Genomic DNA, 68,864 nt, shown 5'->3' on the forward strand with positions numbered 1-68,864 from the left:
CCCTAGATTTGAAAATATCTCCTTTCCCCATTGGTCCTTCTGGTCAGATGCCAACTAGGTTAATTGAACTGATTAACCCCTTACAGGTAAGTGATTCTGTATCTCTGGCCAAGAGGGATTAAATGTTACTGCATACATAAAGATTGTTACCCTTCCCTTTATATTTCTGACAGGTGGTTTATTGAATTTACCCAGCAAGAAACCAGACTTGAAACATGTTTGATGGTTTAACCCTGTCTAATTGTGGTGCTACAAGCAATGAAACACGGGGGACTCACGTGCCACCCATTTGCTGCATGTTTCCATTGCTCCCATCATGCCCTGGCAGGTCGGAAGGCTGAGCAGTGTGTGTGGGGGAGGGGGGGCAGGGGGTCTTGAGAGATCCTGACAAGCCCCCATAACAGAGAAACAAGCATTTAAATCAAGTGCAAAACACCCCACTCAGGGACTGATTTAATACAAACAAGAGGAAATACTTTTTCCACACAAAGCAACAGTTAACCTGCAGAACTCATCACCTGGGGATGTTGTGATGGCCCAAAGTATAACTAGGTTAAAAAAAAACCTAGATAATTTCCTGCGGGATAGGTCCATCAGTGGCTGTTAGCCAAGATGGTAAGGGATGTACCCCATCCTCCGAGTGGCCCTAAAACTCCAACTGCCAGAAGCCGGGCGGGAAAGACAAGGGGTGGATCACTCCAAAATTGCCATATTCTGTGACCACCCCCTGATGCTCTGGTACTGGCCAATGTCAGAAGACAGAACACTGGGCTAGATGGACCATTGGCCTGACCCAGTCTGGCCGTTCTTACGTTCTTATTATCGGAATCAGGGCCCATGCATGCTGCCGAGTCCCTCCCAGGCAGGCTCAGAAATCCCGTGCTGGCCTGTCTGGTTCCCAGAGAGTGTAGGACACTGCCTGCCTCTGCTCATGCTTCCCTCCTGTGATGGAAAGAGGGTTAGAGCAGCTGGAGATGAAGAAATCCTATTAGCCCATCAGCCAAGGCCTGGCATTAGCTCAATCTTCAGCACCAACAGGGGGCGCTGTACAAACAAGCTCAGCCCCCTTGCCCACATGCTAATCCTCTGCTCCTATACAGCCCCCCTCCAGCCACAGAGCTCCCTTTGCTAGCCGGAGTGGGGGCGGCTGCTCCTTCAGCTCAAAGGCTTCGGTGCTGCATAAGGTCCTGGGTTCAAGTCAGGCTCTGGTTGGGTCCATTTGGGCACCCATAACCTGAGGCTACTTTACAAGCGTGGTGTTGGCCCAGTGAGGGGCAGAGCTTCCTGGCCATGGCATGTGGCTCAATGGGGTCCCTGAGCCTCCCTCTCCTGTCCTATCTGTTGGGGTGTCTAAGCCCCACCTCCGTGGCCCATCTTTGTTGGGGTCTGTAGGCCCTGCCCCTCATGACTCATCTTCACTGGCGTCTCTAAGCCCCGCCCCTCATGTCCTGTCTTTGCTCAGGTGTTTATCCCCTCGCTGAGGCCGGGGGGGCGACAGAGAAGAGACGCTCTCCCCCCACATCCTTGCCCCTGGCACACCCCCGATTTATTCCGGGTTCTGCTCCCGCTTCTCTTTCCATCACTTTCCCAATTCCCCACACTTCAGAAATGTCCCCCTCTCCCCTCAGCCTTTCTCTTTTCTGATTGCCCACTTCTCACATTCAGTAGCCCGTTCCCCACCCCCGCCACCCTATCCCTCCCCTCCCCCCCATTTCTAACCCTCCCCACCCTCGGGTCCTCCTCTTCCATTCCCCCAACACACATGCTCCATTTCTGCCTCCCTCTATTTCTCCTTCCTTCTCCATCCCCTCTTTCTTCCACTCTCCCCACCCCACCCTCTGGGGGTGCTTGGCACAGGACACTCCTGCCCCCTTCGGAAAATGCGTGGGTGAGATGCCAAGGGAGGAGAGGGGAGAACAGAGGGGAGAGGTGAATATGGGGAGGGAGAGGGGAGCATGGGGGGGAGGGGTGAATTGGTGGGGGAGGGGAGGAATCGGTGGGGGAGGGTGAATGAATTGGGGATAAGTGAATAGCTGGGGAGAGGGGAGCATGGAGGAAGGGGGTGAATGTGCTAGGGGAGAGGGGAGCATGGAGGAAGGGAAGTGGGCGAGGGGGATAATTGGGGGGTGGGGTGAATAGTTTGGGGGAGGGGGTCAATGTGCTAGGGAGAGGGGTGAATTGGCAGGGGAGTGGTGAATTGATGGGGGAGGGGGAATGAATTGAGGGCAGGTGTGAATAGGTGGGGGCAGAGGGAAGAAAGGGGAGGGGTGAATCAGCAGGGGAGGGGGATGAACTGGGGGGAAAGGGAGAGCAGGGGAAGGGGTGAATAGGTGGTGGGAGAGGGGAGAACAGAAGGAGGGGTGAATTGGCAGGGGAGGGGGATGAATTGGGGGGAGAGTGAATGGGTGGGAGAGGGGGATGAATGGGGGGGCAAATCGGTAGAGGAGGGGAAGAACAGGGGGCGGGGGATGAATTGGGGGAGGGGTGAATCGGTGGGGGAGGGGAAGAACGGGGGGGGATGAATTGGGGGGAGGGCGAATCGGTGGGGGTCCTCTCGCAGGCTAGTTGCCAGCTTTGGGGCTGGTGGTCCAAATGGGGCTGGGCCGGTGGGAGGATGACGAGAGGGTGTAGCCAGTAGACACACAAATGGGAACCTGGCAGAGATGGGGAAGCGGGGGGTGGGGGTAATCCCCTCCCCCAGCCATCATCGCTTCCGATCGGCCAGCTTTTCCCGGGGCGGGTAATTAACCACGGGCCAGGAGCGCCCTAGCCAGCAGGGCTGGATTCGGTTCACCCCGGCCAGGGTGGCGAAGATTCGCCCTCACGTGGTGTCCTTCAATCAAGTTTTCCCTCCGGCTCACCCAGAAGTTCTGGGCCAGAGGCAGGGCTGGCTGGGGACCCTCCCCGGCCTGTGTCAGGCTAAGCTGATCCTTCCCTTCGAAATCTAGTCGCCCCGGCTTCCCCCTGCCAGATCTGCCCCGGGGGGAAGCCAGGGGACATGGCAGGCGACCCAGGCCGGGGAAAGGCTGCCTCTTGGCGCCCCAGCTGGGCCTGTGCCAACAAGGCCGGCGCGGGGTGTGCTGCAGTGTGAGCTCACTCAGCGCTCCAAAGAGACATGTTTACTCGCCCCCAGCTCCTCCCCTTACCCATGTGCTCCGCAGAGCTGAGCTCACCCCTTTCTCCTTGTCTGAAATGTGTGTCAGTGGGGCATGGCTCGGGCTGGGTCACATGCAGTCAACACATGAGCCGTCTACGAAGGCATGCCAGCGCCCGACTCCTCCGCTCCCCTCCTGGCGAGGAAACCAGCGCTTGCTAATCCCTGAGTGAACAAGCAACCCTCACCCACATAGATACAGAGAAATCGCCAACCTTAGCAGCCCTAGTTAGAAGCACGTGGAAGCTACAATCGTCAGCCGGGGCTGCCTTCTGGAATCTAAAGGCATTTGGGCAGCTGGCGGCTCAGGAGTGAATACACCCGAAGGAGCAGCGGAGGAGAAAGCCGGGTGGCCAAAGACAAACCCCCCCACACACAGCCCCCTAACACTCCTGCCTGCCTCTCCGAAAGGGGCCCGGGTGAAATTAAGGACGAGCAAGACAGAGATCACCATGGATAACAGTCCTGGTAAGAGAACAGCTTTCTGATCTGCAAACTCTTAAGCAGCACGGTCATGGATTGCCGTAGGGAGCCGGGATGTGTTTGGCGTGGGGGGGTGGGGGCTTGCAGACAAATAGCTGACGCACCTGGGGAGTTCATCGGTGCTGTATTTATTTCAAGGATTCTCTTGCAGCTTCCAGAATGGGCTAGCTGACAAATAAGCTACTTCATCTCTGCTGCAGCTCCGGGGTGAGGAACAGGACAGACAAATAAATCAGAATCCCCCCCCCCACACCTTTGCTTTATTTCCCTTCTCCCCACAAAACCCACTTGCGGGGGGGAGAGGCAGGTGGAGTTTTCAGAGGCTGGAATTTGTAAACTGGCAATATCTTGGGGTTTTTTTTCATGGCTGAAAAGCACAAAAGGTTAAACCTGGGAGGGGAGGCTTTGTTGGGGGGGGGCTGGGGGGGGGTTCCAGGGAAGGTGCTGAGCCTGGGGGGGGGGGGGGGAGAATGGTTCTGTAGATGGATGGAGGCAGAGGGAGGATGCGGATCGGTGGTGCATTCTGTTTGATGGGAGAGAGCCTGCAATCCTCCTCTAACCTGTCTCCAGTGATTTCCCCCATGGGATCGGCACAAACCAAGGTGTGTGACACCAGGTCCTTCCAGACATGGCCCGGCTCTCAGGAGGGTGGCAAGAGGAGCTGGCTAGCTGGGGCTTGGGTGAGCGACGTGGGAGGTATGGCATTGACCTACTAATGGGGAGTTTGGGGTCGACTGAGGTTCGGGTTGGGATTTCAAGCAGGAGCTTGAGATAGTGGGGCGGGTGGGGGGGGCAGTCACCGCTCTCATTTCCACGACTGCTGTGGGTGGCCCGACTCCGGATTGGCACTGGCATTGATCGAGGGCAGGATATGCCCACGGGAAGTAGGGATAATACAATGCAGTTCTGCCCCCGCCCCACCACTAGCCTCTTGGCAAAAGCTGCTGCCCTGTGGCTTGTAACCAGAGTTCACATGGGGGCTCCTCTCTCTGTGTGCAGGGGCACGGGAACCCCCTCCCCTCTGGGGCAGGGAACCCGTCTTCCTGTGTTTGATCCTCCTGCGTAAATCGCTTCTAAGCAGCTTGCAGCACTGGGAGGTGGGGGTGGAGGGAAGCCATTGAGGTCATTACGGTGTAACGGATTCCACTGAAATATTAAAATCAATCCCATAACGGCCCCCACCCCAGAGGCCACAGGACCAGCTGGGGGCACCTCATGATCATTTCTGGGATCGCCATAGCGTTCGCAGGTCCTGGCATCGCTTCGGTGGACTGAGGGGGATCCACGCCATGGCACTTGGACATGATGTCATTGTGGCATCTTGCGACGTCACCGTGCGGTGTGGCGATATCATGGTGGGTCACATTGGTGTCTTGATGATGTCACGCCAGGGCGCATTGGCATCTTGAGGATGTCACCAGGCTGCCCAGTGATGTCACACTCAGGTCGTGTCGATGTTTCGAGGCAGTGCTTTGAGACCACCGTGCCATGGGTGACAACACACCAGCTCACGTTGGCATCTTGATGATGTCGCGCCAGTGCTTGTCATGATGTCACATTTGGGTCACATTGGTCCTTTGAGGTCACTCTGCCACGTGGTGATGTCACGCTGGGTTGGTTTGCGTTTCGACATCACCTTAGTAACATCCAGTCGTACTGAAGGCCCCTCGTGGCTGTCAAATAGGGGTATGGAGGGAACTGCACACATCCAGCTACTGAGTCGGCGGCAGGTGGGCACCAAGCGGGAGAAAGGGGGAGAGGAGGGACAAGTCTGCAGCCACCGGAGTAAATCGAAGCAGTCAGGGGGATGCGGCAGCAGATTTATGTGAAGGAATGCGGCCATTAATTTTCCCCAAAAGATCACAATTTTCTCCGGGCCCTCCCCATATCTATCTGTCCATCCATCCCCTTATCCATTCCCCTCCCTGCCCATATTTACCTGCCGATCCATCCCCTTATCCATCCCTCTCCCTGCCCATATCTACCTGTCCATCCATCCCCTTATCCATCCCCCTCCCTGCCCATATTTACCTGCCGATCCATTCCCTTATCCATCCCCCTCCCTGCCCATATCTACCTGTCCATCCATTCCCTTATCCATCCCTCTCCCTGCCCATATCTACCTGTCCATCCATCCCCTTATCCATCCCCCTCCCTGCCCATATTTACCTGCCGATCCATCCCCTTATCCATCCCTCTCCCTGCCCATATCTACCTGTCCATCCATCCCCTTATCCATCCCCCTCCCTGCCCATATTTACCTGTCCATCCATTCCCTTATCCATCCCCCTCCCTGCCCATATTTACCTGCCGATCCATTCCCTTATCCATCCCCCTCCCTGCCCATATTTACCTGCCGATCCATTCCCTTATCCATCCCCCTCCCTGCCCATATTTACCTGTCCATCCATCCCCTTATCCATCCCTCTCCCTGCCCATATCTACCTGTCCATCCATCCCCTTATCCATCCCTCTCCCTGCCCATATCTACCTGTCCATCCATCCCCTTATCCATCCCCCTCCCTGCCCATATTTACCTGCTGATCCATTCCCTTATCCATCCCTCTCCCTGCCCATATCTACCTGTCCATCCATCCCCTTATCCATCCCCCTCCCTGCCCATATTTACCTGCCGATCCATCCCCCCTCCCTGCCCATATCTACCTGTCTATCCATCCCCCCTTGCCCATATTTACCTGTCCATCCATTCCTTATCCATCCCTCTCCCTGCCCATATCTACCTGTCCATCCATCCCCTTATCCATCCCCCTCCCTGCGCATATTTACCTGCCGATCCATCCCCCCTCCCTGCCCATATCTACCTGTCTATCCATCCCCCCCTGCCCATATCTACCTGTCCATCCATTCCTTATCCATCCCCCTCCCTGCCCATATTTACCTGCCGATCCATCCCCTTATCCATCCCCCTCCCTGCCCATATCTACCTGTCCATCCATCCCCTTATCCATCCCCCTCCCTGCCCATATCTACCTGTCCATCCATCCCCTTATCCATCCCCCTCCCTCCCATCTATCTATCTATCTATCTATCTATCTATCTATCTATCTATCTATCTATCTATCTCTGAGGCACCCTCTGTGTCCCATAGGATCCTAGCTGTCTCCTTTTGCCGTCCACTTGTGTGTCTGTCTGTCCAGTCCATCCCGGGGCAATGGGACTCACACCCCCTGGCTTGAAGTGGTTTCCCTCCTATCCAGGGTTTACAGTTTGGTTCAATGGCTCTCAGCCCCCTGCTCTCCAGTGGCCACCTGGGCCATGGGGCAGTTCCCAAACATGCCCGTGCGCTATTCTTGCCTCCTGCCCCCTTCCCCCGGCGGCCAGGGCGCAGTGCTGGCGGCTGTGTCTTTTGACTGTAATTCACTCCGGCTGAGCTGTACATGCCCGAGGCTTCCCCGGTAACTCACGCTTAGGGGAAGATTGCCGGTGACTCAGAGGATGTCATGCAGGAGGGTGGGTGTGCGGGTGTGAGTGAGCACGCACCCAGCCCCCAGCCAGGTCATTGAGCCCTGGCGAGCTGGAACGTGAGTGTTGAACTCACCAGTCTGTCTTAGGCGGATCTCATTTAGGAGGCTAAGGGCCTCAATCTTCTCCTTGGGGTCACGTGAAGTTCAAGGTGTTGGACACATTCCACAGCAGCCAGGGAGGTGCTTATCCAACCGGTCGCAGCTGCTGCGACTGCCGAGGCCACGCTCACTGTTGTCCCAGGAGGCTCTGCTTGCTAGGGGTGGGCAAGAGGTAGGATGGTCAGAGCTCTTGGAGTGGTACTTGGGAGAGCTGGGCGGGGCTCTATGCACAGCTCTGCCACCGATTTGCCGGATGACCATGGGCACATCACTTAATCCTCCCCTGTGCCTCAGTTTCCCCCATCTGTAGAACGGAGATGGCCCAGCCCTTCTTCGTGGGGGACATTAAATCCGTTAAGGATTGTAAAGTGCTCAGACAGTACAGTGGGGACAGTTCAGTGATGGGGACCTAGAGAAGCTGGGAGATGCCCATTCGCCCGCTGGTGGCGGAAGCTCATGGAAGATGGCAGCTGAAATCTACTGAGATACCTGTCTGTACCTGGTGCACTCTAAACAAGACAGAGAGACCCTGCCCCAAATCTAAATAGACAAAGAGTGGGAGGGGAAACTGAGGCATGGAGAACGGCAGGGACTTGCCCAGGGCAGGACCTGCTCTGTGTTACAGTAAGACCAGACTTGTGATTGGCCCTTCCTAATAGGGATTGTTTACCAAGGCAGCTGGTTTGTAGTGGGTCAAGACAGTTGGTTTATAGTGGCACCAGATGCCTTGGTGATGGGCACCACTCTACGCTGCTAAGTGAAATCCCAGGGACGTGCTCATTACCGGGGTGACTGCATCCCGCACAAGTGCAAACTGGGAGCAGCAGCTACCCCTCCCAGTGCGCTGAGTGCCCCCTAGTGGCAGTCATCATTATAGCACTGCTTAGTGCAAGGTGAGCTCATTGGACTGCACTGCCCTGTGTCCTGCATGAAAAATGGAGGTTAGCTGCAAACCTCACCGTCTGCTGCCTCTCGGTCCAAATCTCCCTGTGCTGCAGCACCTCTTGCTCTCTGTCTCCGCTCTGCCCCTCCCTTCCGGGACCGACGTGCACGGTGCCTCGCAGGCGAGCGGCCCCCGGGGTTTTAAGGAAGGATCAGAACAGGCCTCTGACGATTCAGAGGCGAGTGGATGTGCCCATTGCCCAGGCATTGTCCATCTCCCTGCAGGCAGGGGTGCCCACACAGCCTATTCCTCGCACAGAATCTGGATTTGGGATTCTTACAGGGCACAGCTGAGGGTTAATCCCGGGGCTTTGATTATTTGGGATGAGTCTGCTGCGGCCTGTTGTGGGACATCACATGACAGTGAGGGGGGTATTTCTGCGGGGGAGGGAGGGTGATATCACGGGCATGCCTGAACGGGCCTCTGGAAGAACCAAAGTGACAGCTTCTGGGTTATCCATCCAATACAGTCTTCTGATGCCGCTGGGAGCCTGGGCTGGGATTCTTAGAAGTGCCTAAGGGAGTTAGACTCCTACATCCAATGGGACTTAAGCACACATGAGGCACATGGGCTGAATAGGGACGGATTGCAGGATCAGGGCCTTTATCGGTGCCAGATGCATCCTCGGGCGTAATCCAAAAAGACTCATTTCTGTTCCCCAATAGCCAGGCATTTATGTCCCCGGGATGCGCTCTCTGCTCAGCTCTGCATTGTTATTACAGGCAGCTCCCCAGGTTAGTGGCTTTGTTCTTTGTCCAGCACCTAGAGAGGATGGGAGATGCCCGTTCTCCCGCTGGTGGCGGAAGCGCCTGGAAGACGGGATCTGAAATCTACTGGCAGGCCTGTCTGTACCTGGCAAACTCTAAGCAAGACAGAGATCCCCTGCCCCAGATCTACATAGACAAAGAGACGGTGGGGAAACTGAGGCACGGAGAAAGGCCGTGGCAAAGCTGGGACTAGAAGCCAGGTCTCCTGAGTCCCAGCGAGGCCCTAGGTCCATGTGCTCCCCTCGGCGCTGATGAATTGCACACCGGCGGCCACCAGCCCAATCCCTTTGCCTCCTGCATACCAATCACCCGGGCTTGTAGACACCAAGGGCTGTCCCTCCCTGCTCATAGTTGAATGGAGGAGTGCCTTATCCTCCCAGATACCAAAAAAGAACTGGGGTAGGTTGGCAGTTCTCCCTTGAAGCACCCAGAACGTTCTCCTCGTTCACTAATCAGCACGTTAATTAGGGAAAAGGGGGGGTGGGAGCCAGTGCTCGAAACAAATATCTCCAGGGGGGCACTGAATGTTGCCTGGGTGGCGGGGTGATTTTTTCCCCCAAAGCGGAGCTGGGGCCGGAGGAAAGCAGATGGCTTGATTGTTATCTCGGCCGGGATTTCTGCACACTCTTTGTTTCAGGGCTTTTTTATTGTGCCGCCGGAGCGTGGGGGGCTTGTCTTCCCTCCCAGAGCTATCCAGCTAGTGGGGAGATGCGGGGGTGTATATGCAAAGGTGGGGAGTTAGTTCTGGGCTGCCACTCCCCCCCCCCAGTCCCTGATCCAGAGGCTGCGTCACCTCATATATCTCTTCCACCGTCACGGTGACATTGACCTAATTTGCTCTCTCTGCTGCTTGTCTGCAGGCGGCGGCGGGGCACCCAGGTGCCAGGGAGGCTGAAACCGGCTTGAAAATGAATTGCGGTGGGCAGGGAAGCTGGCCCTAGAGAAAAAGGGAGCGGGGGGTTGCAGTTGGTTAGGCTGTCTCGTTTGCATGGCAACTGGAAAAGCCCTCTTGTCTCCAAGGCGAAGGGGAGGGGTTGCCTCTTGCCAGGTTCCTGCTGGCCAAGGAGATGCACCTGGCTCTGACCCGGGCATCATCTAGTTCATCCCCAAGATACGGGCTGGACACAGGGATCACCGAGGGAGGGTCTCTAGCTGAGGCCATGCAGGCATGGTGGGGGAGGATCTCTGGTCTGGGCCAGGCAGGGATCCTTGGGAGGGGGTCTCTTGCCCGGGCCATGCAGGGGTGGCTGGTGGACAGTCTCCGGGTTGGACTACACAGGGGATCAGATTAGATTATCGAAGTGGCGCCTTCTGGCCTCAAAATCTGCACCTCTGAAAAGAGCTTTTGCTGGAGAACAAATACCACGGGGAGCTGTCTGGTTCTCTGTTGCTTCCATGCCTTCCCCTGTGGGCCCAGCAGGCTTTAAAACAGCCCCTCCGAACAGCTTTTTCTTTCGTTGCTATGGCCGCGAACCACAAAAATCTAGAGCCAAAATTGGGAGCAACAGGGACCATTGCACAGAGCACTGGACCGGGATGCTGGCTCCTCTTGAAAGCTTTGCTAGTGGCTCTGTCTGCCTCAGTTTCCCTCTCCGTAAAAGCAGGGATAAGGCTACTCGCCCGGGGACCTGGGTAAAGCGCTTTGAGGGCCCCGGATCGGATTATGTTTGCAGCCCCTTCCCCAAAGTTTGGGGTGGGAGTAGTGATGGAGGGGATGGGATCAGACCCGTCTCTGCTTGGAAGGGATCCCCCACCCCGACTTTCATGACAGGCAGAACCAGAACGCAGATCTGGGTCCAAAATGGGGAACTCTGCTCCCCCATTTATTGTTACCCCCATCCGTTCATGTGCAAGGGGGGTCGCTCTGTACAGTGACTCCCCACTCACCTCTCCAGAGACCCCCCCATCCTGTCCCTGTCCCCCCTCACCCACGCCAACCTCTCCCACCCCCTTGTAAATCCAGCGCAGTCAGGCACCCCTACAGCGTGGGCTCCCCAATTGCTCAAAGGACTGTGGCAGGGGGCTGCCGAACACGGGAGGGGGTCCTCAAAGCCAAGGCAGGGCAGTCACCTCAGCTGCCAGCTTTTACTGCTCCCCCCCTTGGTAAAGCAGGGTTTTCCACTCATCTGGCTTGGAAGGAAAGTGTCCCCAAAAGCAAGAAATTGACTGGTTAAAATCCACCCGCAGCTCAGCTGGGAGCGAGAGGATGCAGGCTGCTTTGGGGCTTCCCCCAGGACCCCTGGATCTGTACGCTGCGGGGAGGGGAAGCCCCCCAGCATCAAGCAAGCCAGAGGCCAGGAGGCCAGAATTTCAGCTCCAATGTAGGCACTGATGCAAGTGGCTGCAACTCGGGTGTGTTGGATGCTGGAGAATCTGGCCCTGATTTTGTCCCAGTGTGAGCTGCTGGGTGTGGGGCTCTCTGGAAAAAAAATCAGTGCCTCTGTGCAAACTGAGCCCATGGGATCCCTGGCCTTGGGCTGTCTTAGAAACTCCAGCCCTAGATGATTGGAGATTTTGGTGATGGGACTGTGGAAGTAGTTAGACTAGGGCGGGCGGAGCGGGAGTCATTGAAATACGGTGCTTCTGATTATTATTCTTTGTTATTGTAGTGCAGATGTGCTCAAAAGTCCTAGGCACAGAGCAGGACCCCACACCAAGAGAACATCACTCCCCCTCTGCTGAGATGCAGCCACCTCTGGGCCGGGGCATGGCAGCTGATTCTCTCGTCCAGATCTAAGCCAGCCCCCGCCCCTGAGAGCTGGCGATCCTGGCTGCCTGCCCTTGTCCCCGGACGCCGGACACTCGAGCTCTGCGGGGCGCGCTTGCCCTGCTGTCTCTGTTCCCAGACCCGCGCCTGTTCGGAAGCTCCAGCCAGCCCGCAGATGCACTCTGATTTGCTTAACCTACTTAAGCCAAAAAAAGCGCGAGGCAGTTTCCTCCCCCCGCCCCTCGCTCCACTGGTGAAGGAACGTGCTGGAAGATTAAACCCTGCACGAGTAGCTAGTGTCTCCTGGCAGCGTAGCTAGACGCGTGTTCCCTTTCTGGGTAATCTCATTTATTTACACTTTGCCATATGCAGAGACGCAGCATCCCATCTTGCGGGGCGGGGGGCTGTTCCCCCGCCCCCAGGGGCCCCAACTTGTCCTCTTTTTGCAGGAAGTTGCTTAGAGCTCAGGCACCTGAGATGGGTGTAAACGGAGACTTGTGCCAGGCAAGAAATTTGGAGCTGGATTTTCAATGCCCTGAAATTCAGGGGTGTTCTGGTCTGGGCCCAGCACGATGAGGCCTGAATTGGCAGAGGCTTCTGGGCACTGTGACTAGTGAGGAGCTCTACAAGCCAAGGAAGTTAACACCCTTTGTGTAACCCAGGCTGCAGGAGGGAAATCACCTTCATCCCAACCCCCTGCAGCACCTATGTGACATGGGACGGAGTGGGGGGAGAGACAGATTGGATTGAAGATACCAGGTTGTATCTTGGCTTCTGCTGGGGGTCAGGAACTCCAGGTCCAACCCACGCCCCCAACGAACTCCAGGGCACTGGAGATACAGCTCCAAATGTCCTGTCTCGCTCCAGCGAGGAGTCCCAAGCCGGGAACCCGAGATCTGACCTTCAGTTGCTCGATGCGACAAGTTATTTTACTGTGGGTGAAACTGACCCACTTTCTTGCTCCAAATCAGTGACAGACATCAAAATCTCGCAGAGTCGCAGGTATGTGTGTGAAACCCCCCCACGCTGCCATGAAGAATAGGCCTGTAGTCCAAGGCTTCCCCAGCGTGGAAAACACACAGGCAGAAGGGACACTGTGGGGGGGGGAAGGGTGTCTGATTTTCAGGGCTGCCACCCCCTTGACTTCAGCTGGAATTGTGGGGTCCTCAGCACCTCTAAAAACTCAGGCAGTCTGCAACATTGGGGTACCCGGAGTCAGCGAAGCCAGGATCAGAAAGGGGTCAGCATGACCTTCCCCCGCCCCCCCCCCCCCGCCTTTGTTTACCCATGAACCTAAATTTGTTTTTGAGTCTTTTATTTATTTATTTATTTATTTGGTATTTGGCTGCAGTTCTGGACAGATTGCAGGGGGAGGCGGGGAGAGTTTAAGAGACACGTGTGGGACTGCAAAGGCCAGCTTGGATTCAGCCTCTAAATAACTCTGAAAGCCAGAGCACACACACACACACACACAAATGTGCTTCCCGTGTCTGGCGAGAGAGGATAATGGGGTTTAAATGCTGCAAAGGGATGGCGGGGAGCCGGCCCGGACTGTGAAATGTACGAGGACTCCCCCAGCTGCTGGGAGCTGGGGAAGCTGCGGAGTGTGACATGCCTTATAAATATGTTCGAGAGCGCAGTGGGATTTGCCTTTGTCAGGAGAATTCAGGTCACCAGGTCCAGGAGGCAGCAGCTGCGTTCAGCACAGCGCTGAGGAGAAGGTGTCTTTATGATTGATTTCCCCCCGCTCCCCAGCGCCGGTGAAACACACACTGCGGCCTCTGCTGCCTTCCCAGCTCTGGGAGCTCGCTGAAATCAGTCCCCCGGTGGTGGTGATCTTTTTTTTTATTTATTTATTTACCCGCCGCCCCTTTTCCGAAAGCAGCGGGTCCCCGTGTCAGATTGTCGAATCAGCAAGGCCATTGTGCTAATCGCCACTCTGGGGCGGCAGGTGCCAACCAGGCTGGAAATGGCTGCAGCGAAACAGAGACGGGGAAACTGAGAGGCCCTGGTGACCATGGCTAGAGTACTGAGCTAGGCCTCAGGACAGCTGGGCTCTTCTTCAGCTCTGCCACTGCCCGCCTGGGTGACCTTGGGCAAGTCACTTCCTCTCTCTTGGCATCTGTTTCTTCTGCCACTCTTTGTCTATTTAGACTGGGCACTTTGGGGGGCACGGAGCCCCTCACTCTGTCCGTGCAGCGCCCAGCACAACAGGGCCCTGATCTCCATTGGGGTCTCGACATGCTATGCTAATGTGAATAGTGGCTCATTTATCAAAGAGAAATTGACTGAGGCGTCTAAGGGGAAATGGATCTAAATCTGAAGGGGGAATGTCCCACTGGGGGCTTCCCCTGCATTCCCAGCGCTTGAAATCAACAGGAGTTGTGGGTTGCAGGACTGGGTCAGTGTCTGGTTTGGGATCCCGCAGTGTAAGGTCCTGCAGTTGGATGGGGCCAGGGCTGTGGGATATGCAGTATTGCAATCTGCCCTTTGGGGATCCCGATCCCCCAACATCCGCTGCCCAACCACCATTCCTGTAAGATGCCGGCAGCATCCCAACAGGAAAGCAGGCCCCCGTCTGTATCGGACCTCGAACCCAAGCCACTGGGGCGAGTTCAGATCCAGGGTTGTCGAATCCAGACCGAGCCAAGGGGAGAGAGCTGAATTATAGGCTGCTTGTGCGTTGTGGGGCTCTAACCCCCTTTGGAAGGGGCCATGATAGCGAAGCAGGAAGCACCAGGCGTGGGGCTATTTGCTGATCTGCCGGCTGCAACAGCAGGGCCCTGTCGGGGGGAGGGTGCCCCCGCAATGGGACAGCCCCGTTCTGTTAAAGGCCATCAGACAAGTCCAGGGTACCCAGCAGCCGATGGGCCATGGGAGCTAGGGCCTTAGCAGTCCCCCCCCATTAACACTTCCAAACCCTGGCACACACCAGCAGCTCCACTGGTTGGGAGAGAAAAAGCCCTGGAGAGAGTCCTCGGGGCAGCATGGAACCCCAAACGGAACCGCTGGGTCCAGATCTAATCCCAGAACCCAACATCTGCGTCCCAGCCTGGATCCAGAGCCAAACTCAGAACCCGACGGCTGGTCCTGGTTCCAGACCCAAAGCTGAACCGCAGCAGCTGGGTGTGGAGTCAAACCCAGCAGTTGGCTTGAAGATGTAAGAAATCTGCCGTCCGGCTTTGCAGAAGGAGTTAACGCCAGCAGGCTGACGGTCCCAGCTTCTGTCCCTCGCCCAGACATAGACTGGACCCACTGCCGGGCCTTGGCACCAAGCGACGGACAGACCCGAGCCGAAGGGGAGCAGGGGAATTTACACCTTGCTCAAAAATAAATGTTTAAAGCGTTGTCAAGATTTTGGATGAATGTCAGGGCCAGGCATGGGCAGGAGCATTTGTCTGGATGCAAAACCCCAGCATGGTAATGGTTAACGCCTGGCACTGCGGTGTGGGGGCAGACCTGCCCTCCACCCCCGACTGTTTGCATTAGTGCCACTAGAAAGCCTAAAGGGTTTTGTTTGTTTGTTTGTTTAAGAGCTGTTCATTTCCCCCTCCTGTCTGGGAATGGTCCCAGAACTGGGAGGGGAGTGGGGACTAGTGGTTAGCGAGGGGGGGGGAGGCGAAAGGGGGAAGGTCTGGGAGCCAGGACTCCTGGGTTCTGTTCACAGTTCTGGGAGTAGGGGTAGTGGTTAGGGTAGCCAGGATGCCTGGGTTCCGTTCAGAGCTACAGGAGGGGAGTGGGGTCTAGTGGTTGGGGGAGGGGACTGGTAGCCAGGACTCCTGGGTTCTATTCCCTTCCCTCTCTCGGCACAATGGGAGGGGGGGCGGGTAGCTTTGAGATGCAGCCCCCGTCGGTCGGTCTGTCCGTCCGTCCCCTTTGCACACGGGCACTTTTGCTGCTAATCCCCCTCCCCCCATTCGGGGGTTAGGGGGGCGTCCGAAGGAGGCAGCTTTGGGTGCCCCCCCCCATCGCATTGCGCCGAGCCGGAGCGATCGCTCGCTCCCCACCCACCCGAGCGCGCCGGGCCGCCGCAGCCATGTGAGCAGCCGGTCAGGTGTCCCCGGGGCTGGCGCGGCGCCCGCCCGCTGCTGTTCCCGGCTCCGCGCCCCGGGCGGACACGTGCGCGCCGTGACCTGATTGTGGGTGGTGCGGCGGGGGGGCCGTGTCCTCTCCTGCTCCTGTGGCCGCATCGTCTGCTGCCCCCGCCCCCCGGCGCGCCCTCTCCTATCCTTGCCCCTCCCTTGTGCCCCCCTATCCCTCCCTTGTGCACCCGGGGTGCCCTCTCCTGCCCCTGCCCCTCCCTTCTGCTCCCCGCCCCCCATTGTGCCCTCTCTTACCCCCTGCCCCTCCCTTATGCCCCTGCCCCCCGGCGTGCCCTCTCCTGCCCGTGCCCCTCCCTTGTGCCCCCCGCCCCCGTTGTGCCCTCTCTTACCCCCTGCCCCTCCCTTATGCCCCCCACCCCCACAGCGTGCCCTCTCCTACCCCCCACCCCTCCCTTGTGCCCCCCGGCATGCCCTCTCCTACCCCTGCCCCTCCCTTGTGCCCCCTGTTGTGCCCTCTCCTAACCCTGCCCCTCCCTTGTGCCCCCTGACCCCCGTTGTGCACTCTCCTACCCTCTGTCCCGATCGTGCCCCCTTCTGCCTCCTGTCCCACGTCCTGACCCCTTCTGCCTCCCTCCTGTTGTGTCCACTCCTACCCCTGACCCCCCTTGTGCCCCCTTCTGCCCCCCCATCATGCTCTCTCTCCTTCCCGCTGCAAACTCCAGCATGCAAAGTGGGACGTACGGGTGTGTCTGCATCCCAGACATCCTCTCTGTCTGTCTGTCCCTCTGTTAGCTAGATAGATGGGTGTCAATCCTCTCATTTCTGCTGCCAGCTTGGATTTTAATCAACTGTACATGAGGAAGGGGAGGGATTAAAAATTGCACTGGGCTACTCCAGTCCAGCCCCTCCCAGTGGGGGTGCTGTGGGGAGCAGAGCAGGAGCGCTAGCTGCGGGGGAGCTCATGGCTACTCCAGTCCAGCCCCTTCCAGCAGGGGGCGCTGTGGGTGTCAGGCTAGGAGATAACTATTGCCAGCCTGCCTGCACGTTCCACACACTGAGCCCTGCGGGCAGAGAATTTGATGGGACTCTCCTGCCCTGGGAGCTGGGGAACGCAGGGGCGGGGCAGGGGGCTGGAGATGAACCTTTGGTCTGGGGAACTGTCTAGAACAGGGCTGGGTGGAGATGGAGCATGGCACCCGTGCTTAGGTGGGGGTGGGCCACAATGGGAGGCAGAGGGGCTCTTGCACAGAGAGGGCATGGTGCCATGCCCCTAGCCTGGTGAGTATTCCTCGCCGAGGGCAGGGGGCTCATTCAGGGGGCAGGATCTACCTGCTTTAGGATCTAGTGAGGACGCCCTGGCCGGGTCTGGTACCCAGATAGAACCCAGCAGTGGCTACCAAAGGTACTGGGCTGGAGTCTTGTTTTGCAGTGGTGGGCACTGGCAGGCTGAGCTGTGGGAGAGAAAGAGGCTGTGTTACCCGTGGCTGTGTTACTCTGGGGCACTAGGGCACACAGCTCCCCGGGGGCATGACCCCGACTGCAGCCCGATCTCTCTCTGCCCCCCAGGCCGAATGGAGCTGATGGCAGGAAAGGGATGGGAGGAGGCCTAGCGCCTCCTCCCATCCCGCATCTGAGTTTCACCCCATAATTTTCAGGGAGCAGACAGCAGGAGAGGGGCTCGGCTACAAGTATTTGCTCTGAGCTGGAATTTGGGCAGCGGGGGTTGAGTCCGGGCAGTGCCTGCCGGGTTAAAAGGCCGGATCGGGCCTTCTTAAAATCAGGCGCAACTCCCGAAAATGCCAAGGGGGGAAGTGCTTATTTTGGGCGCTGGTGGGTTTAAACGCCCTGGGCTATCGCGGAGGGGAATGTATGCCGGCTCCTACTGTGGAAGAACCGGTTCCTGCCGCTTGCAGGTAATAATAATGAGCTAAGATTTGAGTCAGAGCAGCAGCTCTTTTCCTGATATAGGTCACCAGGAACGTGCGTGCGTGTGGGTGCCCACGTGCGCAAGGGGGCGAGGTCTCCTCCCCGCCTCCGTGGGCTCCCGCCACAAAATCTTCACACAGTTTGCTGTGACTGAGGGCGGAGGGGCCTCTGCTAATGGAAAAGGCAGAACTGGGATGGCAGGAGGGGGCTTGCGGGTGGGGACTGAGGGGCATGGACAGGGGCTGAGTCAGTGTACGACCTGAATTTGGCTCAAAGCTCTCGCTCAGAACTGGGCCTGTGGGGAGATGGAATCTAGGCAGCTGGCGCCCCCCCCAGCCAGGGCAGCTGCGCACGCCAGGTGTCTCTGGGAATCTTGGCATGACCCCTGCCGTACCCGCGGACCCCTGAGCCGGCTCCCAGCAGGATGATCCGGGTTTGCATTTTGTCCTCTGTTTGTTTGCCCTACTTTCCGCAGCACGTGCCTCACTGCCCCACATTCCCCGCAGCCTCGTCTCAGGGCTGCCCGGCGGCTGTGTGTGTGTGTGTGTGCGCGTGTGCGCGCGTACACAGGCTGACACTGTGTTCCTCCCCCGCCCCCCCATGCTGCAGCTCCACGTGAGACACTGGGATGGCTCCAGGGGACTCGGATCTCCCCGTCTCCCAGCCAGGTGGGCTGTAGCCGCTCCCTGGTCCCGTCCCCTCCAGCTATCTATGGCCAGGGGAAGGGAAGCGACCCTGAGTCTGTGCAGGGCTTTGGAGGCTGCATCCGCCCTGCCGCGGGTGATGGGGTTCATCAGTTGCACAGATTTCGCCCTGCCCTGTGTCTCCATGTCTTTCAATCTTCATCCTCCCCTTTCCTTTGCCCTGCCTCCTGTTCTTTTGTTCCCCCAGGAACCCCAAGATCACTCCCCCATCCCCATCCCAAACATCCAACGCTGCCCCGATCGTATTAAACCCTAGCAGGCCAGAGCCCTGGGGGATGGATGCCAGCCTGGGTTCCCAATACGCAGCTCCCCTGCCCCTACAGGAGGCCGCAGACCCTGAGCACCCTCAAGCCAAGATTCCCCATCTGACCTCCCCTCCCACTGCTCTCTCTGCCCCAGGCGGCGTGATCCTCTACGTGGGCTCCACGGCTGGCTCCAGCCCCACCCCGGGCAGCCCACCCGGCGGCTACCTGGTGCCCTCCCCACAGCACTCCCTGCCCTCGTCGCTGGAGGAGCTGACGCTGACCGAGATTGGGGCCATCAAGCCGCAGGGCTCCAGCTCGCCATCCTCGCCTAAGGTGGCCTTCCAGTTCCCGGAGGGGGTCAGGTACCCCAGCAAGGGCCAATCGCCCCCCACCCAGAGCAGAGTTGCTACGGCCAAGCAGAACGGCATGACCGGCACCTTCAATAGTGAGTGACCAGGGCGCAGCTCTGTCATCATCCCCCTGCTCCAGCTGGGGAAACTGAGGCACCAAGAGGGGAAGGGACAGCAACTCAGCAGTAGAACCCAGGAATCCTGACTCCCAGCCCCTCTGCTCTAACCACTAGACACCACTCCTCTCTCAGAGCTGTGGATAGAACCCAGGAGTCCTGACTCCCAGCCCCCCTGCTCTAACCGCTAGACCATCCAAAGCAACAGGAATATTGGGAGGTAGGGTACTCTCACATGAAGCCACCGGGGGCCAACCTGACACACAGCTGGGACCATGCACCCCCTCTTTGGGGGGTCCCCAGTCCTGTGGGGCTGGCAACCTAGTCTGGCTGGAAACGGGCATCTCCAAGCGGCTAGTTAATGAATCTGGGCAGTAGTGGGGAAGGGGATGCGTCTTAGGGGGGCAGGTGGGACCCTGGGGCTGGGCAGATGGTTGGAGGGAGGGGGTGGCGCTCCTATGGGTCGGTCCCTTCCTCTCCGTTGGGGGGGCTGCAGTGGGGTGGGCAGGAAGGGACCCAACGAGTGTGATGCTCACCCCCACCCCTCCTTGCAGAGACGGGCGGGATGGTGCTGTTGTGCAAGGTGTGCGGGGACATCGCCTCCGGCTTCCACTACGGCGTCCACGCCTGTGAGGGCTGCAAGGTGAGGAGGTGGGGCCAGGGGCGGGGCTTCGGGGCGGCCGGGGACCGAGTTGAGGCAAGGAGCCTCCTAGCAAGCTGCGGCGTCACCGTGGTGCCGTTTCCCGGGGCGACCCAGCTCCGAGGGGAGCTCATTGCCAGCACAAACAGCCCCCCAGGCTGAGTGGGCCGGGGGCTGGCGGGCAGGGCGGGGCAGGCTGGGGGGAGCACAGATGGGGCAGGGTTTGCCTGGCGCTGACTCCTCGCCCTGTTGGCCCCCTCCAGGGCTTCTTCCGGCGCAGCATCCAGCAGAACATCAACTACAAGATGTGCGTGAAGAACGAGAACTGCATGATCATGCGCATGAACCGCAACCGCTGCCAGCACTGCCGCTTCAAGAAGTGCCTCGCCGTCGGCATGTCCCGCGACGGTGAGCGCAGGGATCCCGGCCTCCCGCCCCCACCCCCACTCCTCCCCCGGCCTGGTCTGGTCTGCCCTTGGGCACGGCCAGCGTCACGTCTGCCACCAGCCTGCTCCCTGCCAGTGCCCCTCAATCCCGACCCACAGCCCCACCTGCTGTCCCAACCCTGGGCTCCCCCCACACCCCCTCTGCCAGTGCCCCTCAATCCCGACCCACAGCCCCACCAGCTGTCCCAACCCTGGGCTCCCCCCACACCCCCTCTGCCAGTGCCCCTCAATCCCGACCCACAGCCCCACCTGCTATCCCAGCCCTGGGCTCCCCCCACACCCCCTCTGCCAGTGCCCCTCAATCCCGACCTGCAGCCCCACCTGCTATCCCAGCCCTGGGCTCCCCCAACACCCCCTCTGCCGGTGCCCCTCAATCCCGACCCACAGCCCCACCTGCTATCCCAGCCCTGAGCTCCCCCACACCCCCTCTGCCGGTGCCCATCAATCCCGACCCACAGCCCCACCTGCTATCCCAGCCCTGGGTTCCCCCCACACCCCGTCTGCCAGTGCCCCTCAATCCCGACCCACAGCCCCACCTGTTATCCCAGCCCTGGGCTCCCCCCACACCCCCTCTGCCAGTGCCCCTCAATCCCGACCCACAGCCCCACCTGTTATCCCAGCCCTGGGCTCCCCCCACACCCCCTCTGCCGGTGCCCCTCAATCCCGACCCACAGCCCCACCTGCTATCCCAGCCCTGGGCTCCCCCCACACCCCCTCTGCCAGTGCCCCTCAATCCAAACCCACAGCCCCACCTGTTATCCCAGCCCTGGGCTCCCCCCACACCCCCTCTGCCGGTGCCCCTCAGTCCCGACCCACAGCCCCACCTGTTATCCCAGCCCTGGGCTCCCCCCACACCCCCTCTGCCAGTGCCCCTCAATCCCGACCCACAGCCCCACCTGTTATCCCAGCCCTGGGTTCCCCCCATACCCCTCTGCCAGTGCCCCTCAATCCCGACCCGCAGCCCCACCTGTTATCCCAGCCCTGGGCCCCCCCACACCCCCTCTGCCAGTGCCCCTCAATCCCGACCCACAGCCCCACCTGTTATCCCAGCCCGGGGTTCCCCCCATACCCCTCTGCCAGTGCCCCTCAATCCCAACCCACAGCCCCACCTGTTATCCCAGCCCTGGGCTCCCCCCACACCCCCTCTGCCAGTGCCCCTCAATCCCGACCCATAGCCCCACCTGTTATCCCAGCCCTGGGCTCCCCCACACCCCCTCTGCCAGTGTCCCTCAATCCCGACCCACAGGCCCACCTGCTATCCCAGCCCTGGTCTCCCCCCATACCCCCTCTGCCAGTGCCCCTCAGTCCCGACCCACAGCCCCACCTGTTATCCCAGCCCTGGGCTCCCCCCACAACCCCTCTGCCAGTGCCCCTCAATCCCCACCCACAGCCCCACCTGTTATCCCAGCCCTGGGCTCCCCCCACACCCCCTCTGCCAGTGACCCTCAATCCCGACCCACAGCCCCACCTGCTATCCCAGCCCTGGGCTCTCCCCACACCCCCTCTGCCAGTGCCCCTCAATCCCGACCTGCAGCCACACCTGGTATCCCAGCCCTGGGCCTCCCCCACACCCCCTCTGCCAGTGCCCCTCAATCCCGACCCACAGCCCCACCTGTTATCCCAGCCCTGGGCTCCCCCCACACCCCCTCTGCCAGTGCTCCTCAATCCCAACCCACAGCCCCACCTGTTATCCCAGCCCTGGGCTCCCCCCACACCCTCTCTGCCAGTGCCCCTCAGTCCCGACCCACAGCCCCACCTGCTATCCCAGCTCTGGGCTCCCCCCACACCCCCTCTGCCAGTGCCCCTCAATCCCGACCCACAGACCCATCTGCTGTCCCAGCCCTGGGTTCCCCCCACACCCCCTCTGCCGGTGCCCCTCAATCCCGACCCACAGCCCCACCTGCTGTCCCAGCTCTGGGCTCCCCCCACAGCCCCTCTGCCAGTGCCCCTCAGTCCCGACCCACAGCCCCCTGCTATCCCAGCCCTGGGCTCCCCCCACACCCCATCTGCCAGTGCCTCTCAATCCCGACCTGCAGCCCCACCTGCTATCCCAGCCCTGAGCTCCCCCACACCCCCTCTGCCAGTGCCCCTCAGTCCCGACCCACAGCCTCCTGCTATCCCAGCCCTGGGCTCCCCCCACATCCCCTCTGCCAGTGCCCCTCAATCCCGACCCACAACCCCCCGCCCTTCTATCCCGGCCCTGGTTCTCTCTTGTGCAGACTGTCTGAATTGTGCTGTCTGTTTCTGATCTGCCACCAAACCTCCCTTTCCCCAGGAGACCCACATAGGAATTTAGCTGGGGATGGGGGAGGCGGCTTGGGGCGAAAGGCTGGTGCCCTGCCCCCCTGTGGCGGGACCCCACATCCCCCTGAGGCCCTCCTGCTCTGCCCAGTCAGCAGCTGCCCCAGCTGATAAATGGGAGCTCTGTGCTGGGGGCTGATTTATGGCTCTGAGCACGGATGTGGGTGGGGGGAGGGGCAATGGTGTGGGGGGATGCCAGGGCCAGACTGTGATGAACGGTTCAAGCTTCTCCCATCCGCTCATGATGGATTTGTTAGACTTTGAAATGGCTCGTCAGCATTAGCGTGCTAAGAATGGCCAGGGAGGGGAGGGGTGCAGTGTGAGGGGGTGGCAGAGAGACCTGGAGATGGGCCGAGACCGGACCCAGATCTATGGAGGTGGGCTTGGATCAGCACCAGAACCATGGAGAAGGATCAGGATTGGGGCTGAGACCACACCCAGATCCATGGATCAGCACCAGAACTACAGAGATGGGCCGGACCGTGATGAGGGCTGGAACTCGAGCCGTGGAGATGGGTCGGGACTGGGACCAGAATCAGAACCAGGGAGGAGGACTGGGACTGGGACCAGAGGTTCCCCACCTGGACCTCTTCACTGGGACTTTTGCCTCCCCTGGCTTCCCTCCTCCCTGCCCCGATGGTTCTGGCTCTTTGCTGGTTTGGGACAGGGACACGTGAGAACCAGCTCCCTGGATCTCAGCACCATCGACACCCAAATACATGGGTCCCACACACCCGTCCAACCACTAGTCAGGGGGTGGGGGCAGCAGGGGCCAGGCTCCTGGGTCCCGCCTGTTGCGTTGTGCCAGGTAAAGCTCGCTCACTGGTCCAGAGCGCAGGGCGGAGGGGCACACAAAGTAGATCCTAAGGGTGAGCAAACAGCCCGGGGATCTCGCCTCCCTTGGGCCGGATCTTCACAGGCAGGTGGGGGGAATCAGGAAGGGAACTAAACCCCAGGACTGAGCAGCAGCCTCGGCTCAAGGGCTCCCCAAAGCCCCAGGGGCTGTAGGGCAGGAAAGGCCCATGGCGTGGGGTGCAGAGAGGGACAGGGGCCGGGGGGAATAGGGGGAGATGTGGTATAGACTGGGGAGGAAAGGGATAGGGATGGGGAGTTGGGGGTGCGGGAGAAGGATGGAGGAGGGGGGAGGGAAGGGAAGGAATCCCAGGGCGCTTTCCCCCCCACACGCCCTGCCAGTTCCAGGCCCATCTGGGGCTTTGCGGGGGCAGCGGGATCCTGTGTGCGGGAAAGGAGGTTTCTGGGTCACGGCTGCCATGTGCAGCCCCCGCTCCAGCTCAGAGTATGGCAGCAGCTCCCAGAGCAGGCGTCAGCCTCCAGACTCTCCCCCCCTCCGCACGCTGCTCCCCACAAAGCCCCGGGTGGGCGTGAGAACCAGGCTGTGTCCTGCCCAGCACGGGGCTCCTACATCTTCCACACGTGCCCCCTCGCATGAGGCTGCAGCACTGGGGCCCGATCCTGCTTCTGTTGCCATGTTACCGGGCAGGATCGGGCCCCTCTGTGCTACACCCGCCGGGGGCGCAGTGTGGGGAGGGGGGCATCCCTGGGGATGCTCCTCCCGCTCCCCTGTGATACACCCCTTCCCCACCCAGCACAGGCAGGGCTGGAAATCCACTCCCTGGAAAGTCTTTTCTTGGGTCAGTGTTATTCTGCTGTCGGGCCTCAGGGGGACAGGTGGGGGAGGAACTGGAGGCTGAGGAGAAGGAAGATACTTGTTATCATCAGCCAGAGGTCTCCAAGCACTTTGCAAAGGTGGAGCAGTATCACTCTCCCCAACTTAACAGATGGGGAAACTGAGGCACAGAGCAGGCAAGTGTCTTGCATAGCAAATCGGAGTTGGTATGAGAACCCAGAAGTCCTGGCTCCCTTCCCTTCCCCTGCCCCCAACCACTAGATCCTCACTTCTTAGGGCTGAGAATAGAACCCAGGAGTCCTGGCTCCCATTTCCCAATTAGACATCACTCGCCAAGTGTGGGAATAGAACCCAGGAGTCCTGACTTCCCTTCCCCCTGCTCTAACCTTCTAGTCCCACTCCGCTCTCAGAGCTGAGGATAGAACCCAGGAGTCCTGACTCCCAGCCCCCACTGCTCTAACCACCACCCCACTACCGTCCTGCACCCAGGAATAAAACCCAGGACTTTGTAGCTGCATGCCAGAGATCTGATCTGACACCAGTGCAGCCGCATTGACTTTAGTGAGTCTCTCCTGATTTGCGTCTGGCCTCAGGTCGGGACTTGGGGGAACCCCTGGGTGGTGAGACCAGCGGGCAGGAGCAGAGGGAGCCACGCGGTCTGTCTGTCTCAAGCAGCCTTAATAAAATCTCATACTCTCCCCCTCCCCCCGTCTCGGCCTAGGCAGAGGTGCTGGACGGTCCTATAACAGTAGATTGCCCCAGCCCCTCTGTGCGTCTCCCATGGGCCTTGGTGCTGCTCCTGACCCACTGACCTAGTTACGGAGAGAAGTGGAGCAGAGACGTGCCAGGCAGGGGGTGATGTGGGCAGGAGAAGGGGGGTAGGCAAAGGTGCCTGTGGGGCCACTGGGGGGGGGGGAGGGAGACATCAGCCAGTGGTGTGGGAGGGGCGCATGGGGGATTATGTAGGGGGTGTGGAGTGCAAAGGGAGCTGGCAGGAGCTGTGCCAGTCTAGACACACAGGGAAACAGCTGCATTGTGGGAGGCAGCTCTGCGATGCAACGTGCTCTGGGGTGGAGCGCAGCAGCCAGCGCGGCCATGTAGAACAGGCCATTACTGTTACTACCTGCCGCGACACGACGGGAACTGCGGGTGGTGACAAGCCCCTCGTGCCACCTCCTCCCAGTGCTGCTGGCTCGCTCCCTCCCCGTTGCTCTCTACCCCCAGTAGGGGGCGCTCACGAGTGCACCCCTAGTGCCTGCCCAGCTCACGCTCTCTCTCCTTCCTCCCCCCCCACAGCGGTGCGCTTCGGGCGCATCCCCAAGCGGGAGAAGCAGCGCCTGCTGGACGAGATGCAGAGCTACATGAACAGCCTCAACGAGGCCCCCATGGACGTGGGGCTGGGGCCCGAGGGGGAGGCGCCCCCCAGCCCCGACGCCCAGGAGGAGGAGGCCATCGGCGCCATTTCGCGAGCCTATCATGACATCTTTGTCAGCGGGCAGGACCGGCTGGGCAAGCGGGCCGAGTCCTACCCCTCACTCAGCTACGCCGACCAGCAGCTCAACAACGGCTACGCCTACGGGCAGTACGACTCGGCCGGCCTGCCCCTCTCCGGCTACGGCGCCTGCCCCCAGGAGGCCCCCGGCTACGTGGACAATGGGCCCCGCCGCTTCGGCAACGACATCTACCAGGCCCAGCAGGCCGGCTACCTGGCCAATGCCGGGCACTACCCCACCTTCGACTACGGCTACTCCGAGGGCAGCTCCCAGAGGGCATGTCCCTGGCGCTCGGCCACCAGCAGAGGCATTGTAAGTAGCCAGGCAGGACCCCCGATGGCAGGGGTTAGGGGGGAGGGCACGGGCCCTCACCTGCGGGGAAGCAGGACTGGCTCAGTTGGGTGTCCAGAGAGGAAATTGACAGGGAGTGACTGGCCCAGGCTCACTCAGCCGAGTCAGAGTTGGGATGAGAACCCAGGAGTCCTGGATCCCAATCGTTTCACCCTGCCCTAACTACTAGACCCCACTCCCTTCCCAGAGCTGGGAATAGACCCAAAGAGTCCTGACACCCAGCTCCCCCTGCCCTCGCTGTAACCACTAGACCCTACCCCCGCACAAAGGACCAGGAATAGAACCCAGACGCCCCCCCCCACTCTAACCATTAGACACCCCCCATTCCCCTCCCCTCCCCTCCCCTCCCAGAGCCAGGAATAGAACCCAGGAGTCCTGACTCTCTAATTCCTAAGCCATTGCCATCTGATTGTATTTGAATCCCTCCACCTCTCCCTGCCCCGTAGTAACTTCCTCCCGCTTCGGGTTCCCAGTGGGAGTGAAGGGTGCTCTGCACCCCTCTGGATTGAGCCCCAGATCTGCAGCTGGATTGACACCAAGAAGCAACTTGGTTCTTAAGGGTTGGCTCCCCCTGCTGGGCAGCAGCGACGCTGCAGCATCCTCACGTGTTCTAGGGCTGCATTCCAGGGAGGGTCTGTCTCTGCAACCCCATGTGTTGCTCCACGGGCTCCCATACAATCTCCTTTGGGGAGACTCCCCCCCCAACAGTCTGAGAGGCTAGATCCTGCCAGCGGCAATCCAGAGTCACTGAGCGCCCCCAAATGTGGACCCCCTTCCAAATCTGGATCTCATTCCTCCGGCTCCCCCCAAATTTTGGTCTGATTCTCCAGCTCCCCCCAAAATCTGGTTCTGAGGCCCCCCCCCCAGTCCGGATCTGATTCCCCCATCCCCAAAGTTTTCAGGGTGTTTCCATTCTGGGGTCCCAATCTAGGCCCCCCTGCCCAGGTTAGGAGGCTGGTGCTCCCCTTGTCCCTCCCTGCGTTGGTGACCCGTTTTGCTCTCCCCACCCAGGCATGCCCGCTGAACGCCAGCCCATACTGCAGCAATGGCAAGACCAGCCAGCAGGTGTGGGAGGAGTTCTCCCAGTGCTTCACACCGGCCGTCAAGGAGGTGGTGGAGTTTGCCAAGAGCATCCCGGGCTTCCAGTCACTCTGCCAGCAGGACCAGGTCATGCTCCTCAAGGCAGGCACTTTCCAGGTCAGTCAGATGCCCTGCCAGCCTGAATCTGGGCCCCCCCCTGCCTAGAGCGTGCGGCCTCGGGCTGCACCTGTAGCTTTGGCCCCGGTGGTGTCGGGTCTGGTCTGTTCCCTTAACCCTGAGCTGACACACACTGACTTGCTGGGGATATCAGAGGGAGCTGGGTGGCCATAAAACCCGGTCAGCAGGAAGAGAAACGCAGGTCCACCCGAGACTGGTGATGTCTGGGAGCCAGAAAGTGGGTGCCCAGGAGGGACCCCAGAGGAGAAACACAGGCTCAGTTACCCAGAAACTGTGACCTAAACTAGGCAAATTAAGACTTGAAATAAAGCACAGATTTTTATGTGAGTGTAATTAACCATCGGCACAACTTTTACAGTCAGTAAGTCCTGACATGGGGAGTAAATATTTTGTAGCGGGTGCTTTGGTCTCGCAGAGAAAGGTCTGCCGCCAGCCAATGGCTGGAAGTTGAAGTTAGACAATTTTAAGCTGGAAATCAGGTGTACATTTTTAACGGTGGGAGTAATTAACCATTGGAACGATTCCCCAAGGATCGTGGTGGATTCTCCATCACTGGCAATTTTAAAATCAAGACTGGATGTTTCTCTAAAAGATCTGCCCTAGTAATTATTTGGGGGAAGTTCTCGGGCCTGGATTATCCAGGAGGTCAGACTAGATGATCACAATGGTCCCTTCTGGCCTTGGAATGTATGTGTGTGTCCCTGCTGCTCTCTGCTGGAGGGAGCAAGCCCTCTTTTTGCGTGTGCGTGCCCCTTACCGCCTGGAATCAGAACTACCGGCCTGTGTGTCATAGTCCCCATACTGCTAACAGCCATGGGAGATTCTCCTCTAGCTCCGGGCTTTTGCAGCAGGAGGATTCAGCCAGGTTCTGCCCCTGCTGTCTAAGTGGCCATGACATGCTGGGCACAGATTCTGTGTGAAACATCAGGTGGGGGATAAACTGCTGTCCTAGCGGCTCCAGAGTTCCCTTTGTGAGTTTGTCTGTGGGGATCCAACCCAGGACATGCGTGCCCAAACAGCTTGAGATAAAACTTCAGTAGCCTGCATGTACATGGCCCAGGCACTAGACCCACACTACTACCATGGATCACCCTCATCCCAAGCCCCAGGGCTATTGAGTTTTCCACCCAGGCCCCCACTTGTGCAGCACCCTCGACTCCCACTGGGAACCAAGAGGGAGGAAGTTACTCCAGAGCAGGGTCGGGGATTGAATCCAGTACCTGTGCATCTAAAGACCTAGTGGCTAGAGCACTGAACTGGGGCTTAGGACCGGCTGTTTCCCCTCCCCGTGCCTCAGTTTTCCCATCTGTACGATGGAGATAAGGCTCCTGACTTGCTTTGAGATCTACTGATGACGCGCTCTAGGTAAGGGCTAAGTACTATTCTGATTATCATTGCCTGAGCTAAGAGTCATAGATTCATAGATTCTAGGACTGGAAGGGACCTCGAGAGGTCATCGAGTCCAGTCCCCTGCCCGCATGGCAGGACCAAATACTGCCTAGACCATCCCTAATAGACATTTATCTAACCTACTCTTAAATATCTCCAGAGACGGAGATTCCACAACCTCCCTAGGCAATTTGTTCCAGTGTTTAACCACCCTGACAGTTAGGAACTTTTTCCTAATGTCCAATCTAGACCTCCCTTGCTGCAGTTTAAACCCATTGTTTCTGGTTCTATCCTTAGAGGCTAAGGTGAACAAGTTCTCTCCCTCCTCCTTATGACACCCTTTTATATACCTGAAAACTGCTATCATGTCCCCTCTCAGTCTTCTCTTTTCCAAACTAAACAAACCCAATTCTTTCAGCCTTCCTTCATAGGTCATGTTCTCAAGACCTTTAATCATTCTTGTTGCTCTTCTTTGGACCCTTTCCAGTTTCTCCACATCTTTTTTAAAATGCGGCGCCCAGAACTGGACACAATACTCCAGCTGAGGCCTAACCAGAGCAGAGTAGAGCGGAAGAATGACTTCTCGTGTCTTGCTCACAACACACCTGTTAATGCATCCCAGAATCATGTTTGCTTTTTTTGCAACAGCATCACACTGTTGACTCATATTTAGCTTGTGGTCCACTATAACCCCTAGATCCCTTTCTGCCGTACTCCTTCCTAGACAGTCTTTTCCCATTCTGTATGTGTGAAATTGATTTTTCCTTCCTAAGTGGAGCACTTTGCATTTGTCTTTGTTAAACTTCATCCTGTTTAACTCAGACCATTTCTCCAATTTGTCCAGATCATTTTGAATTATGACCCTGTCCTCCAAAGTAGTTGCAATCCCTCCCAGTTTGGTATCATCCGCAAACTTAATAAGCGTACTTTCTATGCCAATATCTAAGTCGTTGATGAAGATATTGAACAGAGCCGGTCCCAAAACAGACCCCTGCGGTACCCCACTCGTTACACCTTTCCAGCAGGATTGGGAACCATTAATAACAACTCTCTGAGTACGATTATCCAGCCAGTTATGCACCCACCTTATAGTAGCCCCATCTAATTTGTATTTGCCTAGTTTATCGATAAGAATATCATGCGAGACCGTATCAAATGCCTTACTAAAGTCTAGGTATACCACATCCACCGCTTCACCCTTATCCACAAGGCTCGTTATCCTATCAAAGAAAGCTATCAGATTGGTTTGACATGATTTGTTCTTCACAAATCCATGCTGGCTATTCCCTATCACCTTACCACCTTCCAAGTGTTGGCAGACGATTTCCTTAATTACTTGCTCCATTATCTTCCCTGGCACAGAAGTTAAACTAACTGGTCTGTAGTTACCTGGGTTGTTTTTATTTCCCTTTTTATAGATGGGCACTATATTTGCCCTTTTCCAGTCTTCTGGAATCTCTCCCGTCTCCCATGACTTTCCAAAGATAATAGCTAGTCATAGGAACATAGGACGGGAAAGGTTTCCTGGGTCAATGAGTCCAGTCCCCTATTATCACAGGCAACCTGAGTTTATAATTATGTAACTCATCTGATACCCCCAGACTCCTAAACCCTGTACACTGTCTGGCCACTAGAGGGGGACATTATCTGGATGCCTCCCGGCGCTTGTGTCAGAGCGCCCCCTGCAGGCTCAGCTCTGACCTTCTCCTCCCCTCCCGCAGGTGCTGATGGTGCGGTTCTCCTCCCTCTTCAACCCCAAGGAGAAGGTGGTGACGTTCCTGAGCGGCGAGACCTACTCGCTCTGCAGCCTGCGCTCCATGGGCATGGGCTGCCTGCTGGACGCCATGTTCGAGTTCAGCGAGAAGCTCGGCTCCCTCGGGCTGGATGCCCAGGAGATGGCGCTCTTCATGGCCGTCGTCCTTGTCTCGGCAGGTGGGTGCGCGCCCCGGGGCCAGCGGGGGGATCTCTGAGGCCGGCTCTGTCTCTCTGCAGACCATGGTGGGGAGAAGGCCGGCCCAGCCACAGCCGTGAGCCATGCAGGTGACGTCAGCTCCAATCCCCCTGCAAAGCCCATCCCTGGTGTTTCGGGCCAGGTGTTCTGCACTAGGCAGGCTGCTAAATGCTCTCCTGCCTGTTCTCTATGCTTGGCCCTGGGGGCAAGGACAGTGACAGAGTGGGAGTCCCCCATGCCCCTCAGGGATCCCACGCCCCAGGGCATGCAGCATGCTGACGCACATGGAGCTCAGCCTGCCTGGGACCTTCCAGACCCCCCCAGTGAACAGGACTGACTGTGGCAGCTCCCTTGGCTAGAGCTTTACAGGGGAGCCTTTTCCTAGTGTTTTGACAGGAGGATTGCCGCCTGTCGGTGTTAGAGGTGGGGAAAGACCTAACTGGGCACCACTTTGTCCAGCCTGGTTTTAAACATCCCATCCCTTCCCTCTGGAGACTCTTCCCCAGGCTGAGATCTGAGCATTAGGAAGCTTCCCCTCGCAGTTTGTGAGCTGTTGTGTGTGTCATACGCCCCATACTACCATCACGGGGGGAGATTCCCCTGCAGCGGGGACTGGTTGGTTTTTTTTGGAGCAGGTTGGGTATTAATGTCATGGCTCATCTGGTTCATAGATCGCTCTGGCATCTCAGACGTGGATGCCGTGGAAATCCTTCAGGAGACCCTCATCCGGGCCCTGCGGACTCTGGTGACAAAGAAGCACCCCGATGACTCCACCCTCTTCCCCAAACTCCTCCTGCGCCTTCCTGACCTGCGGACCCTCAACAACCAGCACTCGGAGAAGCTCCTGGCCTTCCGGATCGATCCTTAAGCCCACCGGAGATGCCCGCCCTCCAAGCCTATGGGGGAGAAGGATCAAGAACAGTCACCGGACCCAGCGCCTCGGGCTGCATTTAGCTCTTTCGAAGATGAGGAAGGAGGGCTCTGGCGCTGCCGGGCAGCACGTGGCCTGTTGGAGCCGGGCTCTGCCAGCGCACGTCCCCCAACCCGGGGCGATCGGGTTCAGGAGGAGAGAGCACACCTCCCGCACGGCACTCTGTGCAGCACAGCAAGGCCTGGAGAGCGAAGCGAACATGCGTCCGAACTGACCGCACCAACACAGACACAGTGTATATATGTGTATAGAACTCTCTCTCTGTATTGTGTTGAGGTTCTAGTCTGTATATAAGAACCTGGATATGTTGTACATACAGCGCATCGGTAGATCTCGGCGGGACGGCACACCCCATTCATGTTTCATTTGACCATCTAGTTCCTTCTTAGGGTGCATATTGTTTTATCCCATTCCGCTCCGTCTCCACTCTCCATTCGTACCAGCCCTCTCCTATGGAGAAAACAGCACAGCTGGCTTGTGGACCTGTGCTCTGTGGATGGTATAGGATAGACTGGATCAGGAAGTGATATGCAAGGAGCCTTTTCGTCAGGGATGGTAGGAGCATTCGTCCGGTCCCCAAATCCCGACCTGAGGCCAGACGTAGGATGGGGTAAATCAGGAGAGACTCACTAAAGTCAATGCTGTGCTTTTTCCTGGCTGGTATTTTTTAAAAAACGTCTCACGCCATCAGGGCTTCCAGGGAGTTTTTGGAAAAGGCTGACGTGCGATGGCTCGGCCGGGCAGGGGTGGGATGTGCTACCTGAGGGGCGTGCTGTCTCTCAGAGGGGAGAGGTTGAAGGAGGCAGATCTTGAGTGCAAGCACACTTCCATTAAAGAAACAAATGGCTCCATTTTGTTTTGCTCCCATTCAGCCCTGCCCTGCTCTAACCACTAGACCCCATCCCCAAGCCAGGAATACTGGCTCCCATTCCCCACTCCATGGTCTAACCAGTAGACCCCACTCCCCTCTCAGAGCCACAATTACAACCCAAACGTCCTAAATCCCATTCCCCCCACCCCAGCCATTAGACAACTCCCCCACTGCAGAAGAGAATGGCTCTGGTTTTGTGGGGGAGGTGGCACTTTAGACTGTTATAAGATGGATACAAGTCCGGGGACCAAAAGTGGGGCCAAAGCTCCCCGGCTTTGCATTTCGATACATATCAGATACTGAAGGTCCGCGGGGAGAGGGAACTAGCACACCAGAAGGGAACACTTTATAGTTTGTGTTTGGTTCTTTGCCGAGCTCAGAACATCTGCAGGGAGAGGGGGAGCTGTGCCGTGCCTCGGCTCCTGGCCCCGCGGTTCTGTTCTTTGTTTGTTTGTTTTTAAAAAGAGCAACAAGACTTTGCACTTTTCTGAAAAATATAAATGTACAGAAAAAAATAAACTATCCCCTATCCCCACTCGGAGCATATCAGCAAAGGGATGCCCCCCTGGGGCCCGGCTGCTAAAAGCCCTAGTGCCTGGCAGTGGAAGAAAAGAAACGGTTTATTTTTGGTCTAATATTGAAGTGCAATAAATAAAATAAAGACTTGCTTAACGTTGAGCTGAGTGTCTACAGTTTGATATTGTTGCTACTCCAGGTGCACCCCTCGCCGAGACCAGATCCTCCCTGCACTAGGTGCTGTCCATCCATAGCTCCAAGTCTCCAGCTCCTGGAGTCATGGGAATCTATGACAATTTCCATTTTTAATTTTTCAGAGTTTCTAGCTCTTGTGGTTGGGGCAAACATAACCTCCTAAGGGTCTGAACGCCTTCCTGGTGGGGGCCTTATTATATTCCCATGTACACAGGTGTAAATCTGGAGTCACTCCAGATATTCACTGTGGCCGTTCAGATTAGCATCTGGTTTAGGATGCAATTTTATCCTGTCGGGGTGATTTCTCTTTTCTTCCTTCTGTTCATTCCCTTACTGATTGGCCCACAGAGCCACCTACTGGATGACTTGCTATCAATCTATCCTCATGCGCCCCCTCCTATCTAGCTAGCCTAAGTCATATATCATAATCATGGTATGGTATCTAAGCACATCAATTATTCACTTTTGGGCTCAGTCTCTCTCTGTTCCAGGGGGACAGAGTGAAGTGAGTGAACCCCGTTTTAAGAAAAGGCAATCAATTGTGTAGCAGTGTGAATCTGGAGTCACTCTGTCAGTGTGGCCAACCCCAACCATTCAAGCATCAAGAGTCCAGCCCTCCCAAAACCAGGCAATTGGCTTAAAATTCCTGAGGTTTTAAAAATACAATAATTTGGGGATCCTTTAGTTACTTGCCGTTTTTTTAGTCTTCAGGGATCACGTTTTCCAGCTTTTCTCCTCAGCCGCAAGGGAAAGACACCTAAGCTAGTACATCCATTTATTACCTTTTTAAAAGCCTTCCCGATCCATCGCTAGCGTTGAGTACTCAGTAGCTGACCTTCCACTGATCTTCTGCATGCCATCCATCCATCATCTCCTGGTCGTCCCCTACTACACTGACCTTCCACCATTCTTTCCATAATAATTTTCTTAAGGTTATTCCCATCTCTATGCCTCAGGTGACCACAGTACATAAGTTTCAGAGTAACAGCCGTGTTAGTCTGTATCCGCAAAAAGAAGAACAGGAGTACTTGTGGCACCTTAGAGACTAACAAATTTATTAGAGCATAAGCTTTCGTGGACTACTTCTTGCATCCGAAGAAGTGGGCTGTAGTCCACGAAAGCTTATGCTCTAATAAATTTGTTAGTCTCTAAGGTGCCACAAGTACTCCTGTTCTTCTTTTTGCACAGTACATAAGTTTACATCCGTTGATTTCTGACATCTGGGTCTGCTTCTCTCCAATAATATTTCCAACATAGGCATTTGCCCCCCCACCCACCCATCCAAGGGGGAGGGATAGTTCAGTGGTTTGAGCATTGGCCTGCTAAACCCAGGGTTCTGAGTTCAATCCTTGAGGGGGCCATTTAGGGATCTGGGGCAAAAATCTGTCTGGGGATTGGTCCTGCTTTGAGCAGGGGGTTGGACTAGGTGACTTCCTGAGGTCCCTTCCAACTCTGATATTCTATGATTCTATGAAAAGTCTTTGCCAGCACCACATTTCAAAAGCTTCAATTGTCTTCTGCCCATAGGGTGACCAGACAGCAAGTGTGAAAAATCGGGATGTGGTTGGGGGCGGGTAATAGGCACCTATATAAGAAAAAGCCCCAAATATCAGGACTGTCCCTATAAAATAGAGACATCTGGCCAGCAGCACTAACTTCCCATGATTCACATCCAGAAATTGCTCTGAAAAAATTAGGCTTTTTGCCAGTTGCACCTTCCCACATTTTGAGATGTAACAGTTTTTCCATACTTTCTTAAGGGAGGCCACAGCTGAGCGAGCCATCCTCAGTTATTGATCTTACATGGTAAATTTGTAATGATGTAGGGGTGACTAGCGATTGGCCAGAGGACTGGCTGAAGGGACTTTTTCTGCTTTTAGGGAGAAATAACAGAGTGTAGTAACTATCGTACCATCCTCACATCGCATGCGAGCAAAGTTCTGCTCTGTGTAATCCAGTGTCGCATGAAATGAAGGATAGGAGCAAAACTACCACCCCAACAAGTTGGTTCCAGAGAAGGCTGAGACACATGTGACCAAACCGCAAATATCTGTCACATCATTGAAAAATGCAGAGTGCATTCATCCATTAGTCATGTGCTTCTCCACGTGGGCACCAATGATACTGCCAAGAATGACCTTGAGCGGATCACTGCAGACTACGTGGCTCTGGGAAGAAGGATAAAGGAGTTTGAGGCGCAAGTGGTGTTCTCGTCCATCCTCCCTGTGCAAGGAAAAGGCCGGGGTAGAGACCGTCGAATCGTGGAAGTCAACGAATGGCTACGCAGGTGGTGTCGGAGAGAAGGCTTTGGATTCTTCGACCATGGGATGGTGTTCCAAGAAGAAGGAGTGCTAGGCAGAGACGGGCTCCACCTAACGAAGAGAGGGAAGAGCATCTTCGCCAGCAGGCTGGCTAACCTAGTGAGGAGGGCTTTAAACTAGGTTCACCGGGGGAAGGAGACTAAAGCCCTGAGGTAAGTGGGGAAATGGGATCCTGGGAGGAAGCACAAGCAGGAGAGCGCAACAGGGGAGGACTCCTGTCTCATGCTGAGAAAGAGGGGATCGTTGAGTTATCTTAAGTGCCTATACACAAATGCAAGAAGCCTGGGAAACAAGCAGGGAGAACTGGAAGTCCTGGCACAGTCAGGGAACTATGATGTGATTGGAATAACAGAGACTTGGTGGGATAACTCACATGACTGGAGTACTGTCATGGATGGATATAAACTGTTCAGGAAGGACAGGCAGGGCAGAAAAGGTGGGGGAGTTGCGTTGTATGTAAGAGAGGAGTATGACTGCTCAGAGCTCCGGTATGATACTGCAGAAAAACCTGAGAGTCTCTGGATAAAGTTGAGAAGTGTGAGCAACAAGGGTGATGTCGTGGTTGGAGTCTGCTATAGACCACCAGACCAGGGGGACGAGGTGGACGAGGCTTTCTTCTGGCAACTAGCAGAAGTTGCTAGATCACAGGCCCTGGTTCTCATGGGAGACTTTAATCACCCTGATATCTGCTGGGAGAGCAATACAGCGGTGCACAGGCAATCCAGGAAATTTTTGGAAAGTGTAGGGCACAATTTCCTGGTGCAAGTGCTGGAGGAACCAACTAGGGGCAAAGCTTTTCTTGACCTGCTGCTCACAAACAGGGAAGAACTAGTAGGGGAAGCAAAAGTGGATGGGAACCTGGGAGGCAGTGACCATGAGATGGTCGAGTTCAGGATCCTGACACAAGGAAGAAAGGAGAGCAGCAGAATACGGACCCTGGACTTCAGAAAAGCAGACTTTGACTCCCTCAGGGAACAGATGGGCAGGATCCCCTGGGAGAATAACATGAAGGGCAAAGGGGTCCAGGAGAGCTGGCTGTATTTTAAAGAATCCTTATTGAGGTTGCAGGAACAAACCATCCCGATGTGTAGAAAGAATAGTAAATATGGCAGGCGACCAGCTTGGCTAAACAGTGTAATCCTTGCTGATCTTAAACGCAAAAAAGAGGCTTATAAGGAGTGGAAGATTGGACAAATGACCAGGGAGGAGTATAAAAATATTGCTCAGGCGTGCAGGAGTGAAATCAGGAAGGCCAAATCACACTTGGAGTTGCAGTTAGCAAGAGATGTTAAGAGTAACAAGAAGGGTTTCTTCAGGTATGTTAGCAACAAGAAGAAAATCAAGGAAAGTGTGGGCCCCTTACTGAATGAGGGAGGCAACCTAGTGACCGAGGATGTGGAAAAAGCTAATGTACTCAATGATTTTTTTGCCTCTGTCTTCACGCACAAGGTCAGCTCCCAGATTGCTGCACTGGGCAGTACAGCATGGGGAGAAGGTGGCCAACCCTCTGTGGAGAAAGAAGTGGTTCGGGACTATTTAGAAAAACTGGACGTGCACAAGTCCATGGGGCCGGATGCGCTGCATCCGAGGGTGCTAAAGGAGTTGGCGGGTGAGATTGCAGAGCCATTAGCCATTATTTTTGAAAACTCATGGCGATCGGGGGAGGTCCCAGATGACTGGAAAAAGGCTAATGTAGTGCCCATCTTTAAAAAAGGGAAGAAGGAGGATCCGGGGAACTACAGGCCAGTCAGCCTCACCTCAGTCCCTGGAAAAATCATGGAGCAAGTCCTCAAGGAATCAATTATGAAACATTTAGAGGAGAGGAAAGTGATCAGGAACAGTCAGCATGGATTCACGAAGGGGAAGTCGTGCCTGACTAACCTAATTGCCTTCTATGATGAGATAACTGGCTCTGTGGATGAGGGGAAAGCAGTGGATGTGTTATTTCTTGTGTTATTTCTTGACTTTAGCAAAGCTTTTGATACTGTCTCCCACAGTATTCTTGCCACCAAGTTAAAGAAGTATGGGCTGGATGAATGGACTGTAAGGTGGATAGAAAGCTGGCTAGATCATCGGGCTCAACGGGTAGTGATCAATGGCTCCATGTCTAGTTGGCAGCCGGTTTCAAGTGGAGTGCCCCAAGGGTCGGTCCTGGGGCCGGTTTTGTTTAATATCTTTATTAATGATCTGGAGGATGGTGTGGACTGCACTCTCAGCAAGTTTGCAGATGACACTAAACTAGGAGGCGTGGTAAATACACTAGAGGGTAGGGATCGGATACAGAGGGACCTAGACAAATTAGAGGATTGGGCAGAAAAAAACCTGATGAGGTTCAACAAGGACAAGTGCAGAGTCCTGCACTTAGGACGGAAGAATCCCATGCACTGCTACAGACTAGGGACCGAATGGCTAGGTAGCAGTTCTGCTGAAAAGGACCTAGGGGTCACAGTGGACGAGAAGCTGGATATGAGTCAACAGTGTGCTCTTGTTGCCAAGAAGGCTAACGGCATTTTGGGCTGTATAAGTAGGGGCATTGCCAGCAGATCGAGGAACGTGATCGTTCCCCTTTATTCGACATTGGTGAGGCCTCATCTGGAATACTGTGTCCAGTTTTGGTCCCCACACTACAAGAAGGATGTGGAAAAATTGGAAAGAGTCCAGCGGAGGGCAACAAAAATGATTAGGGGTCTGGAGCACATGACTTATGAGGAGAGGCTGAGAGAACTGGGATTGTTTAGTCTCCAGAAGAGAAGAATGAGGGGGGATTTGATAGCAGCCTTCAACTACCTGAAGGGGGGTTCCAAAGAGGATGGAGCTCGGCTGTTCTCAGTGGTGGCAGATGACAGAACAAGGAGCAATGGTCTCAAGTTGCAGTGGGGGAGGTCCAGGTTGGATATCAGGAAAAACTATTTCACTAGGAGGGTGGTGAAACACTGGAATGCGTTACCTAGGGAGGTGGTGGAGTCTCCTTCCTTGGAGGTTTTTAAGGCCCGGCTTGACAAAGCCCTGGCTGGGATGATTTAGCTGGAATTGGTCCTGCTTTGAGCAGGGGGTTGGACTAGATGACCTCTTGAGGTCCCTTCCAACCCTGATATTCTATGATTCTATGATTCTATGATTCATTGACTCCCCAGAAGTGTTAGCTAGTGTCCAACACCTCCATCTTTGGAGGACACTGGCAGACATGGGGATTCCAAAGCCTCTCATTGAACTCATCACAAGTTTCTATCACCAACAGGCCAAAGTGCAACCAGCAGGTTTTCCACCGGGTGCGGGTGAGACAAGGGTGTATTTTGTCCCTAAGACCCTTTAACATATATGCAGAATTTATGATGATAGAAACTTACTTTTTTTTTTAAATGAAGGCTGAGATTCTCTCGTATTCGCGTGACTTCAGGAGCTGGGACTTTAAGAAAACACGCCAACTCACAAGAGTTGGTAACACTGCCATGAAGTCAATGGAGTTACACTAGTATCAAACCAGTGTTGGTGTAAACAGAATCAGGAGCAGAGATGGGTCAAAACCAGAGCCTCAAAGCTGGATCCCTCTGAATTTTGAGGGAAGGGGTACCAATTCCAATCCCTTCATCTGACCTCACCTTCGTGGCTTTGGTCCCAGGATGGGAATACTCCCAGTGCAGGAGCAATCTAGGACTGGTGTTGGCCGCCCTCCTTTGCAAGCTAGAATCCCGGAGGCACAAGGGTGGTGAAATTCACCGTGTTACCCCTCCACTGCCAGGCCCGCACCTCCCATGCCACACAGCAGAGGATCCAACCCTCCCATTCTGCAAAGTCTCTTTGTCCAACACCCAGTCTGGAACCCTCCGTTCCAAAAGCCTGAAACCTTCACTGTCCTACTGTAGTGTCACGGCTCATTCTGCTGAGGAGGAAAACCAGCTGGTTTGGGAACATCTGCTCAGCTGTGAATGTTGCCCAGGAAGTAATTATCTGGTGAGAGATCGTAAGCCCTGGTGGAGCCCACCTTGCAGACAAACGCAGCAGCAATAGAGCCACTGACCCACACAGCCAAATTCTGCCCTCACACTGGCGTAAATCTAGGTTAACTGGGCAAATCCAGGCTCACAATGAGGCATGCAAGGAGCCTCTGCTCCCTGGAAACATGCCCCTTAATCTCTTTAGCAGGTTTTAGCCCAGTTTGGCGTGCCACTGCTGCCCACGTACTAAAATGGGTTGCTCTCTCCCATTTCTTGTGATCCTTAATGACATCTCATTTCCTGGCTCCAAAACCTGCCCTTTGAGTTGCCGCATTTGACCCCAGGGCAAAGAGACAGGCAGCTCCAATGGAGCTGGAGACAAGTGCCCTGGCACCCAGCAGCCAAATGGGGCGGTGCTGGGGGGAAAGTGCGTCTGAAGAACAAAGAGGAAAGACACTGTATGGTCCAGCAGCACAGCAGAGCAGGGATGGTGGGCCACTGGGTTCGATGTTCACCGTCTGTATCACGGCCGAGCTGTTTGGAGTCTGTGCTGCTCCCAGGGGAAAGGAATCAATGGGACACTATTTTAGCTACATTTTTTAAATCAATTTCTTTACAAACATGCTGGGTGAAGCCCTGGGGTCATAAAGGGATCCTGATCTCTGCAGCACTAGGCTAGCAGGGGCTGGGAGTGCTGTGGAAATGATACCTTCAGCCCCAGGAAGAGAAAGGGGCAGGCCTGGTGGTAGGCTGGGGAAGGATGAATGACGAGGTCCAGTGGTTATTATGGGACTAGCCCTGGTGATTCGGGTTTAAGTTCCGGCTGTGTCGCTCACTGGCTTCCTGTGCGACCTTGGGCAACTGACACAGAGCTTGTCTCTATGACCATGTACTGTGCGGCAAGCTGAGGTATAACTCTACAGATCTCTAGTCTTTAGCTTCTCTGTGCCTCAGTGTCCCATCTTTAAAATGGGGGTAATAATACTTCTCAATCTCATGGAGGGGGCAAGGTGGTTGTGAAGATAAATCCATTCATGATTGCGATGTTCTCAAAGGCTGCGGGAATGGGAGCCACGGAAGTACCTCAGACAGATAAAAGGGGAGCACTCCCTGGCGCATCTTCCTGCTGACAAAATGCCGGCCTTGTTGCTACGCATGAGTGGGGTGACGCCATGACTCCAGGAGGCTGCGTGCTGTGATGGGAGGTGGTGCTTTGTCCCCCAGCCACTTATATGCACCCCACTGGCATTTTAAGGCCTCCCAGCCCTGCCACGTCACCGGGCTGCATCACATGGCCACATTTTTATGGGGTCCTCGCTGGGCCAGGTCACCCCATTTCGGCGTCACATGACCACAGCTGTGGTGCCAGATCTGCACCCCACTTTGCCCCCGCCCCCAGGGTCCTGTGGCCATGTTTGGACCAGGCCACGCAGTGATGTCACGCACCAGCAGCACCAGGGTGACACTAGGATGTCGTGCGCCGTCACCACGGCGACGCGAGGATGTCATGAGCCATCACCATGGCAACGCGAGGCTGGCCTCATGGCCCCCCCCCAGGCCCTGCGTGGGGAGGGGGCTTCTTGGGGAGGGGGCTCGGAGGAGGTGCAAGGTCACAGCGCGGGAGCCGGGCGGAAGCAGCAATGCTCTGCGATGCTCGCCCTGTGGGCGGGGCCAAAGCGTCTCCCCCATCACGTGACCGCCCTCCAGTATGGCGGCGCCCTGGGCTGCCTCGCACGAAGGCCGGCGGGGTGTCGCGGAAGCGGGTCGGTCGGGGCGGGGTGCGTGTGAATGAGGCGGGCGGGCGCTAGCGAGGAGCCCCCCCTCCGAGCGACTGGGGCAGGTGAGGGGCTGAGCGGGGAGCTGGACGCAGGAGAGACTGTGGGGAGGGGCTCGGAGCCCCTGGGAGGAGGGGGGGCCTCGGCGAGAAGTGGGGGGGCTCTAAGGGGGGAGGCTCTGCGAGGAGGGAGGAGCTGGAGGGGGGAGGGGAAGACTGGGAGGCATGGGGAGGGGGTTCTGGGGGGAGGCTCTACGAGGAGTGGGGGGGGTGGCTCTGCAAGGAGGAGGCTCGGGGGGGAGGATATGCGAGGAGTGAGGGGCTGGAGGAGGTCTCTGGGGGGAGGGGGAGGCTCTGGGAGGAGTGGGGGGCTGGAGGCAGGGAGGAGAAGACTGGGAGGCATGGGGAGGGGGTTCTGGGGGGAGGCTCTACGAGGAGTGGGGGGGCTGGAGGAGGTGGTGGGGTGGCTCTGCGAGGAGGAGGCTCGGGGGGAGGATATGCGAGGAGTGAGGGGCTGGAGGAGGTCTCTGGGGGGAGGGGGAGGCTCTGGGAGGAGTGGGGGGCTGGAGGCAGGGAGGAGAAGACTGGGAGGCATGGGGAGCTGGATCTGGGGGGGCTGGAGGGAGCTCTATGGAAGAGGGGGAGGCGCGAGTGGGTGCTCTCAGGGAAGAGGGAGGCTGAGGCTTTGGGGGGAGTGGGGGACTCGAGAGGGAGCGGAGCTGGGGTGTACTTTTTGTGGGGGAATGGAGAGTTAGTTGGGGGTTCTGAGATGAGTCCTTGTGGGTGGGGGCTGGGAGGCTGTGAGCGGAGGGGTTGGAATGGGAGGGATATGCTGTGAGGAGTCCTGGGGGTCCCTCTGCGCTGGGTGGAGCTGCCTGCCAATGGGGGCTGTGGCCCCCCAAGTGCTCTTGATGGGGTTGAGGCCATAACTCCACATGGTTCCCCGGCTCAGCTTTGCCCTTTTCCCAGGGAGGCGTGGGGAGATGCTGAGGTGACTCCTCTCCCTTCCCAACCCCGGATGTAAAGTGTTCTCTTCTGTTCAAATGTTTCTTGATGCTAACAGAGCTGCTCTTGCCACTTTGACCATGTTTTCAGCAGACTGTGTTTCTATTCTAGTGAGTTTCTCCAGAGCACAGGAGTCAATGTGGTGATGATTACTGAACGCACTGGCCCCCTAGCAACTGTACTAAGAGCAATCTCAAGCTCTTTCACATTTGATCTGTCCTCTGGCTTATCTTTGAGCTCAGGTGGGAGAGTGTTGGTCAGAGGAAAGCTTTGATGTCCTGTATGAATTTGCAGCAGGTTCTCAGACCAGAGCACAGACGTCATCATCACAAGTTGCAGGTCTCAGCCTGTAGGCTTAAAATTGAACAGAGTATGCAGGCTAACCTGCTCTTTCGCTCCTTCAACAGAAGAATCCCTTCAGGTCAGGTTGGAGGAACGTGGGCAGGGGAATGCGGGTGATGCTGGCTCTGCCCCAGCCTACGCTGTTCTCCCTCTATGATTAAACAGGACTTTTGCCTCCAGAGTTTTCAGTCTGGCACCTTTCACCATTGCTTTACCAAAAAAAAAAAAAAAAAAAGTCTCTTTAAAGAGCTACAAAGAAATTCAATGAGAGCATTTGAAGCGCGGTTTAGAATAACGTGAAGGAATGCAGATGCAAGGGGAGGCTTTATCGTGCCATACTCAGATTAAAGGAGTGGATGGTTCCAGGCACTTTCTGGCAATCTTGTAACGTACAGGAGACTTAAAGGAAGCCACTCTATGGTAATCTCTGTGAGGGTTGGCTGTGAAACTGGTGCTAGTTTTTCTTTAAAAATGTGCCAAGTTGAGAGTTAAAATCTCTGATTTAAGTGTCCCCAGTGGATCTTTCTTTCAGGAACACAGCCGTAGAGATACAAATATCACACAGCAGATCACATGCTTTTTTTTTTCCTTTTTTTCCTCACTGTAACTGTTATCCTCCCATATGACTTGAGGCTAGGAAAACAGGATGTGATTTTTCCTGGCATTGATTTGTGGCATTAGCTACTCTGTCCAGAAGTCTGTTGGTACCAAATCCTTTACCTCCATTCACAGTGAAGAAGTATCAAAGATCATTAAACCAATTGTACCATCTGTGGCCTTGTCTTCACTACCGTATGTTATTGTGTTACTACATAATTCCGTAGAGTCAAGTTAGCGGACAGCATACGTCCCATGATTTTGTGATCAGTGTAGATAAGGACAAGTTGGAGTCAGTGTTGTTGCTAGATGAGGTTAAACCCCAGGGGTACAATGGGGGGGAAGGCCTTTATCACACAGGGTAAGAAGGATGATCTAGTCATGTGTGGTGAGGACACTGGACTGGGATTCAGGAGACCTGCTTCAGTCCCAGCTCAGACACAGACTTCTCGTGTGACCTTGGGCAAGTCACTTAACTTACATCAAAGAGATCTGAACTGCTGTTGGGATTTGAGGTCCCTTATCGAGAGAGGGATGGCAGAATACAGCAAGTTCAGATGATGGTTCACATTTTGAATATTTGCAAATATGTGGTTGAAGGGAGGCAGATGAAACAGCCAAAGGGAATCCTAGGAATTACCCCTGTAGGATGGTCTAAAAGCCTAAATCACCTAGTCAATATCTCTCAGTCCTTAGCTCATGCAGGATAGCTCCCTGCAATGTATTCATCGGTGTTTTATCCTGTCCAGTTCTAAACATACTAAGCAATGGGGCTTCCAGTACTTCCCTTGGGGAGACTCTTCCACAGCCTGAGAGATCGCAGTCCCAGAACGGTTTCCCTAATTCTCAGCCCAAGTTTCCCTTTGCTTAGCATCATCCCATGACTCCTAATTATACACCTCTTCCCCTCCCCTTGGGCCAGCCTGAATGAATGTTCCCTGGCTGCACTTCCAATCATATGTCTCATCTACCCTTGGGACTTGGGGGTCAAGTGGGAAGTTTCAGAGGGAGGCCACATGCCCAGCTAAGAACAGAAGGACCATAGCGCTCTAGGAAGGAGGGAGTATCCCATGGGGCATGACCACCTCCCATGTGCATGGGAGCCTGAGGTTAATCTCCAAGCAAAGCCTGTTTGACAGCCGTGCAAACTGCTATGAGCTCAGGACTGCTGCCCCTGCTGCCGGTCATAAATCCAGGAAAGGTGGCTCTCCCATCTGGGTCTCACTGCATGTTTTTCTCTACTCACAGGTGCTTTGGAGTAGACCCCAGGGGATGCACATGATGTTTTGAGGCACCATGCTATTCACTGCATATGTCGCCTTTGCTGTCCTGCTGGCAATATGCATGGGTTTGGAGTTCTCTGCCTGCCGCGCCAAGCTCACTGGCAGCGCCTGTACCAACCCTGCCTTCCTGCGGTTCCAGCTGGACTATTACCAAGTGTATTTCCTGGCTCTGGCGGCTGACTGGCTACAGGGCCCCTACCTCTATAAACTCTACCAGCACTATCACTTCCTGGAAGGCCAGATCGCCATAATTTATGTCTGCGGCTTTGCCTCCAGTGTGCTCTTTGGACTGGTCTCCACTTCCTTGGTTGACTGGCTGGGCCGCAAGAAATCCTGCATCCTCTTCTCCCTGACCTACTCGGTCTGCTGCCTCACCAAGCTCTCTTGGGATTACTTTGTGCTGGTAGTGGGGAGGATATTAGGGGGGTTGTCCACAGCCCTGCTGTTCTCTGCCTTCGAGGCGTGGTACGTGCATGAGCATGTGGAACGGCATGACTTCCCGGCAGAGTGGATCCCGGCCACCTTCTCGAGGGCTGCCTTCTGGAACAATGTAATTGCGATTGGAGCGGGGGTGACGGCCAACTTCTTCGCTGAGTGGTTGGGCTTGGGCCCCGTGGCCCCATTCATGGTCTCCATCCCCTTCCTCATGCTGACGGGCATCTTCGCCATGAAGAACTGGGATGAGAACTATGGCAAGAAGCGGGCACTGTCCAAGACTTGCGTCGATGGTTTGAAGTGTCTCCTGTCTGACCGGCGTGTCCTGCTCTTAGGCACTATCCAGGCCTTGTTTGAAAGCGTCATCTACATCTTCATCTTCCTCTGGACGCCCGTCCTCGATCCCCACAACCCACCTCTGGGCATTGTCTTCTCCAGCTTCATGGCTGCCAGCATGGTGGGGTCATCGCTGTACCGTATTGCCACCTCCAAGAGGTACCACCTCCAGCCCATGCACATCCTCTCTCTCTCTGTCTTGATGGTATTCTTCTCCCTCTTCATGCTGACTTTCTCCACCAACCCTGGGCAGGAGAACCCTTCTGAGTCCTTCCTGGCCTTTTTGCTGATTGAACTCTCCTGTGGGCTGTATTTCCCTGCCATGGGCTTCCTCCGGCGGAAGGTGATCCCAGAGAAGGACCAGGTGGGCGTGATGAACTGGTTCCGCATCCCCCTGAACCTGCTGGCTTGCCTTGGCATGCTCATCCTCCATGACAGCGACTACAAGACGGGTACCAGGAACATGTTCACCATATGCTCCATCATGATGGTGATGGCGTTGCTGGCCGTTGTTAGCCTCTTCACCGTGGTCCGGAACAACGCAGAGCTCAGGGTGCCTAGCCCACAGGGGCAGAATGAGCTGTCCTCCCCGGAACTCTGATCACGTGCCTGGCACAACTGCCCCCCCACCCCACCCCCCGGTACAGTCTCAAAAAGCTTAACACTTCAAATACCATGACTCTGGGCTAGAGGGGAGGACTCTGTAAGTGAGAGAGAGAGACTGTGGAAAAGACAGCTGCTTTGAGGACTGGTCTTTGGGTATTGGGGCCGGTCCTGTATGTTTTAACTTTCATTTGGGGAAAAACGTATGGTTTCAAACAAAACTTGTATAAATTATAAGCAGCCTGGCGAGCCCCCAACAAGTATTGTTTGTTCCTTCCCACCCTGGAGTGCCTGCATCCAAAACTTCCTAACCCAGGCCTTCAAACCCTGGGAGCCCCCCGCATCCTCTGTTCTGTAGCTGCCACATTTGGAGGTGGCGGGAAGAGGCCAGGTGGTGGGAGCACATGTCACAGTTGCTTGGCTCCTAGCTTTTGTGGGGGGGGGGAGAACAAGGAAAGAGACTCTCTTCAAATGTTGGAGGTATTGACCCCAGTTACTGCATGAGCCAAACTCCAAACACCTTCATTCTATTTTTTTTTTTATAAAAAAGAAATAAAACTCTTTCCTCAGAGAAAAGCTCTCCCGTGATTTTATTCCTTCGTGTCCTGAATGGAACAGAAATTTAATTATTCTTAAGGTTGTTGGTTCAAGGGCTGCAGATCCACCTTCGCCTCACTTGGAATTGTTGGGGCCAGGAGATGACTCGGGGGGGGGGGGGGGGGGGGCTGCTATTGATTAGGATTTTAATTCAGGCAGATATTAACCCCCCTTTCCCAACACCCTGTTAGACAGGAATTGAGAACTGAGTTTGCCGATGCCTAAGCGCTGTATGCAGCTGACTGTCATGGAGTACCTGGTTCAGGAGGCATCTGGCTCTCTGCCACAGCATGAATATTGAATAGACAGTTCCTCTCAGCAACTGCAACCTCAAGCCCAATCTGGAGTTCTGAGCACGCTACATCTTAGAACAGAGTGTGACTAGTATGGTGGCATGGTTGTCTCTAAACATGGCTGGGTTCCCACAGAATGTGATGAATACTTGGCTAGGAGCCAAGGCAGCTGACGACAATGAGTTGCCCTCGCCAGTCATGCCAGGCGTATACTTGTCTTCCTGTATCCGGTTCAGTAGTTTCAGGTGAAACTAGTTTGGCCAGTCCTCCATGGCCAAGTGTGTTGCCCTACGGGTTGCTGTGCTGCTCTTTGCCCGTCCTCTGGGCACTCTACCCCCTTCTGCGTTAGTTTGGGATCGATGCCCAGCTATTCCCAGAATGCGCTAATGCAAATAGGCTTTGGCAGGGTGGAAGGTGTGGCCACCTAAATAGGGTTGAAGGTATGTTGGGGACATGGGAGAAGGGGGGGAAGAAAGATGCCAGGACCCCCAATTAAACCATGTTTGTAAGTGGGCTGGAGGAGTGTCAGGAACTGATTACAGAAACATGACGGTACTCAGGGCCTTACGGGTGTAGCGTGCTGGTCCATGTTAGTTAAAGGGGCACTGTAGTCTTGGGTCTATCAAGAGGAAAAACTGAAGCCTTGCTCCAGCAGCTTGCTTTCCCCTATAGAGAGCGCCCCCTTCCTGTGTCATGGTGAGTGACAAGTTAATGCTCTGTGTCACCCTGAAGTACTGTGCACAGAACGACTCTTGCTAATTTAAAACTCCCATTGCAGCTCCCCCTACTGGGATGCCTCAGCGTGCGCTATTCTTCAGTGCCCCCCTGCCTCTGAAGGCGACCCCTGTAGGATGAAGGGGAAGGGTGGTTAGGACACTAGCCTGGGATTTGAGATCTGAGTTCAGTTCCCTGCTATGCCACAGACTCCCTGTGAGACCTTGGGCAACTCTTAGTCTCTCTGTTCCACAGTTGCCGACCTGTGGAATGGGATAAGAGCCCTGCCCTGCCTCACAGGGGGATTGGGACGGGTCCTGGATCCCCAGGAGCTGTGCTATGCTGCAGTGTTTAAACAGTCCCTTGGAGGAGCCCCTTCGGTTGGCCAGACCCCCAAGGGGTCCCATTCTTCCTTAAGGATCGGCCATGTGGCCTCAACACCTCTGTGACTGAGCCCCGGGGCTCCAGCACCCTTGCTTCATACCATGACCTCTGCCCAGCAAGAATGACATAGACTCCCGCTCAGAGACTTGTCCACTCTTCAGGGACCAATGCACCTCGGCAAGGATTTGCAGTGACGCCAGGCAGCCTTTTCAGAACAGAGCCGGGTTTGTTAGTCACCTGGAACATGGCGTTGGGAAGTCCCTAGGTTGAGAGAAAGAAATAAAGGCTAAAACGGAGTCCATTCTGCCCAAGCCAGCATGCCACACGGGCAAGCTGTTGCGGACTCCATTTTGTCTCTCTCCTCTTTGTCAGTGCAAAGGGAGAGCTCTCACCATCTCAGCCCTTACACCCGCCATCTGATGTCTTCTGGGCCATTGTTCTTGAGTTGGGGCCTTTGCTCTGCTTCCCTGCCAAGAGCTGGGAGGAAATCTCCTTTTTGGTATGAACATCCTGGCTAGTCGGTGGTGGTGACCCCAAGCATTCAAAAATCGTGAGGTAGGCCCCCCAAAAGTATGACTGGCTTAAAAATCTTGAGATTTAAAAAATAATAAATACATTGTGTGTTCTTTTCATTTGCTTTCTGGGTTCCTGAGCTTTTAGGTCACCCCTGGGGTCACATTTTCAGGCTTTTCACTGCACTCATGGGGGCCAGAAACTTACTTTGTATTGTGAGTGTGCAACGTGGGGATCTGGCAGGGTTGTAAACCAGCTAATGCCCTTAGTTATGTTAACACCGCCACCGTAGATTATTTAAAAAATGGATAATTTTAGAAATCCAAACTACTTGACACTTTTAACGTTCTTTGTTTAGTTTCTGCACGTTACTTAGCAGGACCACTCTGTGAAAAGTCAGCTTCACTTCCTGGTTCTAAGAGGGCCAGATTTTCTACAAAACTCAGCGGTGTTCATCCTTTCCCATTGCAGTAGCATCTGGGTACTGAGCACTTTGGAAAATCAAGGCACCGCTCTGTATTCCCACTGTACACTTTGGTGTAGACACTACTGGGACGTTCCCCTCTGGAGCTATCTGGACCGGTGATCTGCTAGACCTCTCCAATCCTTGACTCTGGGAGCCACCCTTACCCTGCTCTGCTGTGAGAACCCCCACTCCTGTCCTGGGCTGTTCACGCACAGCCTCTGGCATGTAAGCTGCTCCCAGCTACTTGCAAGCGAATGACACTAGCCAATATCTCCGGTCCCAGACACAATCCTAGGAACCTCCGTCTTGCACTGTCCAGTAATGCCTGCTGGACGCTGCAAGCTTATGTAAGTTTGTCAATTTAACAAAGAAATTGATATATACCATGCTTGTTATCCTAAGGCGAGCCTCCAACACACTGCAAACTAAACGCACTGCTTCAGGTAGAATAAACAAACAGATTTATTAGCTACAAAGATAGATTTTAAGTGATTATAAGTCAAAGCATAACAAGTCAGATTTGGTCAAATGAAATGAAAGCAAAACACATTCTAAGCTGATCTTAGCACTTTCAATGTCCTTCAAAACTTAGGTTTCAGAGTAGCAGCCATGTTAGTCTGTATCCGCAAAAAGAACAGGAGTACTTGTGGCACCTTAGAGACTAACAAATTTATTTGAGCATAAGCTTTCGTGGGCTACAGCCCACTTCATCCGATGCATAGATGCTTCTCACCACAGGCTGGCTTTTCAGTCAAGCTTTCCCGTCTGATCAGTGGTGGTGTCTGTAGATGTATGTGGAAGAGAGAGAGCGTGGCAAAATGTCTCTCCCTTTGATCATGTCCTTTCTTTCCTCTTGGCTTCTCCCTCTCCCCCCGCCTTCAGAGTCAGGTGAGCATTATCTCATCGCAGTCCCAAACTGCCCAAAGGACAGGGGTGACTCCCTCGAGGGTCTAACAGATTCTTTTGTTGCTGCCTAAAACAGGGTCCATTGTTCCTGTGAGGCTGGGCTGGGTTTGTCCTATCCAGGCCCTGATGAGGTGTGAACCGCCTCTCTGTTCTTGGTGAGTTTTTGCATGGGCTTGCTTTAAGCCATAAGGATACATTTTCAGCCTCATAACTATATACATTAAATTAATACCCATAACTTTACTATAACATTACTGTAACAATTACTATAACATCACTGTAGCAGGTACAGAGAGTCACAATTACCTACGCCGAATATTGTGAGACTCATGATAAAACTGTGAAAGTTGACACTGGATTCTACATTAGTCCTTACGTCTCCCTGGTAATTGTTGTGGTTTTACACTCTCTCTGTCTTTGAAAATGTGCTTTCTCTCTGCTGCTTTGCTGTATGAAAGACCCACACAACCAAGAAGGAAAATTGACTTTTCAGAAGAGTGAAACTGATTCACAAAGAGCTGTCAAATGCACAACACCCCTCCAGTCACTGTTATTACTGTTTGTATTATGGGAGCGCTCCAGGACTGAGACCCCATTATGTTAGCAGATGGTCAACATATAAGAAGACAGTCCCTGCCCCAGAGAATTCACAATCACAATGTAAAAAGACAAGACATCTGGATAATGGGGGAAAGGGTTAATCCAGGCAAACCCAATGATCAGAGTGATGATGCAAACAGATCTCATATAATAACATCCTCATGACCTCTACCCATCCTCCCAATACAGTTTAAAATGTGGACATTCTGAATGATTTAGGTCCCAGATAGGAAAAAAAATGATGGGTGTGATGCTGTATGGAATCTGGGGGACACTTTAGGATATTATGAATATTAATATTGTAAAATTGCAATGAGTTGTGCCAGATATGCCATGTAAGATATCTGCAAAAATGTTATCATTTGCCTAATATGATCATCTCATTTATGTGTTTGTATCACCTTTGTATTTGGGGTTAAAGATATGTATGTATGTCTGTGTGAAAGGTTGCCCCCCTTAGGATGCCACCTGATGTGCCGAGATACTACTGAGCCTGTCTGTTATGCCAGCCTGGGTACCCTTTTTTGCTGAGCCAGGCTATTCTATTAAGTCTCCTTCAGCACACATACCGGCAGGGCCACACCAAACTGCAGAACGAAACAGAGACTGAGATCAGTTCTGTGAAGGCTCAGCTTAAGGGACTTGCCCCCAGCACTCAGGTGTTCACCTCCCTTGTGGTGCAGACCCAAAGATATATTATGAAATCTGCCTCCTCCCTCAATATGGAGGAAGGTATGCACAACCTCTTATCTCCCCAGTTGTGAATTGTATAACCGGGGTTATATTATAAACAAGAAAAAAGTGTATTAACTACAAAAAGTGAATTTTAAGTGACTCTAAGGGATAACAGACAGAACAAAGCACATTACTGAGCAAATAAACTTAAATATGCAAACTAAACTCAATGTACTTAAGAAACAGATTACAAGATGTAATTTCTCACCCTAGATATTGTCACAGGTAGATCACAGAAAGTCTTGAAAGATAGCTGCACTGGCCTGCAGCTGGAGATTTCAGGTATTTCCACTCACAGATTGGACGCCCTCCCAGCCTGGGTTCAACCCTTCTCCCCTCAGTTCAGTTCTTGCTTCCAGTCTGTGAGTGGAAATGCCTTAATTCTCCAGCAATATCTAGGGTGAAAAATTACACTTTGTAATTTGTTTCTTAAGTATATTCAGCTTAGCTTGAGCCTCTGCCTGACACCCGGGCCTGAAAGCAAACCAGCCACCAGGTCAACCGAGGGCAGGAGAGAAGTCAGTGTCTGAGCAGTTATCCCAAGTATTAGCTGTCAGGAATTTGCAGCAAAGCAACAACTGACCCCTCTCTAGAAAGCATAAGGAGGGGTGTCCCAGAGGCAACTCTAAGGGGGGGGGGGTTTGAAGAGGATGGGAAACTATATTGAGAGGCTCCTGCGGGAAAGAACAGTGGCCCCAGGCACCCCTATAAGCGGTTGGTTGTACCCAGCTAGCACCGGGGTGCGGGGGGTGAATTAATGCTGGTAGCGCATGAAGGTCCATTGGTGGTCACTTGGGGGTACAGAGGACGTATGACAGGCTTAGAAGGAATTTCTACTGGCCAGGAATACAGAATGATGTGAGAGATTATTGCAGGTCTTGTGCAGTGTGTGTCAGGAGAGGAAAAAACCTGTAGGACCCCAAGAGCTCCCCTGCGTCCCTTACATTCCTGCGGGTGACAATGGACACAGTGGGTGCGATGCCGCACCCCACTCGTAAGGGGAACGAGTATATCTTAGTGGTGGTGGATTTTTCCACTAGATACCCTGAGGCAGCTGCTCTGTCTGATATAGAAGCTGAAACAGTGGCAGGAACTCTGCTACTATAGTCAGCAGAGTTGGCTTCCCTAAGGAGATTTTGTCTGATCGGGGGGCAAACATGTCACAGTTATTCAATGAGCTATGGAAGGTATGTGGCGTGACGGCCCCCTATCGCCCCCAGACCAATGGGTTGGTGGAAAGGTTCAATGGGACCCTAAAATCCATGCTGGGACTGTATGCCAAGAAAAGAGGCCAAAGTTGTGACGAGTGATTGCCGTTCCTGATGTAGGCTTACAGGGAGGTACCCCAAGAGTCCATGGAATTTTCTCCCTTTGACCTTCTATATGGAAGAAAAGTGAGGGGACCCTTCACTTTCATTAAAGACACATGGAAAGGGTGCCCAGACTGGCATAACAGGCAGGCTCAGTGGTATCTCAGCATATCAGGCGGCATCCAAAGGGGGGCAAACCATCACTGTCTGTATTACAAAACTTGTGCTATTCTTCTGGGTGACACCCCCGGACAGTGTGGCATCAGCACTGCCTAGCCTGCTTGATGGCCCATTAAGGACCATGAGCTATATAATTGACACATTGAGAGAAAGCAAGGGATACATCTTATGACTCAACAAGGCATATGCAGGGGTATGCCCTGACCTTGGCATTTCCAGTGGGGGCTGCCCCAGGCATCCCGGTCACAGTGGGGAGAATGGGACTAGGAACAGGGGGGAATTTGATGGAAGAGGGAATGGGTGTGTGTGCACAGATCCTCTGGCATGGGGTAATGGAGGGATCACAGTGCCCCTGGCACAGGGAGGAGGGTTTGGAGTTGTACAGAGCCCCTGGCATAGGGGAAAGGGGAAATGTGGGACATACAGAGCACAGGGCACAATGTGGAGAGAATCCCTGACGTAGAAGGGGTTGGGAGATTGGCAGGCAGGGAGTTTATGGGGGCCAGAGGGAGGGATGCAAGGAACCCCATGTGTGCAATCAACTCGGCTTGCAGGAGTGACAACTGTGTCCCCTCTAGTGCTAGGTATTAAATATGGACAGTTCCCTGCAGCTCCTATCCCAAGCATAGCAGAGATTTGGGGTGGGGGGGGGGATACATTGCACACTCAGGTTTGCACAGTGGTGGGTCCGGCTGATGGTGCTGGTGCACACGATGAATTTGCGCACTCGGGCTGGCAGGATGCTCGCTTTGCACGGGGCACACACTGGAAGGAGTTTCATTGCAAAACGCAACCCCACCATCCCCCACTGCTAACTCTCAGCCAGAGCGACTCCGAACTACAATCCCCAGCATGCAGCGAGGCAGGAAGGGGCGGGGCCCGGGGCGCCGCAGGCTGCTGATTGGCTGGGGCGGAGATTTGAACCGGCCCGGGCGCGGGGGGAGGGAGACGGCTTCGGTTGCTGTTACCCCCAAGCCCTCCTGGCTCGCTGTGAGTAGGGGGGGGCGGCGGCGGCGGCTTGTGGGCAGGGACTCTAGAGGGGGGGGGCGGCTTGTGGGGGACAGCGAGCGCTGGGAGGGACCTTAGGGGCTGTGGGAGGGGGTTGGCTGGGAGGAGCCCCGGGGTAGGGAAGGAAGGAACAGGGAACTGGCTGGAGACTGGGGAAGGGGTTGGGGGGAGGGGGTATTGGGATAGGTAGGAGGGGGGCTGGCGACTGGGGGCGGGGGCAATGGGGGTAGGTAGGAGGGGGGGTTGGCGACTGGGGGCGGGGGCAATGGGGGTAGGTAGGAGGGGGGGTTGGCGACTGGGGGAGGGGGCAATGGGGGTAGGTAGGAGGGGGGGTTGGCGACTGGGGGAGGGGGCAATGGGGGTAGGTAGGAGGGGGGGTTGGCGACTGGGGGAGGGGGCAATGGGGGTAGGTAGGAGGGGGGGTTGGCGACTGGGGGAGGGGGCAATGGGGGTAGGTAGGAGGGGGGGTTGGCGACTGGGGGAGGGGGCAATGGGGGTAGGTAGGAGGGGGGGTTGGCGACTGGGGGCGGGGGCAATGGGGGTAGGTAGGAGGGGGGGTTGGCGACTGGGGGAGGGGGCAATGGGGGTAGGTAGGAGGGGGGGTTGGCGACTGGGGGCGGGGGCAATGGGGGTAGGTAGGAGGGGGGGTTGGCGACTGGGGGAGGGGGCAATGGGGGTAGGTAGGAGGGGGGGTTGGCGACTGGGGGAGGGGGCAATGGGGGTAGGTAGGAGGGGGGGTTGGCGACTGGGGGAGGGGGCAATGGGGGTAGGTAGGAGGGGGGCTGGGGGAGGGGGCAATGGGGGTAGGTAGGAGGGGGGCTGGCGACTGGGAGCGAGGGAAAGGATGGGGGGGCTTTGGGAGGCAGCTGTGTAGGAGGGGATCTGAAGGAGCTAGGGCGGGAGGGTCTGAGTGTATGGGGGTATTGGGAGAAGGTGTGGGGTGAGGAAGACCCCACTGGCTCTCAGCAGGCAATGCAGAGCCAGGCAGGATTTTGCTCTGGCGGTTCTCAAAGTGGGCCTGGACCCCATTTTAATGGGGTCGCCAGGGCTGGCTTAGACTTGCTGTGGCCGAAGCTGAAGCCTGAGGACTTCAGCCCTGAGTGTCAGGAGTTGGGTTACAGCCTCCCTGTCTGGGGCTGAAGCCCTTTTGGCTTTCCTGGTGAGGCCCAGGCTTTGCCCCCCTCCCCCGGACGGCAGGGCTCAGGCAGGCTTAGGCTTTGGTTCCCCCTCTTGGGGTTGTGCAGTAATTTTTGTTGCCAGAAGGAGGTCTTGGTGCAATGAAGTTTGAGAACCCCTGAGCCAGGCTGTTGGTGGGTTAACAAGGGTCAATCACAAAGACTAGTTGAGAAGGATCTCCCTGGGCCCACTCGTAAGTGGGTCCCAGGGGAACTAGGGTGATGGTGGAGAGGTGGGAGCAGGATGGTACTTGGCAGGGTCAATGAAACGGCCTGGTGAGACAAGCATCGTCCTTCAACACTACAGAAGTTCTGATCTAGCTTGCTGTGTACTGTGGTGTGGGAAGATGGGAGGGCAGTGAGGGATAATAACCTCTGAGTATAGAGAATGGGGTTGGACGTATTGTTTTCACCCACATAAGGCCAGCATAGGAGACCTGGAGAGGTTCTCTGTGCAATGGGTCTTTACACACACTTGCGTTTACAGAATTAAGTGGCTCAGAGAGTTCAAGGCCAGAAAGCATCACTAGATCCTTTAGAGATTGCCATCCAATTACTCCAGTATTATGGTTCATTCTTCCTTGCTACAGGCCAGAAGTAGGATGAAGCGCCTAAAAGGAACCGATTTTATGGCACGAATCAGCAATTGGGAGGAGACGCGGATACTGCTGTTGGAATTGAAGGTGAGACTGCAAGAGAAAACCTCTGAAACCTCTCTGTGGGAGAAGTGGATGTCTAACTGTCCTCTGGGTTGGACCCTTAGTGAGAAGTGTGGGCAGGGAAAAAGTTTGGCATTAACTACCAGAAACAGAGGGGGTGTTGTACATGGATGCACAGTTGAGGAACGGGGCGTGTTGTAGGAGTGCTTAGAGGTCACAGCAGGGGACTGGGGGATCAGGACTCATGGGTGCCTCAGTGTGACTTCTCCATGGAGAAGCTGCTTTCCTTCTGTGCCCCAGACTCTCCATCTGAAGCACAGGACCAATATTGTCCTGGGAGGGGGTTGGGAGGCCTAATATGAAAATGCTCTGAGATCCTCCGATAAAAGGTGCGTATCGGTTGCACTACCCATCTTGTTTCCTTTCAGGAAAGTCTCGCCTGTGCCCCAGAAGACCCAGCCAGCACAAGCAAGCTCTCCTGGCAGAGCACGGCGTGCGATAAAATCCTTCGGGCTTGCATCCACTGGCTGGGACTAGACAGGAGCTGCCTGGCACACTTTGAAAGCCTCTTGGACCTGGCTGAGCTGGCATGCCAGGGTTATATAGCAGCCGGCCCCCAGCATGTTCCCCTTTACCTGGAGAAAATCCTCTACCACCTGCTGAGGAACGTTGCCACCCAGGGAGCCTATGATGCCTGCTTAAGGTTCGCTGAGCTGCTCTATGCCAACCTGGCAAGGTGCCGGCCCCCAGAGGTGCCCGCTGAAGACTTTGAGGCCATTGCCAAGAGCAGCTTTAGCGTGCTGTGGAAGGGTGCAGATGCCCTTGCTAAATCGGGTCAGGCACCAAGGGTGGTGCTTTCAGGCCGGCTGCAGGCCGTGCGCTTTCTGGTCTTTCTGGAAGAAGACTACTCAGCCCAGCTGCCCCTGGAGCCCCCGTTCTTTACCTCCCAAGTCGCTCGTCAAGCTGCAGCTGCTGCTGTGATGTTTGAGGCCCAAAGGACCCCCCTGAGCAAAGAAGATGCCCGCTTCTTCAGCGAGCAGCTTGCTCGCCACCTGATCGCAGCCCTACTGGATGGGAGGAGTGCAGTGGAGCCCTTGCCCCTGCAGTGGTCCCTATGCCTGTTCGAGCTCACCTTGGAGCGATGCCGGCGTCTCTGCAAGAGCAGCTGCTTTGGGGAAGGCAAAGAAGCGATAGACCAAGCCCAGGGCTACCTAGAAGGAGCTGGTGACATCAGGAGGGACTTTGCTGCTGCTCTGGGTCTCCTTCGTGCCGGAGTCCAGCTGAACCAGGTGTTAGCACTGGGTGAGAGTCAGGCTGGGCTGCCCCTCTCCCAAGCTGCTGCAGCTCTGAGCTGTGCGGCTGGAGTCCCCGAGCCCCTGCCCAGGGTGCTGGGTGAAAGCTGCCAGTTCATTGTCTCCTCCCTAAATGGGTACATGAAGAAGAGCAAGCGGAGGCTGTTCAGCCTGGAGGACATCCTTGGTCTTTCCACTTTCATGGAGGGTTATTCCTGGCTTCTCCGTAGACTGCTGGATAGTGTGAGTAAAGCTTCTGATTTAGGGCTTCCCCTAGGTGGGGTGGGGCCTGAGACACACAGTGTTGTGCTAGGGCTTTGTACACCGCCCGGGAGTGCAGCAAAGGATCAGACCCGTTGGCAGCTGGGATCTTTCGAGCTCCAGGGCTCTAAAGCCCAGTCTGGCAGTAGGCTGAGGATTGCATGTGGCTGAGGTACCACTTCGGCAGTACACCAGCTTTGCACCGCAGAAAGGAAGCCTGCTCTCTGGGTAAGGCTACGCTGCAGCCGGAGGTTTAAGTTTGAGCTCAGGTAGATGTACCTGCACTAGCTTTGATTGAACTAGTGTGCACCAAAACTAGCAGTGTAGCCACAGCCGAGCTGCCTCGGCACAATCCCGCCTGAGACCTAAGAAGTATGTACGTGAGCTGCTAATGTCCGCTGCTGCCCATACTGCGGCAACGCTGTCTTTAATGTGGTAGCTCCATCCAAGCTAGCGTGGGTCGGTCTCCCCAAGATGGAAATTGCATCTCCAGTTGCAGTGTAGATATCTCCTCTGTCTGGGAATCATGTGGCCTTCCAAAATCTAACCTGCTAGGGTGCACAGGTGTGTCTCCACCTGATAAAGGGGTTCTGCTGACAAATGCAAGCTTCCCTTCCCCGTGAGCTAGCTGAGGTCTAATAAGGATGCATCACAGGTGAGTGCGGTGGGCCTACATCCACATACTAGCCAGTTGCTGCTGCTATTGGGTAGCTCATCTGTCTGCCAATTAAATGACTGTGCAACCTTTTGTATTGTTTCGATGGGGCCTGATCCATGTGTGCTGAGCTGGTCCGGATGCTCCTTGGGGATGCCAACGTGAGTGCTCCATGCTGATCTGGCTATTGCATTTTTGTGTTCCCTCTTCAGATTCCTCCTGACAACATGAAACCGCAGCAAGCCGTGAAACAGCTACACTATCACAGCCTGCAGCTCTACACCACAGTGGCATATGATGCCTTCCTGGGTTCCCAGGTACTGGCAGTGGAGGGAATAGCATATGTGACTAGGAACTGGGAGTGGGCAAGGGAGATCTCCAAGAAGCATGGGTGCAAGAAACCATTACGCTTCTCATTGCTGGACTGGTCCCAATTGAGGCCACTGGACTCCCTTGTGGGGCCTGGTTCACTGAGGTCCTGGCTCAGCAGGGCTCTGAGTGCTGTAATGGCAACAACACTCCCCCTCTCTGAAATTGCTGTGTCTCATCCAGCCTACCCCAGAACAATATGATGGATGCCTTATGCAGCCTTCCTTTGTTGGAAGGTCTCAGATTAGACTGGGCTGAACGTGCCACAGAGCATCACTGAACGGCCAGCAGGTCCGCGGGAGAAGTCCTCTAGGAGCCATGGTACTTGCAGGTTGCTATTAGCATAAACTACATTTATTACTCCAGGGTTCCCTCTTGCCAGTTGCTTTCTGCTCCCACCCAAATGAAGGAAGTGTGGTCCCGTGGTTAGTGTTGGGAAATCTGGCTTCTGTTCCTGAATCTGCCCTTGACTCCCTGTAAACCCTCAGCCAGTGACTCTGGGCTGCACCATCAGAGTGGCCTAGTGGCTAGGGCAGTGGACTGGGACTCGGGAGATCTGGGTGCAATTCCTGACTGTCACCGCTTTGCTGGGTGACCTTGGGCAAGTCACTCTGCCTCCCTGTGCTTTAGTTTTTCCAGCTACAAAATGGAGATATTTACCTTTGTAAAGTGCTGTGAGATCTACAAGTGAGACGTATTCTGCAAGAGCTAGGTGGTGATGTTCCTCTATGTGGTGACAAACTTTTAACCAGTATTTTGAGAGACCAGTACATGGCAAGTCAGTTACCACAATGGCCACTCTATAGCGCTAACCAGCAATAGCCACTCCAGGTGTGGTGGTGACCCTCTGAGCATAGCTGGCAGATAAAGGCTGTGCAACAGTGGAAGAATGCTGCTTCATGCTCTTAATCCCTGATTATTTCTTTCCCGTGCAACTGCTCAAATGTCCTAGCACTCCTGCTGCATCGCCCTTGCTCCCCAAACCTCTGACTTTCCACAGGTGGCAGGGGCGGCTGGACTGGAGCAGCTGGTGGGCTCTTGCCAAAGTGTCATTACCTGGATGCTTGATGCACTAGAGGGGCTCTCTGAACAAGACCAGGTGGAATACCTTGATGTCACAGGTCAGTCCCTGAGCCTCTGAGCAGGGTCCCGCTCCATCGTGGGTTACAAGGCTTACTGTCTGTGGGGAGGGAATGGCCTCCCCAATGTTTAACTGTTCTGTGCTTCTCTGGGAGAAGATCTGGTCCGTTACCCTGAATGCAAAACAAAACTCAGCATGAAAAAAGTTGCAACATTCACTAACGCCCCACAAATATCCTAAGCACCACAGGGCTGCCAGGAAGAGAAACTGACCGCTTCTGCCACTGAGATCCCTCTGCCAGATCTGACTGAGACCTTTCCCTTCTAGGCAGGGAAGCATTGCTATCGCTCTGGTGCTCTTCCCTATCCTGCAAAAGCTCTAACTTGTAGTAGCCGGAACAGGCGTGGCTTGTGACCAGATGGCCTTGGTTCTTTGGATTACAAAGTCCTTCCCAGAGTAACCACGCTGCTGCTGGACTGGAGCTAACTACAGAATGTGGTATTGCAAAGTCTTGCCATTTGATGATGCTAAGACTCCCATGTGAGCGGAACAAGAGCATCATGATTGATGCGGCTATTCCTGTCTCTTGCCCCAAACCCCTCCGAAGTTCTGCTTCTTGGCTCCTGTTTGTCCTGGTAATCACTGCTACTAGAGAGCAGTGGCTCCACTGCAGTGTCTTTCCTGATGAGACCCTAAAGAAAATGTTCTTCCTAGACCCCGTGAGCCATCCTTTTCCTCCCACCTCAGTATCCCTATCAACTGTTCTGTTCAAATCACCTGCCACTAGACCTGCCTCCTCTTCCCCCTGACTCAGTCCCAGGCAGTGCTTGTCCTGCTTCTGCATCTGACTCTTCCCACTTATCCTCTTCCTTAAATCTGCACTGCAGGGAAATGACTGAGCATCTTGTGTCCCAAAGAGCAGTGAAGGATCAGAGAGTGTGGGCTTGAGACGGCACAAAGCCCACCCTGGGATTGACGGGGCTAGGGTGTTACTGATATCCAGTATCCATGCCTTGCACATTGCAAGTCCTAGGATTAGGGGATGCTCAAACGGGAATGGGGGGAGAGGGGACCAGAATGGTGACGTGAGGCTGGAGGCTTTTATACAGCCTTCTAGTCTAGAGGGGATGGTCTCCTACCTTAACTCAACTCCTGGGGCCTCATCCTGTCACTTGTGCAAATCTCCAGCAATTCAGCTGAAGTCAGCGGAGTGGTACCTGGGTAAGTGAGGAGATTTGGATGCACCAGTTTGGTACTGACCGGTGGGTCTCCTCCTGTCAGTGCTTACACTTCCTCTGTAGACTGATGCTTTCTTCCGATGGGATGGCTGTGGGGAGTTTGCAACCGTAGCTCTCTAACAGAAGGTGCCCAAGGCAAACCCTTCCTTTTGAGACCAAATATGGTGCCTCCATGACCTGCTTGCCTTGCCTGGGTATCGGGGACAGTGTACGTGGTTACACATGGCTGGCACTAGGCCAGTGAGATTCTTGATGCTCTACTGGAAAATCCAGATCTCTCCATACAAGCTCTTTGCCATTGGTCCCACAGCTCATGGAGATAGATTCTCTTGCAAGGGTATTGGTAACAAGGCTTTCAGAATGAGGGCGGTGGGCCCCCTATCCTCCATAGGGGAGCGGAGAGTAATGTAATCTCGTAGTGAGGCAGCCTTTAATATTCATGCTTTTGTTTGCTGTGGCAGCCTCGTGTGCATTCAAACTGGCCTATGGCTTCTACAGCCAGAAACTGTATGTGGAGGCCAGCTCAGTGACTGAGGTGTTCTGCCAGAAGCTGGGGATGGCAGAGTCCTGTAAATATCCAGAGATGTCCACAGAAAGGGTGAGTAGCCGTCTAAGGGTACATCTACACTACAGGGGGGAGTCGATTTAAGATACGCAAATTCAGCTACGTGAATAGCGTAGCTGAATTCGGCGTATCGCAGCCGACTTACCCCGTTGTGAGGACGGCGGCAAAATCGACTTCTGCGGCTTCCCGTCAGCGGCTCTTACTACCACCTCCGCTGGTGGAGTAAGAGCGCCGATCCGGGGATCGATTGTCGCGTCCCATCGGGACGCGATAAATCGATCCCCGAGAGGTCGATTTCTACCCGCCGATTCAGGTGGGTAGTGTAGACCTAGCCTAAGATTCTGGGTAGCTCACTGGGGACTTGAGGGTCTGGTGTAAGGGAGCCATGCGCTTGAGTCCCTGGGCTATAGGACCCAGACTGCCATGAAGGCAACATACTCCAGCCCTGAGTGTCCGGAGATGTAAGGCACTTCCTCTCCGTCCTCTAGCTGATGTGGAGTTCTGACAGGCCCTCCACCAGGATGGGGGCTGCAACGTGGGACTTGGGCCTCTAGGGCCCTGGAAACGGGGAAGCTTTTGCCGATGGTGCCTCCTTGCAGGGGTTAGGTGGAAGTGAATCTTGTTCATCCTATTGCAAACTGCTCCTTCAAGTCACGCTCTCTGTCTCTCTGCAGTTGCACAAATGCTTTAAGCTGCAGGTGGAAAGCTACAGGAAGCTGTGCAGGTTTGAGAAGGGCCTTGAGTCTGTGGCACTCTGGCTGGCCGCGCTGCATAGCAAGATCACGGAGCAGATGGCAGAGCCAGTGTTGCTCTGGGTCAGAGTCAAAATGGACGCAACAAAAAATGGAGATGAAGACTTGAGACTAAAGTAAGGAAGGGGATAAATCGGGGGTGGGAGCATTTGGCCTGTCATTTCATGGAGCATGGGACTGGGAGTCCAGATTCCTGGAGTCTATCCTGGTTTGGCCACTCATTTTGTGGCCAGACTGCTCTCTGCCTCAGTTTCCCTATCTGTAAAATGGAGGGATATTTCTCTCAGTACCCCAAGACAGATCTGTTGTCACACACAACCTGGTCACTATCCTAGCATAGACACAGCTGTGTAACTAATGATTAGGGCCCTACCAAATTCACAGTCCGTTTTGGTCAATTTCTCGGCCATAGGATTTTAAAAATCACTAATTTCATGACTTCAGCTATTTAAATCTGAAATTTCATGGAGTTGTAATACTAGGGGTCCTGACCCAAAAAGGAGTTGGGGGGCGGGGGGGGTCACAAGATTATTGTGGTGGGATTGCGGTACTGCTACCCTTACTTCTGCACGGCTGCTGGCAGCAGCGCTGCCTTCAGAGCTGGGCAGCTGGAAAGCGGTGGCTGCTGGCTGGGAGCCCAGCTCTGAAGGCAAAGCCGCCGCCAGCAGCAGCGCAGAAGTAAGGGTGGCATGGGATGGTATTGCCACACTTACTTCTGCACTGCTGCTGGTGGTGCTGCCCTCAGAGCTGGGTGCCCGGCCAACACCTGCTGCTCTCTGGCCGCCCAGCTCGGAAGGCAGTGCAGAACTAAGGGTGGCAATACTGTGACCCCCCCCCCCTAAAATAACCTTGCGCCCCCTACAACTTCCTTTTGGGTCAGGCCCCCCCATATGAGAAACACTGGTCTCACCCTATACTCTACAGATTTCATTGGCAAAAGCACACACAAGACCAGATTTCATGGCCGTGAATTTGGTAGGGCCCTACTAATGATCAAAGCTCCTGAAATACCTAAAGACTAACCTGACGCTTGCCAGAAGAAATGCTACCTTGGCTAGAAAGCTGGGTCTGTGCTGTAGTGCACAGCTAGGGGTGGGGCTATCCGGAGCCCTAGCAGCCATCTTGAGTGGCCCAGCTCCAAGTGCTGCTCCTGTCTGACCTGCATGTTTGCTGCAGGACTCTGAAGGAGGGCTTGGAGGGGCATGGCCTGGATGTAGGGACCCTGGTGTCTGTGCTCTCTGAAGAACTGAAAGCCTACAAGGCTACACGGGCCGACACGGGGCAGGAGCGCTTCAACGTGATCTGCGACCTGCTGGAGATCTGCTCAGAGGAGAGCGGCCGAGAGCACGAGCGGGCAGTGAACCTGGTGGAGCTGGCCCAGGTGCTGTGCTATCACGACTACACGGAGCAGACCGCCTGGTGAGTGGCGGGTGGGGTGGGCCTCATCACCCTCCCATCTGCCTGTTCCTCTGCTACCCACTTCTTGCAGCGGTTCTGATTGGCCGCCCTTCCCCCAGGAGGCAGCCACATGGGGAAAGCCGCCAGTTGTGGGGGTTCCCCAGCAGTACTGAAAACGTGGGGGCCCCTTAGTGATCCGGCTTGTGTCTTACAAAAGTTGTTTCCAGGTCTCCAGCCCCTTGCAACCTGGCACCCTGTAAGCACTGGAGATTGCTCCAGGCATGTGCAGGGCAGGAGATGTCTCCGTTACACTAATGGTCCTATAGGAGAGCTACTGAATAAAAGGGGCCATGTCTTTTCTATTGTGCCTACCATCAGGGAGGTTCATGTTCCGCTGCCCTACAGGGGCGTTCCTCTAGAAGACTAGAGGTGCTAAGGCTACAGGACTGTTGGGCTGCCCCTCATGTGAACTATTGTGGGGTTTGGCTTCACATGACTCCACTTCCCCGGTTTGAATCTCATGGTGCCAGACGATAGCCCTGGGGACTGAAGGTCTCTCTGTACAGTACATGCCTTATGGAGATAGTAGTGGTGAGAAAAGGGACTGGAATATGGGAGACCTAGGTTCTGTACCCAGCTCTGTCGCTTAATTGCTGACTTCTGCCCATTTCCCTTCTCTAAAATGGGGATGATATTTTCCCACCTTTTTGTGAAGTACTGTGAGATCCTTGGGAGTGAGATGCTGTTAGTCTGGCTTATAACCAGTCTCCTCTCCTGCAGCTCCTCCCTGGACTCGGTACGGGAGGCCCTGCGACTGTTGGACTCTGTCCCTGTTAATGCTGAGAACCAGGAGCAGCTCCTGGATGACAAAGCACAGGCCATGCTCTGGCTCTACATCTGCACCCTCGAATCCAAAATGCAGGAGGTAGGTGGCGGCGGCAGCAGTGTGATGCAGTGCTAGTGATTCTGATCAAACCTCACTGCCACATGGGAGGTCTAAGCTCTGGAGCCACCTCGGCATTGTAGTGGGGTGAGGACAGGGTTCTGGGTGGCAAGGATAGGTGAGAGGTTGTGGCACAGCAGTCATGGTGCTGTCTCTGGGGAGTTGTGTCCAGGGGCAGCCCTGGTATCAATGGGGCCAATGAAAAGCTCTCCAACTGCCTGATAGCCACAATGAGAGGTGATGGGCACTGTGTGTGCCCAGCTATGCCTGGTTTAAACTGGATATACCAGGTGTCTTTCTAGTAGAACGTCAGTGGCCCACCTGTAGAGAGTGGCTGCAAAGCACCAGCACCTGAAGCAGTGAAATGGCTGAGCAGGAAGGACGGGGAAGTGCCCATGCAGTTTTCTGGGATGCTGTCTTTGGGAGCCTTCGCTGTGCCTGGCCCATCAGACTGGCTGCCTTCCCTCAAGGGGTGAAAACCCAATGGTGATGGAGCAGAGACAAACTCTCCTCCTATCAGACGTCCCATCAACAATGTGCTGTAACGGCCTTGGCTTCTCTCAACCTGCTGCAGAGCATTGAGAGGGACCAGAGAGCCGGAGACCAGGGGCACAAGAACCTGGAGGATTTTGAACCCAATGACCTCAACTATGAAGACCAGCTCCAAGATGACAAGTTCCTGTACAACGGCATCTCCTTCAACCTGGTGGCAGATTCTGGTGAGGACCCTCTTTGAGGCGGGACAGTTAAATGCCAACAGTATCTTGGAGCAATGCCTAACTCTTCTGGTCTGGGTTAAACCGATCCACTGGGCCCAGGAAAGAAAATCCCTGAGGTGGGGGTGAGGCACACGGGGTCTCCCATTCAATCTTCCAGGGTGCGAGGGGGTGGGGGATGCTCCCATTGTGAGCAAGGGGAATGTGTCCCAGAACTCTGCTGCTTCAGTGGGTGTGGGATTGGTGGTCTCTCCATCGTTTAGTTGAGCACATTGGGCCTGTCTGGATACTGTCCCCTGCAAACCTACAACACCCCTGCTTGCATGTGGTGGGGGTCATTGAATCATTCCCTCTGCCTTCTCTCAAGAACTGTTTGGGTCACCTCTGCTATAGAGGTGGATTTTATCCATGTCTGATGCTCTGGCCCTGGAGGAGATGGATCAGACCCCTGGTGGCTAAGTAACAGCTACATGCCTTGGTTTTTAGCACAGGCCAAGTGCCTGGATGATGCCCTTGCCTTGTGGAAGAAACTCCTGGCCAAGAAGGGAGTCCCAGCAGTGCGCAGTGTCGAGCAGACCGTGGTCTCCCTACACATCATGGCAGCGCTCTACAGAATGATGGCAAAGGTATTTGGAGCCTTGGGCTCTGATGGGCTGGGGAGGTGGCTTCGTCCTAGCCTTGTGGCATTGAGAGGGTTCAGACTAGTACTAACCATAGGGCATCTCTGTAGCTACCCACACTAAAGTTATCTGTATCTGACCCAGTGGCTAAAAGTGAGCCAGTGTGTTGTCTTATGTGACCCTTCACGTTTTAATCAAGCGCCTGTGCTGCTCTAGCCAAGGGGTGGCTTGTGGGCACTGCAGCCCCAGCACTTGGTGCTCCCTGACATGATCAGTGATCAGCTTCTGTTGATCCTTCTTCCTCCCTAGATTAGGACCATAGCCTGACCTACAGCAGCACTTCCTATTGGGCTGTATAGTTGGGTATCCTATCTCAACAGTAGCCTGTTCCATATGATTCTGAGGAAGGTGTCACACCATTATGGAAATCTCTTCAGTACTTGGCCATGGGGGTTTCATTCCTGACCCTTGGCCGTTGGTTTATGTCCTGAAGCATGAGGATTTATATCCTTACACTTTTATCACAGTAACAGGGGGGGGCAGTGTTCATATAAACATTCAACTCGTGAAGCCGATTAAAATCTTGTCTTTGGTACCTTGCGGCAGGGAGTTCACAGGCTAATTATATGATGTCAGTTTCCTGTGTCGCCTTTTCTAATCTCATTGTGAGGGTCAATAGGAGCCTCCTGGTTGACCTCTATAACAATCCCTGTTCATATGTAGCTCTTGTCTCTTCTTTAAACAGTCCTAATCTCTCCCACTGTGGCTGCCTGTGGTCCCCTCTCTATTTGGGTGCTTGCACAGCCCTCATTGCTGTAGGAGTGTTTGTTCCCTGTCCCCCTTCCCCTCCCCCCTTGCTGCCCTGAAGTCATGCAGCCATTTAATAGTTACAATACCTCATCCTGAGGTGGGTGACGTGATGGCTTTAAAGTACACCTATACCCCAATATAACGCTGTCCTCTGGAGCCGAAAAATCTTACTGCGTTATAGGTAAAACAGCGTTATATTGAACTTGCTTTGATCTGCCGGAGTGCGCAGCCCCGCCCCCCCGGAGCACTGCGTTACCACGTTATATTGGGTCGCGTTATGTCGGGGTAGAGGTGTATGTATGGCTTGTCTAGGATGAGCCTCTATAGAGATGGGGTGTATGTTTTCCTTGTCCCACAGCCGCTGCAGTCCATGGAAAGCTATCTCCTGATCAGAATGCTCTCCAGTGCCCTTGGTGACTGGCTTGGGACAGCCAGCGCCTTGTGTCAAGTGACTAAACTACTGTTTCTGTTGGAGAGTCCCAGTGAGGCCAAGGTAAGTATCAGGGGTGGGGTATGGTGGTGGTAAAAAGGCAACTTTTATAGCAGTGGTTCCCAAGGTGGGGTCAGTCCTTTGAGCCAGGCCAGAAGAGCATTCTAGCACTCTTGCTGCACGGAGGATGGCATTTTGTTCTCGATGGTGTCGGTCACGCACCATGCATGAGAGGTCACGCTGGCGGGGTTTGTTCCAGTACTACTGGAAATGAAAGGGGTTTGGGACAATTAGGCAGACTCCAAAAGGGTTGTTGGCGGAAAGGAGTTTGGGAGCCACTGACACACAGGCCGATGGCACCATTCTCTGCTGGGGTGGGGACACTTGACCTAACTTCCGTGGTCTGAACTGTCAAGTCTGGAGAGTCGTACGCTGGGTAGGTCTGACTTTCAGTTTTCTGTGTAGTGTTGCTGTCTTCTAGGATGGTGAAGGGGAGGTGAAGAAAAGCTAGCTGCCCAGTGGAGAAGCTGGCTTCTAACGTGATCCTGATCTTCCAGCTTTTGTGGTGCTTTGTGCCTCTTAAGATTTTAACATGACCGTGGTTGAGCTGAATTCAGCAATCACTCTGTGGCAATCCCTGGACTGCGCATGCTTCATTTGGCTTCTCTCCTTTCAGATTTTCCTGGAAGAAGCAGAGTCCTGCTTGCAAAAGGCTGACTGCAACAGTGACTCCTATCTGCTGCTGAAGCAAACGTGCCTTATACTCCATAGCCAGCTGTGCTGTGCAAACCATAAGGTAACAACCCTTTGAGACGTAGCTCCTGTTACTTTCCAGTCCCTTTGTTTATCAAGCTTCAGCTCTGCAGAAATCATTAATGTGACCTTTAAATATGGATCTACTAGACCTAGTTGGAAAATGGGGCTTTCCCCCATCCACAGAAAATTCTGCGCGCTGTGTGTGTGTGTGTGGCTGTAATAGTTTTGATTCTGAAATACAGCTGCTATGCCTCTTGGGACATGTAGTCTGGATACCTTGAGTTCCCATTGTCCTATAGACTGGGCTCCTTGGTGGGACTCCTCTTCCATGATGCACCCTCGCAATGCACCTCCCCTCTCCATCCCTCCTGTGCATGGTAGTCACATGGCCCTGGAGCATCATAGGAGATGGAGTCTGGTCAATAGAAGAAAGTAGAAGCATGAAGTGCCTCAGTGATGTTTCAGAATTGACATATTTCAGGCAGAAAATGTCTTTGACAAAAAAGCAAAACTCCCCATGGAATGCAGATACTCCTTTTATGAAAAGCGCCATTTAGTTGAAACCCTTACATGTTTAATAGAAAACTTTTTTGATTTGCCCAATATCCACCTTGTTTAGGATTTGAGTCAAAGCCCACCCTGGCACCACTAGGAAAGGAAACTTTGAAGATCGGATGCCAGCATGGAAACCTTTCTGCTCAGCTGTGAGAGGACTTAGAGCAATGAGTCCTCCTCAAGCCAGGCTGTTAGCTTACATGCTCCTGGGGGAGGTGCCAGGTAGCGATTTCTGGATTTGCCCTTTCCAGGCAACGGTGAGCAGAGGCAGTGTCAATGCCTTGCACACTGCCCCCGCCAGTCTGAGGTTTTTCCATAGTGTTCCTGACTAGCAGGATCTTAAACCCATTTTGCAGTGTCTCAGTCAACGGATCTTGAATGGAGGAAATCCCCTCCTCAAAAGGGGTGAAAAGTAATAGTTTCAATGACCTTGTTGTTCTTGAAACTTCTCCCTTACGTTTCTAGTCTTCCCCTCCAGTCTGTTCCATGGACTACAGCTAATTGAATCAAGCTGTAAGGCTGAATTGATAGGTCTTGGTTCATATGGACACCTGTTTTTCAGGTCACTGTACCCTCAGTCCTCATCTCTATCACATACAGGTTGAAGAAGGCCTCACTCTGTTGCTAGAGGTCCTCCAACACCCAGCCCTGCAGAAGATCTCAAAGGTTTGGTACCTGCTCCGAGCCCATGTCCTCCAGTTGATGGCAGTTTATCTCAACCTTCCTTCAACCAGCCTTTCACCTAAGCTCAGGCAACAGCTCTGGGCACAAGGTGAGCATGGCAACATGGCAAAACCCTGACTGCAGTCCAGAGTGTCTCAGCAGCATGGGAGATACACCTCTACCTCAATACAACGCTGCCCTCGGGGAGCCAAAAGTTTTTACCACATTGTAGGTGAAACCGTGTTATATCGAACTTGCTTTGATTCACCAGAGTGCACAACCCTGCCCCCCTGGAGCACTGCTTTACCGTGTTATATCGGGTCGCGTTATATCAGGGTAGAGGTGTATTCTGATGGCAGTGGGGTTGTGGGCATATATTGGGTGGCATATGCTACCTTGGAAGACTGTGGGGTGGCTTGGGAGTTCAGATACCTAGATCTGACTTTCTCTTGGCCTGCCAGTGATGACCACCTGGCCCACAAGGTCAGTGACATGCTAAACTTGGGCATCTTCTACCTGTCTTACCACAAATGTGGCAAATGCTTTCCTCCACCCCTCCTATGCGGGCAGAAGCAGAGCAGCCTACCAATCTGGGGCGGTCCTCCAGAGCTCTGAGA

At 54.8% G+C, this 68,864-nt stretch overlaps 3 protein-coding genes across 8 annotated transcripts in view; all 3 read left to right on the forward strand.

Annotated features, from left to right (window-relative positions):
• Window positions 1–3,187: 3,187 nt before the first annotated feature.
• LOC128828288 (nuclear receptor subfamily 1 group D member 1-like) lies at window positions 3,188–32,939 on the forward strand. Its single transcript, XM_054012817.1, has 8 exons — window positions 3,188–3,622; window positions 18,711–19,001; window positions 19,577–19,665; window positions 19,926–20,070; window positions 25,354–25,862; window positions 26,913–27,098; window positions 30,230–30,440; window positions 31,131–32,939. Exons 1-8 carry the CDS (start codon window positions 3,607–3,609, stop codon window positions 31,325–31,327), a joined length of 1,644 nt encoding a protein of 547 aa, XP_053868792.1. The 5' UTR covers window positions 3,188–3,606; the 3' UTR covers window positions 31,328–32,939.
• A 7,985-nt stretch (window positions 32,940–40,924) lies between these two features.
• MFSD5 (major facilitator superfamily domain containing 5) lies at window positions 40,925–46,173 on the forward strand. 2 transcript variants are annotated; one of them, XM_054012595.1, is made up of 2 exons: window positions 40,925–40,991; window positions 44,195–46,173. In XM_054012595.1, exon 2 carries the CDS (start codon window positions 44,243–44,245, stop codon window positions 45,599–45,601), a length of 1,359 nt encoding a protein of 452 aa, XP_053868570.1. In that variant the 5' UTR covers window positions 40,925–40,991; window positions 44,195–44,242; the 3' UTR covers window positions 45,602–46,173. The 2 variants fall into 2 exon arrangements, with proteins under 2 accessions (XP_053868570.1, XP_053868569.1); XM_054012594.1 differs by having other exon boundaries at window positions 40,933–41,068.
• A 7,079-nt stretch (window positions 46,174–53,252) lies between these two features.
• The window catches only part of ESPL1 (extra spindle pole bodies like 1, separase), a 33,226-nt gene continuing 17,614 nt past the window's right edge, over window positions 53,253–68,864 (forward strand). For 2 of the 5 annotated variants that reach the window (XM_054012227.1, XM_054012230.1), the window contains exons 1-14: window positions 53,253–53,291; window positions 55,075–55,167; window positions 55,572–56,678; window positions 57,564–57,668; window positions 58,721–58,841; window positions 60,501–60,637; window positions 61,279–61,472; window positions 62,533–62,775; window positions 63,535–63,679; window positions 64,272–64,416; window positions 64,900–65,039; window positions 66,202–66,336; window positions 66,950–67,069; window positions 68,185–68,356. In XM_054012227.1, the coding sequence (XP_053868202.1) occupies window positions 55,087–55,167; window positions 55,572–56,678; window positions 57,564–57,668; window positions 58,721–58,841; window positions 60,501–60,637; window positions 61,279–61,472; window positions 62,533–62,775; window positions 63,535–63,679; window positions 64,272–64,416; window positions 64,900–65,039; window positions 66,202–66,336; window positions 66,950–67,069; window positions 68,185–68,356 (2,845 nt within the window). In that variant the 5' untranslated portion in view covers window positions 53,253–53,291; window positions 55,075–55,086. Of the gene's footprint in view, window positions 53,292–54,276; window positions 54,469–54,734; window positions 54,761–55,074; window positions 55,168–55,571; window positions 56,679–57,563; window positions 57,669–58,720; window positions 58,842–60,500; window positions 60,638–61,278; window positions 61,473–62,532; window positions 62,776–63,534; window positions 63,680–64,271; window positions 64,417–64,899; window positions 65,040–66,201; window positions 66,337–66,949; window positions 67,070–68,184; window positions 68,357–68,864 lie in introns of those variants that run through there. The other 3 variants (XM_054012226.1, XM_054012229.1, XM_054012228.1) reach the window with 2 other exon arrangements.

This window comes from Malaclemys terrapin, chromosome 23 (assembly GCF_027887155.1).
Source record: "Malaclemys terrapin pileata isolate rMalTer1 chromosome 23, rMalTer1.hap1, whole genome shotgun sequence".
Lineage (NCBI taxonomy): Eukaryota > Metazoa > Chordata > Testudines > Emydidae > Malaclemys > Malaclemys terrapin.

Excerpts from the sequence above, each read along its gene's own strand:
- LOC128828288 (XM_054012817.1), top strand. Across the intron at positions 19,666-19,925 it reads ACGCCTGTGAGGGCTGCAAG|GGCTTCTTCCGGCGCAGCAT; the intron begins GTGAGGAGGTGG and ends GGCCCCCTCCAG. Across the intron at positions 27,099-30,229 it reads TCAAGGCAGGCACTTTCCAG|GTGCTGATGGTGCGGTTCTC; the intron begins GTCAGTCAGATG and ends CCCCTCCCGCAG.
- MFSD5 (XM_054012595.1), top strand. The coding sequence starts at position 44,243 with ATGCTATTCACTGCATATGTCGCCTTTGCTGTCCTGCTGGCAATATGC.